Here is a 72,089-nt window from a genome sequence, read left to right as displayed (position 1 = left end):
GATTTCCCCCCCAGAAAAAAAATTTCATGGGATTCCTCCTTTTCTAAAGATTCAAACATAACCTGGAGCATGGCTAAGAAAGTCTGTGAACTCCAAAAGCATGGGTGCTCGACTCGGATCAGGTAATCCACCCATCTGCATGCACATCCAGCAATAAATGTTAGGATAAAGCTTACCCAAATGGGTTCTGGTGGCTTGGGCTCTTGGAGGTCCTTATAGAAAAAGTCACACTGCATGATGGATCCCATAGGGTGATATATTCCGTAGTAGGGTGCCGGGAGACTCCAGTCAGACTTCAGCTGGAAATACGAGGTGAGGGGATGGGACAGGGAAATCCAGAAGTGGCATGGAATCGCGTACTGAAAAGCTTCTGCTACATCCATTGTGTGCGAAGTATTCTGTCAGGTACGCGAAGTTGGCGAACGTAAGTGCAGAAGCAATCAGTTTAATAATAACAATGAATATAGATATACACAAGCATGTAAAACACACACAGGCAAACAGTCCAAATCGGCAGGCAAAATCCAAAAAAGTGAAACAGGCAAAATGGTTGGGCGAGGCGAGAACCAGGAAATCAGACACACAGTTAGAAAGGCTCAGTACTGCGTATTGACTTATGGTGCATCAGCACAGTCCTTAAATACGGTAGGTGCACATAGCTCCTTGATTGAGTTCAGGTGTGCATCGTAAATGGCGCATGTGCCGGAGTCCGCTCAATGCACGCTCAGCCTGGGGCATGCCTTCAGGTACATGCATCACAGCACGCAGGACTGATACTCAAGAACACTTCAGCCATTCCTGATGGTCCAGGGAACCAAACCAGCAACCTTTTGGTCCCAAAGCTGCTTCTCTAACCATTAGGCTATGGATTCCTCATGAAATCACATGTTGGCTTGAAGATATGAAGTTTATCTTTGTGGCAGTGGGGACGTGGGCAAGCGCCGGTCTGTGACAGGAGGGCGGAGTCAGGGAAGGTAAGTGGCAGAATCACTACACCTGAGAGCAATTAACCTGTGTTTGTGTGTCTTCCCAGTGACCGCGCCCTATATCAGGAGGGAGAGCGAGAGTGGAAGGAGCTCAGCCCGGAACAAGACGCCAGTTGTGTGTGTGTCTGTTTGAGTGTGGAACGTTGTTAAGCTGAAAAGTCTAGCAATAAATGCTATTGTGAACCTGATCTCTGTCCTGCCGTCCTCTGTGCTCCACCCACCAATACTGAACCGCTACAGTGGTGCCGAAACCCGGAATCTGGAGCACAGCAGCCTCACAGCCCCATGGAGTCCTCCCCGTTTGCTGAACTGGTCCACGCCCTCGCCACGGCCCAGCAAAGCCAGCACCAGGCGCTACTCACCCTCCAAAAGGAGCAAGAAGAGCGGTTCGAGGCCCTGGTGTTGGCCCAACAAGAAGATCGACAGGCGTTCCGGCACCTCCTTGCGTCGGCGGGGTCCACCAGCGCTCCTACCGCGGGCCCGTCTCCCCTCACTGTCACCAAGATGGGCCCGCAGGACGACCCCGAGGCGTTCCTCACGTTATTTGAACAGGTCGCCGAAGCCTCGGGGTGGCTGATGGAGCAGCGCGCGGCGCGCCTTCTCCCCCTGCTAACGGGAGAGGCACAGCTGGCCGCGCTACAGCTCCCCGCCGACCGCCGGCTGGCCTACGCGGACCTCCGCCGGGCCATCCTCCAGCGCGTGGGGCGCACACCGGAATAACAGCACCAGCGCTTCCGCGCGCTGCGGTTGGAGGAAGTCGGCCGGCCGTTCACGTTCGGCCAGCAGCTCCGGGACGCCTGCTGGCAGTGGTTGAGGGCCAACGATCGCGACGCCGAGGGAATCGTCGACCAAGTGGTACTGGAACAGTTCATCGCCCGCCTACCAGCAGGAACCGCGGAGTGGGTCCAGTGCCACCGCCCGGCGTCGCTGGATCAGGCAGTCGAGCTGGTGGAGGATCATCTGGCGGCTGTCCCGGCGGCAGGACAGCAGATGGCATCATCTCTTCTCTCCTCTTCTCTCTCTCTCTCTCTCCCCCTCCTCCTGTGTCCTGTTCTTGCCCCATTCCCCCACTGCGGAGGCGGGGGTCGGCACCACCCCAGCCAGCCCGCCGCACCCGCGGTGCCCTCCTGTTTTTCCCTTCTGTGTCTGTCTCTCCCCCACCTCAGGTGAGTGAGCCCCAGATCACCGGTGCAGAGGGAAAGCCCAGGCCGGTTTGCTGGCGCTGCGGGGAGCCGGGCCACCTTCAACAGCAGTGCACAGCAATGGAAGTGGGCGCGGTGGTTCGGATCCCCGACGCGCCAGAGGCCGCCCTCAATCGGGCCGGAGCGTATCGCATACTGGTGAGTATCCAAAGGGCTACATATCAGGCGTTGGTGGATTCTGGTTGTAATCAGACCTCAATTCGCCAAAGCCTGGTTCAAAAAGAGGCATTGGGGGGAGCACAAGGGGTGAAGGTGTTGTGTGTGCACGGGGATGTTCACCGCTACCCTTTGGTGTTGGTCCACATTATTTTCAGAGGGGAAAAATTTATAGTGAAGGCGGCGGTTAATCCTCGCCTTACCCACTCTTTAATTTTGGGGACTGATTGGCCGGGATTTCGGGGTTTAATGACGCGCCTAGTAGAGAGTGGGTCCTGCCATTTGACAGGGGGAGGTCCTGGTGTCGCTTTGGCGGGAGCAGCTGTCACAGAGCCGTCTACGTCATCTCCGCGTCAGAGTGAGGAGCCGCCGGCTCCTCCTCTCTCTATTGGGGAATCCCTCGCGGATTTCCCATTAGAGCAGTCGCGAGACGAGACTCTGCGGCATGCGTTTGACCAAGTGAGAGTAATCGATGGTCAAACGCTCCAGCCGAACGCCACCCCGTCCTTCCCCTACTTCGCAATTATGAAGGATAGATTATACCGAGTGACGCAGGACACTCAAACTAAGGAGCAAATCACGCAGCTTTTAATTCCGAAGAGCCGCCGGGAATTGGTATTCCAGGTGGCTCACTTTAATCCCATGGCTGGACACTTAGGGCAGGATAAAACACTAGCCCGAATAATGGCCCAATTCTATTGGCTGGGGATTCGCAGCGATGTCCGTAGGTGGTGTACGGCATGCCGCGAATGCCAGTTAGTAAACCCAGCGGCCATTCCAAAAGCGCCTTTGCGCCCTCTACTGTTAATCGAGACCCCGTTTGAGAGAATTGGGATGGATCTCGTCGGGCCATTAGATCGGTCAGCACGAGGGTACCGCTTTATATTAGTTCTGGTGGACTATGCAACGCGATACCTGGAAGCAGTGCCTCTGCGCAATATCTCAGCACGCAGTATTGCAGAGGCACTCTACCGCGTCATCTCCCGAGTTGGAATCCCAAAAGAGATTCTGACTGATCAAGGCACTACGTTTATGTCACGAACACTGCGCGAACTGTATGGGTTATTGGGGATTAAGCCGATCCGCACCAGCATGTATCACCCACAAACGGACAGTTTAGTGGAACGGTTCAACCGCACCCTCAAAAATATTATTAAGAAATTCGTAAGTGAGGATGCACGTAATTGGGATAAGTGGCTCGAACCCTTGCTGTTCTCAGTGCGAGAGGTCCCCCAAGCCTCCACAGGGTTCTCCCCTTTATGTTGCAGACCGATGCGTCGGACAGAGGGCTGGGGGCGGTTTTGTCCCAGGAGGTGGAGGGGGAGGACTGCCCTGTCCTGTATATCAGCAGGAAGCTGTCGGTGCGTGAGGGGCGCTACAACACCATAGAGAAAGAGTGTTTGGCCATCAAGTGGGTGGTTCTCGCCCTCTGGTACTACCTGCTGGGGCGCCCTTTCACCCTCTGTTTGGACCACGCGCCCCGCCAGTGGCTCCACCGCATGAAAGATGCCAACGCGCGGATCACCCGTTGGTATCTGGCACTCCAACCCTTTAATTTCAAGGTGGTCCACAGGCCGGGGGCGCAGATGGTCGTGGCGGACTTCCTCTCCCATCAAGGGGGGGGAGTCGGCTGCAGGCCGGACGGCCGCCCGGCCTGAGTCGGGCGGTGGGGGTATGTGGCAGTGGGGGCGTGGGCAAGCACCGGTCTGTGACAGGAGGGCGGAGTCAGGGAAGGTAAGTGGCAGAATCACTACACCTGAGAGCAATTAACCTGTGTTTGTGTGTCTTCTCAGTGACCGCGCCCTATATCAGGAGGGAGAGTGAGAGCAGAAGGAGCTCAGCCCGGAACAAGACGCCAGTTGTGTGTGTGTCTGTTTGAGTGTGGAACGTTGTTAAGCTGAAAAGTCTAGCAATAAACACTATTGTGAACCTGATCTCTGTCCTGCCGTCCTCTGTGCTCCACCCACCAATACTGAACCGCTACAATCTTCTTGTGTTGAAATGCTTGCATTTTCCATACAAAATACATCATGGACCTGAGTAACATAATGTAACATCTCATCTCATCTCATCTCATCTCATCTCATCTCATCTCATCTCATCTCATCATCTCTAGCCACTTTATCCTGTTCTACAGGGTTGCAGGCAACCTGGAGCCTATCCCAGCTGACTACGGGCAAAAGGCAGGGTACACCCTGGACAAGTCACCAGGTCATCACAGGGCCTGAGTAACATCTCATTATCTCATTATCTCTAGCCGCTTTATCCTTCTACAGGGTCGCAGGCAAGCTGGAGCCTATCCCAGCTGACTACGGGCAAAAGGCAGGGTACACCCTGGACAAGTCGCCAGGTCATCACAGGGCCTGAGTAACATATTTCAATAATATTGGTTGGCTTTTGCTTTTTCGTGGTCTATCAGATATATTCCATTCAGCTAGCATGATATCGAATGATTCGAAGAATAGTTCAATATCATGCTAGCTGAATGGAATATATCTGATTTACCATGAAAAAAAGCCAGCCAATATTATTATTATTATTATTATTATTATTATTATTATTATTATACATTCTCTTTTCCAGTTTTTCGATGTCCGTTGGTATGTTTTTCTCTTGTAAACAGAGAGGAACCATCAGGGCCTTCTAGGTCTTCAGAGAAGGTCCAAACATATCAGCATTTCAAATGTTATATTTTCTTTCATTCTTTAATTGCTTTCATTCTTTCATAATTTCATAACAATTATCCTCTTCTAATTCTAATCTGGCCTCATTTTCTATGAAATTTGCTTTAGAAATGAAAGGGTTACTGTCCTGGAAACATTAAAATCGAGTTATCCAATGAGATTTTTTTTGTTTGTTGTCTCTAGGCAGAGAAGAGTTTAGAGCTAGCGCACCCATTGGTTAGGACTTCATTGCCGGGACAGAAGGCCATGGCAGTGTATGTTTATGTAGGAAATGACAAATGAATTAACCAATCAGATTTTGATTTATAGTGGGAGGGACCAAAATTTATCACCCTCAGCATTCTCAAAGGCCAACGCTAGCTTAACTGTGAGCCAGTGCCATTAGTGCAGCAGTGAAATCGCCTTCCAGCCAGTGTAGCATTCATCAGTAGTATTAGTGAATGCTAATAAAGCAGTCAAGCCAGTGCTATCAAGAGCAAGTAGTACAGGCTAACGACCGAGAAACTATGATTTCTGTCTCCAGACTCTTCTTCCATGCACACTCGCCATAGTATGTTTCACTCAGACTTAAGTATTCATTTCCCTGTGTAATTTATTTAGTTACTTTTAAAATCAACATTGTCAGCTACACACAACAGAGAGACCTGGCACCCTGCTGCTAATCTCTTGCAAAATCCTTTGCCCTTTTGCTTTTTTGATATGTCTGGCTAAGTTTTGGCTGAACTGAAGTCCCAGCTCTAATAGTAACAGTTCGCCACTGCTTGTAAATATGCATGAAGAATATATAATGGGCGGCATGGTGGTGTAGTGGTTAGCGCTGGCGCCTCACAGCAAGAAGGTCCAGGTTCGAGCCCCGTGGCCAGCAAGGGCCTTTCTGTGCGGAGTTTGCATGTTCTCCCTGTGTCCGCGTGGGTTTCCTCTGGGTGCTCCGGTTTCCCCCACAGTCCAAAGACATGCAGGTTAGGTTAACTGGTGATTCTAAATTGACCGTAGGTGTGAATGGTTGTCTGTGTCTATGTGTCAGCCCTGTGATGACCTGGCGACTTGTCCAGGGTGTATCCCGCCTTTTGCCCGTAGTCAGCTGGGATAGGCTCCAGCTTGCCTGCGACCCTGTAGAACAGGATAAAGCGGCTAAAGATAATGAGATGAGATGAGATTAACTTGCATATTGTTTTGTGTACATGTTCATATAATATAAAGAACGTTACACGGTGGCATGGAGATATGAAGTTTATCTTCGAGTGGTGAACATATTCACAAATGAGCGAAGTGAATGAGTGAAAATATTTTCAACATGAGAAGTGTTGAATGTCCCAGCAGCTACTGTTGCCATCTCACAGCTCCATGGTCCCCAGTTTGATCCTTAGCTCTGGTTGCTGTATGTGTGGCATTTCACAAGTTTTCCCCATGTTTGCAAAGTGTTCCCCCGGTAAGTGTTAGGGCCAGAAACTGAACAGTGGGTGGGCCTGGGTAAAACAGGGTGAGCAAGGGTTTGAAAAGGAAATGGAAATGCCAGGAGTCATTCAAAAGGACTTCAAAGGCTGCAGAAAGTGGCCAAGGAGCTGAAAGACTGTCACTCAAGAGGTTTGCTCTCTCTTTTGCCAGTTTGGAAAGACTACCTTTGGCCTAATTCACTTCAGTTATAACACACACACACACACGTTATGCCATATATTTGTTGGCTTTTAATACAAATACAACTGTGGCAGCGGGGGCGTGGTCAAGCGCCGGTCTGTGACAGGAGGGTGGAGTCAGGGAAGGTAAGTGGCAGAATCACTACACCTGAGAGCAATTAACCTGTGTTTGTGTGTCTTCCCAGTGACCGCGCCCTATATGAGGAGGGAGAGCGAGAGCGGAAGTGGCTCATCCCTGAACCAGACGCCGGTTGTGTGTGTGTCTGTGTTAGAGTGATTATTGTTGTACTGAAAAGTGTGGCAATAAAGCCAAGTGTTAAACCTGATCTCTGTCCTGCCGTCCTCTGTGCTCCACCCACACATAGGGAACTCTACAACAACATAACGGAGTGTCACAGAACTCATCAGTTCAAACGTAATGTTTAAGTCCATATAGGCTTATGAGGGCTTCTCAACCTTTTCTACTTTAAGGCCCACCTATTTGTACTTGTGACGAGTCGGGGCCCATTAAAAAAGATCCCCAATTATTTTGGCTCACTTATTCTATTAGAATCTAATAATCTACTGTACAGTGTATTAATGGGATGCAACATCACTCCCTGTTACAGATGGGAGCCCAGGAATTAAATAAATGCAATAAAAACAAACTGTTTTTAATTGTAGGTATTGTATTTAAAACTGTATGGATGTGCCAGAAGCCAACATAAAACCCTGCATGCAGGGCATTCTCAGTCAAAAGGGATTAATGATCCAAAAGTGGAGTCTGGTCCATTAGCACAAGAACTTATTGCCATGTTTGTGTTCAGCAAACAAGCAAGTTATTAAAACCAAGAAGTACACTCGAAAGAAGTGGATACAGAAACCACTCAATGGGATTAGATCCGTACACAATAACAAAGAAGGATTTTTCCTATGAAAGAAAAATGTACTCGCTAAATTTGCCATTAGTAGAATACATTTTGATCCTATTGTAGCCACAACTAAATACAAAGACAATAGTTATATATACTATTAATTAACTTCATGTGAAGATAATTAACAGATAATCAGCATATTTAAGTTTTTTTTAAGATTGTGTTTATTTTTTGTCTTTTGTATTTGTAATTATTTGTATCGGTACATGCACGATTCCACAAGCTCTGCTGATCAACTTATTGTGTTTAAATAAAGTTATTCATTAATTATGAGTTGGAAAATTATCCATCCGTTGAGTTCCCCGACATCTCAAACTACCTGGTGCTGCAGACATCGTTCTACATGGACACACAGATGAAAACCTGGAAGAGCATGGAGGTGTACAACTTTTTATATGTGGCTGGGTTAAAGATCTGGGGATCAGGACACTACGAGATAAATCCTGTATCGTTTTTGCTAGGGTAAGGAGGAATTTCTGGGTTTTTTGTACACATCTCTGCGATGATCGCTAGGACACTACAAGTTTTAGTATCAGGTGTAAACAAACCACAGCTGTTCGATTCTCAATCCTCAATGCTCTTCTCTTCCAGCAGGCATCATAGATCCATATAATTTACCCACAAATGTATTTCTTTATTCTGCCCACAGCATGCATGCTCTCGCTCTGTGTGTGTGTGTGTGTGTGTGTGTGTGTGTGTGTGTGTGTGCGTGCGTGTGTGCATGTGCATGCACGCGCAGGTTAAATGTGACAAAATAAAGGCTTGTTCTTAATTTCCCCACAAATGTGTTTATTCCATTTGAAAAGTGTACAGCAAACCAGCTACCAGTTTTGGGATACTATGACATCCTGAACTATTTAGTATTTGGCTTCAAACTTGAAAAAATTTCATGGCCCACTAGATGGTGCTTGAGAAACACTGGGCTCATGATGTTAAATTGCAAGAAAAAAACTTAACCAAAGAAATGAGGACAAAATAGTGTTTCAGAAGAAACCGGCAAATCATATCTTTTCACCTTCTATTTATTTTTTGCTGAGATTTCTTTTAAATCTATCTGGAGAATCATTCTGAAAATTAAACCGATTCGGAGAATAAGAGTTTTAATGGTCTGTCAGGTTAATCTTTGCTTGCGGTGACATTTTTTTAAAAAAAGTATTCAAGTGAAGATTTAACATAAGAAATATCTTGAAATTGCTCACTACATCAGATTTTAATCAAATATGATTCCTGATTACTTAGTTAACAGACCAAATGACAGCAAAACTGCAGCACAACTCAGATTTCAACAGATCAAAAGGAAACCACAAATTCATGTGATTAAATACAGCATGTACAGAACATAGCCATAATTTTGCTAAGTGTTTTTGTTACAGTTAAAAACATCTTTGTTTTTGTGTTACATGATACATTCCTCAACAAACTGCAGTTCTGCTCTTCAGCTCTCGAACGAATCTGTGCTCCACTCTCAGAGCATGTTACAGTGTGAACATAAACTGAAACACATTTCATGCAGACCTGGATTATAATATGGGTTAGGTGGCGCTGAAGCCCTAGGGCCTGAGCTGAGGGAACCCCTGGTTGGCTGTCATTTGCATGATTGCTAAATAAGAAGGAACCTAATTATAGCATCAGAAAGCAGGAACACAAAGAAACACATAGTATCTACACTGGTTAGAGATATGGATTATCAAAGATTTTGACTCTTGTAAGGACTGGAAGAAGAGCATCTAATGGCAAGATGCTTTAAATCAGTGTTTCTCAACCACTGGGCTGTGAAGCACCATCTAGTGGGCAATGAATTTTTTTAATTTCATCTCATCTCATTATCTCTAGCCGCTTTATCCTGTTCTACAGGGTCGCAGGCAAGCTGGAGCCTATCCTAGCTGACTATGGACGAAAGGCAGGGTACACCCTGGACAAGTCGCCAGGTTATCACAGGGCATTTTTTAAATTTATTTATGTGGCAGCGGGGGCGTGGTCAAGCGCTGGTCTGTGACAGGAGGGCGGAGCCAGGGAAGGTGAGTGGCAGAATCGCTACACCTGACGGTAGTTAACCTGTGTTTTGTGTGTGTTTTCCCAGTAACCGCTCCCTATTTAAGGAGGCAGAGAGAGAGCAGAGGGAGCGCGACCCGGGACCGGAAGCAGAGTGTGTGTGTGCGCGTGTGTATGTGGGCTTAGGCTGAATCAGACTGAAAAGTTGATTAATAAATAGCCTTCTCTGCATCTAAAACGTTGTCCTGCCATCTTCTGTGCTCCACCCACACTTTATTCATGCTACAGTGGTGCCAAAACCTGGGAAAAGGTGGAGCACCAGCTTTGCAGCCCCATGGAATCCTCCCCGTTCGCGGAATTGGTCCACGCCCTTGTCATGGCCCAGCAGAGCCAGCACCAGGCACTCGTCACGCTCCGAAAGGAGCAGGAGCGGCGCTTTGAAGCCCTGGTGCTGGCCCAGCAAGAAGATCGAGAGGCGTTCCGGCATCTCCTCGCGTCGGCGGGATCCACCAGCGCCCCGGCCGCGGGCCCGTCTCCCCTCACCATGACCAAGATGGGCCCGCAGGACGACCCCGAGGCATTTATCACCTTGTTCGAGCAAGTCGCCGAAGCCTCGGGGTGGCCGATGGAGCAGCGCGCGGCGCGCCTCCTCCCCCTCCTCACGGGAGAGGTGCAGCTGGCCGCACTACAGCTTCCCGCCGACCGCCGGCTGGCCTACGCCAACCTTCGCCGGGCCGTCCTCCGGCGTGTGGGGCGCACGCCCGAACAACAGCGCCAGCGCTTCCGCATGCTGCGGATGGAGGAAGTCGGCCGGCCATTCGCGTTCGGCCAGCAACTCCGGGACGCCTGCTGGCGGTGGCTGAGGGCAGACGATCGCAACGCTGAGGGAATCATCGATCAGGTGGTGCTGGAGCAATTCATCGCCCGCTTACCAGCCGGAACCGCGGAGTGGGTCCAGTGCCACCGCCCGGCGTCGCTGGATCAGGCCGTAGGACTGGTGGAGGATCATTTGGCGGCTGTTCCGGCGGCAGGACGGCCAACGACGCTACCTCTTCTCCCCTCTTCTCTCTCTTTTTCTCTCCTCCCTTCTGTGTCCCGTCCGCGCCCCATTCCCCCACCACGGAGGCGGGGGCCGGCTCCACCCCAGCCGGCCCGCCGCACCCGTGGTGCCCTCCCATTTCTCCCTTCTGTGTCTGTCTCTCCCCCCCTTCAGGTGAGTGAGCCCCAGAACACAGTTGCAGAGGGAAGGCCCGGGCCGGTTTGCTGGCGCTGCGGGGAACCAGGCCACCTGCAGCAACAGTGCGCAGCTATGGAGGTGGGGGCGGTGGTGCGGATCCCCGACGCGCCAGAAGCTGCCCTCGATTGGGCCGGAGCGTATCGCATACCGGTAAGTGTACAAGGGGCTACATATTAGGCGTTGGTGGATTCGGGTTGCAATCAGACCTCGATCCGCCAAAGCCTGGTGCAAGACGAGGCATTGGGGGGAGCACAGGGGGTGAAGGTGTTGTGTGTGCACGGGGATGTTCACAGATACCCGTTGGTGTCGGTCCACATATATTTCAGAGGGGCAAAATCCATAGTGAAGGCGGCGGTTAATCCTCGCCTTACCCACTCTTTAATTTTGGGGACTGATTGGCCGGGATTTCAGGGTTTAATGGCACGCCTAGTAAAGAGTGGGTCCTGCCGGTTGACAGGGGAGGGTCCCGGTGTCGCTTTGGCTGGAGCTGCGGTCGCAGAGCCATCTACGTCATCTCCGTGACAGAGTGAGGAGCTGCCGGCTCCTCCTCTTTCTATTGGGGAATCCCTCGCGGATTTCCCACTGGAACAATCGCAAGACGAGACTCTGCGACACGCGTTTGACCAAGTGAGAGTAATCGATGGTCAAACGCTCCAGCCGAACGCCACCCCGTCCTTCCCCTATTTTTCCATTTTGAAGGATAGATTATACCGAGTGACGCAGGACACTCAGACGAAAGAGCGAGTCACCCAGTTATTAATTCCAAAGAGCCGCCGGGAATTGGTATTCCAGGCGGCTCACTTTAATCCCATGGCTGGACACCTCGGGCAGGATAAGACACTAGCCCGGATAATGGCCCGATTCTATTGGCCGGGGATTCGCGGCGACGTCCATAAGTGGTGTACGGCGTACCGCGAATGCCAGTTAGTAAACCCAGCGGCCATTCCAAAAGCGACCTTGCGCCCCCTATCATTAATTGAGACCCCGTTTGAAAGAATTGGGATGGATCTCGTCGGGCCATTAGATCAGTCAACACGAGGGTACCACTTTATATTGGTTCTGGTGGACTATGCAACGCGATACCCGGAAGCAGTGCCTCTTCGCAATATCTCAGCACGCAGTATTGCAGAGGCCCTCTTCCGCATCATCTCCCGGGTTGGAATCCCAAAAGAGATTCTAACTGACCAAGGCACCTCGTTTATGTCACGAACACTGAGCGAACTGTATGGGCTACTGGGTATTAAGCCGATCCGCACCAGCGTTTATCACCCACAGATGGACGGTTTAGTTGAACGGTTCAATCGCACCCTCAAAAATGTTATCAAAAAATTTGTAAGTGAGGACGCACATAACTGAGATAAGTGGCTCGAACCCTTGTTATTTGCAGTGCGAGAGGTCCCCCAAGCCTCCACGGGGTTCTCCCCATTTGAATTATTATACGGGTGTAAGCCGCGCGGCATCTTAGATGTACTGCGGGAAAATTGGGAGGAGGGACCTTCACAGAGCAAAAATGAAATTCAGTACGTTATGGACCTGCGCGCAAAACTCCACACGCTCACCCACCTAACTCAGGAGAATTTGCGGCAGGCCCAGGAACGGCAGGTCCGCCTGTACAGCAAGGGCACGCGCCTTAGAGAGTTCACTCCGGGAGATAAGGTACTCGTCCTGTTGCCCACGTCGAGCTCCAAATTAATCGCCAAGTGGCAAGGACCCTTTGAGGTCACACGGCGAGTCGGGGACATCGACTATGAGGTGAGGCGAACGGATAGGGAGAGGGCACTACAGATCTACCACCTCAATCTGCTGAAACTCTGGAACGAGGAGGTCCCCGTGGCATTGGTGTCGGTAGTTCCGGAGAAGGCGGAGCTGGGGCTGGAGGTTCAAAAAGGGACATTGGCAGCACGTACCTCTCCGGTCCCCTGTGGAGACCACCTCTCCCCGACCCAACTCACGGAGGTCGCCCAGTTGCAGGCCGAGTTTTCGGATGTGTTCTCGCCCCTGGCCGGTCGCACTAACCTCATAGAACACCACATAGAGACGCCCCCGGGGGTGGTAGTGCATAGCCGCCCTTACAGGCTACCTGAACACAAAAAAAAGGTGGTTCGGGAAGAACTTCAGGCCATGCTCGAAATGGGCATCGTCGAGGAGTCCCACAGTGACTGGAGCAGCCTGGTGGTCTTGGTTCCCAAGGCCGACGGCTCGGTCCGGTTCTGTGTGGACTATAGAAAAGTCAATGCGGTGTCTAAATTCGACGCGTACCCAATGCCTCGTATTGATGAGCTGCTCGATTGACTAGGCACGGCTCGCTTTTACTCGACACTGGATTTGACGAAGGGATATTGGCAGATCCCCTTGACTCCATTATCCCGGGAGAAAACGGCCTTTTCCACACCGTTCGGCTTACACCAGTTCGTCACACTTCCGTTTGGGCTGTTTGGGGTGCCCGCTACGTTTCAGCGGCTGATGGACAGGGTCCTCCGGCCCCACGCCACCTATGCGGCCGCTTATTTAGACGACATTATCATTTATAGTAATGACTGGCAGCGGCACCTGCAACACCTGAGGGCCGTCCTTAGGTCGCTGAGGCGGGCGGGACTCACTGCCAACCCGAAGAAGTGTGCGATTGGGCAGGTGGAAGTACGATATCTGGGCTTCCACTTGGGCAACGGGCAGGTGCGTCCCCAAATTAATAAGACAGCAGCGATTGTGGCCTGCCCGAGGCCCAAGACCAAAAAGGGGGTGAGACAGTTCCTGGGGCTGGCTGGCTACTATCGTAGGTTTATACCTAATTATTCGGACGTCACCAGCCCGCTGACTGACCTCACTAAAAAGGGGGCGCCAGATCCGGTCCAGTGGACGGAGCAGTGCCAGCGGGCTTTCTCTGAGGTAAAGGCTGCACTGTGTGGGGGGCCACTTTTACACTCCCCAGACTTCTCTCTCCCTTTAATGTTACAGACGGATGCGTCGGACAGAGGGCTGGGGCCGTTTTGTCCCAGCAGGTGGAGGGGGAGGATTGCCCGGTCCTATACATCAGCCGCAAGCTGTCAGTGCGTGAGGGGCGCTACAGCACAATTGAGAAGGAGTGCCTGGCGATCAAGTGGGCGGTCCTCGCCCTCCGTTACTACCTGCTGGGACGCCCTTTCACCCTCTGTTCAGACCACGCGCCCCTCCAGTGGCTCCACCGCATGAAGGATGCCAACGCGCGGATCACCCGTTGGTATCTGGCTCTCCAACCCTTCAACTTCAAGGTGGTCCACAGGCCGGGGGCGCAGATGGTCATGGCGGACTTCCTCTCCCGTCGGGGCGGGGGAGTCGGCTGCAGGCCGGACGGGCGCCCGGCCTGAGTCGGGCGGTGGGGGTATGTGGCAGTGGGGGTGTGGTCAAGTGCTGGTCTGTGACAGGAGGGCGGAGCCAGGGAAGGTGAGTGGCAGAATCGCTACACCTGACAGTAGTTAACCTGTGTTTTGTGTGTGTTTTCCCAGTAACCGCTCCCTATTTAAGGAGGCAGAGAGAGAGCAGAGGGAGCGCGACCCGGGACCGGAAGCAGAGTGTGTGTATGCGTGTGTATGTGGGCTTAGGCTGAATCAGACTGAAAAGTTGATTAATAAATAGCCTTCTCTGCATCTAAAACGTTGTCCTGCTGTCCTCTGTGCTCCACCCACACTTTATTCACGCTACAATTTATTTTTATTATTATTACATAAGTTGAAGCTAATTTTTACTCATAGAAGGGTACAATTGCTGGGTTGCATACGACGTCACATCGGTCTCATTAAGCTATAGTCACACTCCAGCTCATGATGCTTTGCAATAGATTATTGATGAAAATGAGCCATTTTGGTGGCAATATACAGGTGAGCTGAAAGTTGTGGTCACACAGCAGGCGAACACTTGACAGTCACACCTTCGGGCACTTGAACCTGGTGTAGCTCGAGCAGCCATGCACGCTCACGGAGCACGTGGTGGCAGTCTTGGGACCCAGTAGTTATGGGAAACACCTGATACTGATTTGAGCACAATCAGCACATGCAGATACAGACACTGTTTTCACAGAGGCTTTGAGAAGTATTATCATTATCACTGTCACGTTTGTTTCTAGCCATGTTGTGGCAGCAGGGGCGTGGCTGAGCGGCGGTTTGAGAATGGAGGGCGGAGTCGAGGAAGGGGAGTGGCCAAATCGCAACACTTGTTTTCAATTAATGTGTGTCTGTGTGTGTCTCTTGTAGTGATGGTGCTGTATAAAAGAAGTAAGAGAGCAGAGGAGTGGTTGTTGGGACCAGAACACGATGATATGTGTCTGTGTATGCGTGTGACTGTCCCAGTTGCTAAAGTGTTGTGCTGAAAAGCCAAAATAAGTGTATATTTAAACATCAACAACCGCCTGCCAAACTTCTGTGCTCCACCCACATCAGGGCAGCTTCCACAGTGGTGCTGAAACCCGGGAGTGCAGAAGGGAGCCCATCCATGGAGTCCTCGCCCATCAAAGACCTCGTTCATGCCCTCGCCACGGCACAGCAGAACCAGCATCAAGCTGAATCTGGAAGAATCTCTGTGCGTAACGGTCAAGGCCAGAAAACCATACTGGGTGCCTGTGATCTTCAGGCCCTTAGACGGCACTGCATCACATACGGGCATTCTTCTGTATTGGAAATCACAAAATGGGCTCAGGAATATTTCCAGAGAACATTATCTGTGAACACAATTCACCGTGCCATCCGCCGTTGCCAGCTAAAGATTCAAGATTCAAGATTTTTATTTGTCATATACACAATAACAGACACAGCGGTTTATTATTGGGTAATGAAATTCTTATTTTGCAACTGCCCGACCAAACTACTCTTACCAATATAAAAAGAAATATATATATAAAATATGAAATATAAAATATAAAGTGCATATGGAATGCAAAATATAAAGGTAGAGTGAAAAATGAAGATAACATTAAAAAAAAGAGAGGCAAACAAACAATGTGCAAACATAGAAGTAGATATACTGTGCAATGTCTTTTAAAAAAAACAAAAAAAAAGGAGAGGCAAACAAACAATGTGCAAACATAGAGGTAGATATACTGTGCAATGTCTTGTGAAAAATTGCTAATATAATCCGTGGTTCAAAGCCTGATGGAAATATAGAGGTAGATGGTGATGATAATCCGTGGTTCAAAAGCCTGATGGCCTGAGGGTAAAAACTGTTTGTCAGTCTAGTAGTCCTTGCTTTCACACTCCTGTAGCGTCTGCCAGATGGTAGGAGCGTGAATAGTCTGTGTTGTGGGTGTGTTTGGTCCCTGATGATGCTCTGTGCCCTTTTTGTGACCCGGGTGTTGTAAATGTCCTGTAGTGGGGGGAGGACAGCTCCACAGATGAACTGTGCCATTTTAATGACACGCTGGAGAGCCTTTCTGTCCTGAGTTGTGCAGTTCCCGTACCACACAGCAATGCCGGGGTGGCCCTATATTTAGCCGGGACCATCCCCGGCCCAAACCATCAATGGTGGCCTGCTTGGAGCATGGGGAAAATAATTTTCACTAATTTTGGTCACTGATCTTATTCTTGCATTAATCATCAATTCAACTGCACTCTGCATTTTCACATGGCAGCCCAGACGCCGACAGCATCGCAGCAGATTAAATAGGCGCTACCAAATAAGGAAATTCTCCCCTCCCCTCTATTGCAGTTGGTTTGGTCCAAGACTCCTCCTCTGTATTGCAGGGAACTTAAACAACATTGGCGCGAAACAGCGCATGTCAGTGATGGAGGGCAGAAAGAGGCCAGGTGGAACCGAAAGGGCGAAGCTTAAAAAAAGGAAGGAGGTGGCAGCAAAATGTGCCAAATTGACAGATATGTTCTCAAGACCAGCTGGTAGGTTACGAAAGATATGGAGTATGATAACCCTGTTTGTCGATTTTATCAGTCTATGCTAGGCCTATAATGTGTCGATAGTTTGCGATGTCAATTCAGCTTTTTGATGTCATGTGAAATCTCGCAATTTACACGGTATAGATGTGGTGTATGTCTTAATTCTAAGAAGAACCGGACATTGCTTTACATCCCAGTTATTAACAATTTTAGATGAACAGGTCCCAAATGTGCTGTTGCGCGTTATTTCCTCATCCAGCCTATTTCATCTCGCTGTCACACCGTGCATTTCCACAGGCGTGCGCACATTGTGGTTATGAACACATAGGCCTAGAAGTCATATTTGATGTTAAATAATTGTTGTTAAATATATAACTTAGAAGAGGTGTATGTGTATGCCAATATTCTAAGCAGAATCGAACACTTGCTTTAGCCTACATTTCATATAACCATTTTTGAGTTGCCTAATGCGCCCTCACGCTTTATCTGACGGTTGCTGAGTACCCAGCATTGTTGATTTGCCATTATTTTCGAGGCGTATGCGGCATGTAATGCACAAGCATTGGTTCAAATGCACGCGAGAACCTATATTGTTAAAGTGAAGTGAAGTTTACCTGAATTTAGACCAAATAAAAAGCATTGTGAAAGAACAGTTATTTGTTTTATCTTTTTTAATGTACTCAAATTCCTCCTCCATTTCAAAGTGGCCTGAATGTGAATTAAACTCCCGGACTGAAAACAGGGCCCACTCCGGCCCTGCCACACAGTGATGGAATTTGTCAGGACGCTCTCCACTGTGCACCTGTAGAAGTTGCTGAGGAGTTTGGTGGACAGTCCAAATTTCCTCAGCTTCCTCAGGAAGAAGAGTCTCTGCTGAGCCTTCTTGATGGTCTGCTGTGTGTTGTGTGTCCAGGTGAGATCCTCACTGATGTGAGTTCCGAGGAATTTAAATGTTTTCACCCTCTCCACCTGTGTCCCATTGATGTGCAGCGAGGCATGCTGGTCTCTCCTCCTCTTCCTCGGGTCAATAATCATCTCCTTGGTCTTCTCAGCATTCAAGGAGAGGTTATTTTCCTGGCACCAGGAGACCAGCTGAGCCACCTCCTCCCTGTAGGCGCTCTCATCTCCGCCGGTGATCAGCCCAATGACAGTGGTGTCGTCAGCAAACTTGATGATGGAAGTGTTGCTCTGGGTGGGGGTGCAGTCGTAGGTGAAGAGGGTGTACAGGAGTGGACTGAGCACACAGCCTTGGGGAGTCTCTGTGCTCACTGTCTTTGTGCTGGATGTTCTGGTACCGACTCTGACAGCCTGGGGTCTGTTTGTGAGAAAGTCCAGGACCCAGCAGCAGAGGGAGGATGTCAGTCCAAGGGTGGAGAGCTTCTCTGTCAGTCTGCTGGGGATGACGGTGTTGAAGGCTGAACTGTAGTCCACAAACAGCATTCGAACATAGGTGTCCCTGTTTTCCAGGTGTGACAAGGCTGTGTGGATGGCTGCATTGACGGCATCATCAGTTGAACGGTTCTGACAATATGCAAATTGAAGGGGGTCTATTGTGTCTGGTATGCCCTTTTTGATGTATGACATGACTATCCTCTCAAAACACTTCATTACAACTGAAGTGAGTGCAATTGGGCAAGAGTCATTCAGGCATGTTATATTGTTTTTCTTTGGGAGGGGCACTATGGTGGTGGTCTTGAAGCATGTGGGCACAGAAGACATGGAGAGGGACAGGTTGAAAATGTCTGTGAAGACCTCTGCTAACTGTGTGGAGCAGGCCCTCAAAGCACGGCAGGGATGTTGTCAGGGCCAGCTGCCTTTAGGGGGTTAGTCCTCCCGAAGACCTTGCTCACCTCGGTTATGGTCACAATAGGTGAAGAGCTCTGTGCTGCCTCTGTTGGTAGAATCCCTCTGTGTTGGTTGGTGTTGAGGGTGTCGAAGCGAGCAAAGAACTCGTTCAGCTCATCTGGTGATGTGTTGTGGTTGGCTGTGACCCTGCTGTTCTTCTGCTGGAAATTGGTGATGTGTTGCAGGCCCTGCCACATGCATCTGGAGTCTGAGGTGTTGTAATAACCTTCCAGCTTCAGTCTGTACTGCCTCTTGGCTTCCCTGATGGATCTGCGTAGGTCATATCTGGCCTTTTTATATCCATCTGCGTCGCCAGAGGCAAAAGCGGTGGAGCGTGCATGTAGCATGGAGCGTACTTCACTGTTAATCCAAGGTTTTTGGTGAGGATATATTTTGCAGCGCTTGGTGGGGACAATGTCATTAATACACGTACTGATGTAGCTGGTGACCACAGATGCATATTCCTCTAAATCCACAGAACAGTCTTCTCTCAAAGCAGCAGTCTTAAACACATCCCAGTTTGTAGAACTGAAGCAGTCCTAGAGCACTAGATCAGTCTCTTCATTCCAAACTTTAACAGTTTTACTCACTGGGGGGGCTTGTTTGAGAAGGGCCTTGTAAGCTGGGTAGGGGAACACAGAGATGTGGTCAGACTGTCCAAAGTGGGACAGTCTGACACAAACTGACACAAAACTCTATAGTTCAAAGAAGAAGCTGTATCTAAACATGATCCAGAAGTGCAGACGTCTTCTCTGGGCCAAGGCTCATTTAAAATGGACTGTGGCAAAATGGAAAACTGTTCTGTGGTCAGACGAATCAAAATTTGAAGTTCTTTATGGAAATCAGGGACGCCGTGTCATTCGGACTAAAGAGGAGAAGGACGACCCAAGATGTTATCAGCGCTCAGTTCAGAAGCCTGCATCTCTGATGGTATGGGGTTGCATTAGTGCATGTGGCGTGGGCAGCTTACACATCTGCAAAGACACCATCGATGCTGAAAGGTATATCCAGGTTCTAGAGCAACATATGCTCCCATCCAGACGACGTCTCTTTCAGGGAAGACCTTGCATTTTCCAACATGACAATGCCAAACCACATACTGCATCAATTACAGCATCATGGCTGCATAGAAGAAGGGTCCGGGTACTGAACTGGCCAGCCTGCAGTCCAGATCTTTCACCCATAGAAAACATTTGGCACATCATAAAATGGAAGATACGACAAAAAAGACCTAAGACAGTTGAGCAACTAGAATCCTACATTAGACAAGAATGGGTTAACATTCCTATCCCTAAACTTGAGCAACTTGTCTCCTCAGTCCCCAGACGTTTACAGACTGTTGTAAAGAGAAAAGGGGATGTCTCACAGTGGTAAACATGGCCTTGTCCCAATTTTTTTGAGATGTGTTGTTGTCATGAAATTTAAAATCACCTAATTTTTCTCTTTAAAATATACATTTTCTCAGTTTAAACATTTGATATGTCATCTATGTTCTATTCTGAATAAAATATGGAATTTTGAAACTTCCACATCATTGCATTCCATTTTTATTTACAATTTGTACTTTGTCCCAACTTTTTTGGAATTGGGGTTGTATATGGGCATAAGCCGTGTGGCATTTTGGACGTGCTACATGAAAATTGGGAGGAGGGACCTTCGCCTCATAAGAAAAAAATTCAATATGTTCTTGACCTGCACCCAGAACTCCACACACTCACTCACTTAACCCAGGAGAATTTGTGGCAGGCACAAGAACGTGAAGTCCGACTGTATGACAGGGGCATGCGCCTTAGAGAGTTCACACCAGGAGACAAAGTGCTTGTATTATTGCTTATGTCGAGCTCCAAATTAATCGCCAAGTGGCAAGGGCCCTTCAAGGTCACACGGTGAGTCAGGGACGTCGACTATGAGGGGAGGCAAATGGACAGGGGTGGGGCATTGCAAATTTACCACTTCAATCTGTTAAAATGCTGGAATGAGGAGGTCCCCGTGGCGTTGGTGTCGGTAGTCCCAGAGAAGGCAGAGCTGGAGCCGGAGGCACAAAAAAAAAAAAATTGACATATCCAGCCATTCTGGTCCCTTGTGGAGACCACCTCTCACCGGCCCAACTCATGGAGGTGGCCCAGTTGCAGAGGGAATTTTCCGACTTGTTCTTGCCCCTGCCCGGCCACACCCACCTCATGGAACACCACATTGAGATGCCCTCAGAGGTGGTGGTGTGCAACCGCCCTTACCGCCTGCCTGAACACAAATAAAGGTGGTCCTGGATAAACTCAAGGCCATGCTCGAAATGGGCATAATCGAGGAGTCCCACAATGACTGGAGCAGCCCGGTGGTCCTGGTTCCCAAGACCGATGGGTCAGTCCGGTTCTGTGTGGACTATAGAAAGGATAGCTTGATGGACGAAGTGAGGCAAGAGTCACCATGGAACATGATGCTTGCGGATGATCTTGTGATACGTGGTGAAAGTAGAAAGGAGGTTGAGCTGGGTTTGGAGAGATGGAGGTATGCATTGGAATGAAGAGGAATGAAGGTGAGCAGTAGCAAAACAGAATACATGTGCATCAATGAGAATGGGGATGAGAGTGTAGTGAAGATGCAAGGACTAGACGTAAAGAAAGTTGGTGAATTCAAGTACCTGGGGTCAACTGTGCAGAAAAATGGGGGCTGCGATAGTGAGGTGAGAAAGAGAGTGCAAGCAGGGTGGAGCAGCTGGAGAAGGATTTCGGGAGTCATTTGTGATAGGACAGTCCCAGCAAAAGTGAAAGGTAAGATGTATAAGACAGTAGTGAGATCAGCTGTGATGTATGGATTGGAGACCATACCCTTAACTAAGAGACAGGAGGCAAAGTTGGAGGTGGCGGAGTTGAGGATGTTAAGGTTTGCGATGGGAGTGACAAGGTTGGATAGGATAAGGAATGAGCACATCAGAGGGACAGCACATGTGGAGAGCTTGGGAATTAAGCTAAGAGAGATGAGACTGAGATGGTATGGGCACATCCTGAGAAGAGATGCAGAGCATGTTGGAAGGAGAATGTTGAGGATGGAGCTGCCAGGCACACAAAAACGAGGAAGGCCAAAGAGGAGATACATGGATGTGGTGAGAGAGGACATGAAAGTGGCAGGTGTGGTAGAGAAGGATGCGGAAGACAGGGAGCAATGGAGATGAAAGATCCGCTGTGGCGACCCATAATCGGGAGCAGCCAAAAGAAGAAGAAGAAGAAGAAACTGTCAGGTGTTGGCAGTGACCTGAAATTTGTTTCAAGACGATGGCATGAATTTGTTGCTTTAATCATTTAGTTCACAAGCTATTGTCAAAACAGTGTTATACAGTGGTGCTTGAAAGTTTGTGAACCCTTTAGAATTTTCTATATTTCTGCATAAATATGATGTAAAACATCATCAGATTTTCACACGAGTCCTAAAAGTAGAAAAAGAGAACCCAGTTAAACAAATGAGACAAAAAATATTGTACTTGGTCATTTATTTATTGAAGAAAATGATCCAATATTGCATATCTGTGAGTGGCAAAAGTATGTGAACCTTTGCTTTCAGTATCTGGTGTGAGCCCCTTGTGCAGCAATAACTGCAACTAAACGTTTGCGGTAACTGTTGATCAGTCCTGCACACCAGCTTGGAGGAATTTTAGCCCAATCCTCTGTACAGAACAGCTTCAACTCTGGGATCTTGGTGGGTTTCCTCACATGAACTGCTTGCTTCAGGTCCTTCCACAACATTTCGAATGGATTAAGATCAGGGCTTTGACTTGGCCATTCCAAAATATTAACTTTATTCTTCTTTAACCATTCTTTGGTAGAACGACTTGTGTGCTTAGGGTTGTTGTCTTGCTGCATGAACCATCTTTTTTTGAGATTCAGTTCATGGACAGATGTCCTGACATTTTCCTTGAGAATTCGCTGGTATAATTCAGAATTCATTGTTCCATCAACGATGGCAAGTCATCCTAGACCAGATGCAGCAAAACAAGTCTAAACCGTGATACTACCACCACCATGTTTCACAGATGGGATAAGGTTCTTATGCTGGAATGCAGTGTTATCCTTTCTCCAAACATAACACTTCTCATTTAAACCAAATATTTTATTTTCGTCTCATCCATCCACAAAACATTTTTCCAATAGCCTTCTGGATTGTCCACGTGATCTTTAGCAAACTGCAGACGAGCAGTAATATTCTTTTTGGAGAGCAGTGGCTTTCTCCTTGCAACCCTGCCATGCACACCATTGTTGTTCAGTGTTCTCCTGATGGTGGACTCATGAACATTAACATTAGCCAATGTGAGAGGGGCCTTCAGTTGCTTAGAAGTTACCCTGGGGTCCTTTATGAACTCGGCGACTATTAGATGCCTTGCTCTTGGAGTGATCTTTGTTGGTCGACCACTCCTGGGGAGGGTAACAATGGTCTTGAATTTCCTCCATTTGTACACAATCTGTCTGACTGTGGATTGGTGGAGTCCAAACTCTTTAGAGATGGTTTTGTAACCTTTTCCAGCCTGATGAGCATCAACAATGCTTTTTCTGAGGTCCTCAGAAATCTCCTTTGTTCGTGCCATGATACACTTCCACAACCATGTGTTGTGAAGATCAGACTTTGATAGATCCCTGTTCTTTAAATAAAACAGGGTGCCCACTCACACCTGATTGTCATCCCGTTGATTGAAAACACCTGACTCTAATTTCACCTTCAAATTAACTGCTAATATTAGAGGTTCACATACTTTTGCCAGGTGGTGTAGTGGTTAGCGCTGTCGCCTCACAGCAAGAAGGTCCTGGGTTCGAGCCCCGGGGCCGGCGAGGGCCTTTCTGTGTGGAGTTTGCATGTTCTCCCCGTGTCCGCGTGGGTTTCCTCCGGGTGCTCCGGTTTTCCCCACAGTCCAAAGACATGCAGGTTAGGTTAACTGGTGACTCTAAATTGACCGTAGGTGTGAATGTGAGTGTGAATGGTTGTCTGTGTCTATGTGCCAGCCCTGTGATGACCTGGCGACTTGTCCAGGGTGTACCCCGCCTTTCGCCCGTAGTCAGCTGGGAGAGGCTCCAGCTTGCCTGTGACCCTGTGGAAGGATGAAGCGGCTAGAGATAATGAGATGAGATGAGATACTTTTGCCACTCACAGATATGTAATATTGGATCATTTTCCTCAATAAATAAGTGGCCAAGTATAATATTTTTGTCTCATTTGTTTAACTGGGTTCTCTTTATCTACTTTTAGGACTTGTGTGAAAATCTGTTGATGTTTTAGGTCATATTTATGCAGAAATATAGAAAATTCTAAAGGGTTCACAAACTTTCAAGCACCACTGTACATACAGCTGAATAGCTTACAAAAATGCTGATGTGGCCCTGCTTTACATGTACTTTTATAATCAATGTCTTTGATGCTGCAAATGTCAACATTGTAGACAGTGTTGTTGTGAATTCATATTTGTGTGTAATAGATGCTGAGCAAGGGGCCGCACGGTGGTGTAGTGGTTAGCGCTGTCGCCTCACAGCAAGAAGGTCCGGGTTCGAGTCCCGTGGCCGATGAGGGCCTTTCTGTGCGGAGTTTGCATGTTCTCCCCGTGTCCGCGTGGGTTTCCTCCGGGTGCTCCGGTTTCCCCCACAGTCCAAAGACATGCAGGTTAGGTTAACTGGTGACTCTAAATTGACTGTGAGTGTGAATGGTTGTCTGTGTCTATGTGTCAGCCCTGTGATGACCTGGTGACTTGTCCAGGGTGTACCCTGCCTTTCGCCCGTAGTCAGCTGGGATAGGCTCCAGCTTGCCTGCGACCCGGTAGAACAGGATAAAGCGGCTAGAGATAATGAATGAGATGAGATGCTGAGCAATGCTTCTGAAAGTGGCAGCTCTTAGCAAGCAAGAACTGTGTTTTTTTTAATAATGTAAAAAAAGACAGTGGTGTAACCAATTACTGTATACTGTATGTCGGAGGATGTCATAGGAGCAATTCCAAAGTGAAGCCAAAATGTTTCTGACGCCCTCTAGTGGCTGGCTGCAGTACAATTTTTTTCCACACAACTCATTCTCATTCCCATGTTGGTAAATGGAACAGATAAAAAGCTTCCATTTCACAGCTCATGTTTCAACTTACACCTCCACAAATTATTTTGAGGAAAATGTTTTGTTAGTTTTACAAGCTCAACTTACCTTGATATATCTCCCAGTATGTTTTAAAGGAGTTATCTGATGATTGAACAAGTGCTGGGTCCGCTGCCTGTCCAACTATTTGTATCTATAGCCCTTTCACATATGAAATCCATTACTGTATGAGGTAAAAACAATACATGGATAACAATAACAACTAGCGCAATGGCTACAATTATAGACAGTCCATAATTATCGAACCTTTTCAGATTCACCAATAAAAAACAATTTTACAAAGGTGAGTTTCAGTTACAACAGTTATTATTGGTTAATTAATCAACCGGAAGACCCCCCTCACCCTTTGATCTTGTCGTCTGATGACACACCTTGTTACCAGAGATGGAATTTTTTTCACATGATCAGCAATTTGAGGAAAACCTGGATGTTATCATCGCAGGTAAACATGGTGGAAAGATCACTGACGTTTTTATTGATCAAATTCACTGATATTTCATGATCTCCTTGTCGAAACCTACTTTGTTTCTTACTCTTTAATTTGACAGTTGCCATTTTGTATCTAAACATGCGTTTGAGAAGTCACGTGAGGTGTCGATAATAGTGATCACTTTCATCGGTGTCCACCATTATCGACACCCTGTGGAATTAAGTGACATTTACAGCTGTTATGGATCGATCTTTGTGTAACATTGATGAAGTACAGTGGTGCTTGAAAGTTTGTGAACCCTTTAGAATTTTCTATATTTCTGCATAAATATGACCTAAAACATCAACAGATTTTCACACAAGTCCTAAAAGTAGATAAAGAGAACCCAGTTAAACAAATGAGACAAAAATATTATACTTGGCCACTTATTTATTGAGGAAAATGATCCAATATTACATATCTGTGAGTGGCAAAAGTATGTGAACCTCTAATATTAACAGTTAATTTGAAGGTGAAATTAGAGTCAGGTGTTTTCAATCAACGGGATGACAATCAGGTGTGAGTGGGCACCCTGTTTTATTTAAAGAACAGGGATCTATCAAAGTCTGATCTTCACAACACATGGTTGTGGAAGTGTATCATGGCACGAACAAAGGAGATTTCTGAGGACCTCAGAAAAAGCATTGTTGATGCTCATCAGGCTGGAAAAGGTGAAAAAAACTATCTCTAAAGAGTTTGGACTCCACCAATCCACAGTCAGACAGATTGTGTACAAATGGAGGAAATTCAGGACCATTTTTACCCTCCTCAGGAGTGGTCGACCAACAAAGATCACTCCAAGAGCAAGGCATCTAATAGTCGCCGAGTTCATAAAGGACCCCAGGGTAACTTCTAAGCAACTGAAGGCCCCTCTCACATTGGCTAATGTTAATGTTCATGAGTCCACCATCAGGAGAACACTGAACAACAATGGTGTGCATGGCAGGGTTGCAAGGAGAAAGCCACTGCTCTCCAAAAAGAATATTGCTGCTCGTCTGCAGTTTGCTAAAGATCACGTGGACAATCCAGAAGGCTATTGGAAAAATGTTTTGTGGATGGATGAGACGAAAATAAAATATTTGGTTTAAATGAGAAGTGTTATGTTTGGAGAAAGGAAAACACTGCATTCCAGCATAAGAACCTTATCCCATCTGTGAAACATGGTGGTGGTAGTATCACGGTTTGGACTTGTTTTGCTGCATCTGGTCCAGGACGACTTGCCATCGTTTATGGAACAATGAATTCTGAATTATACCAGCGAATTCTCAAGGAAAATGTCAGGACATCTGTCCATGAACTGAATCTCAAAAAAAGATGGTTCATGCAGCAAGACAACAACCCTAAGCACACAAGTCGTTCTACCAAAGAATGGTTAAAGAAGAATAAAGTTAATGTTTTGGAATGGCCAAGTCAAAGCCCTGATCTTAATCCATTCGAAATGTTGTGGAAGGACCTGAAGCAAGCAGTTCATGTGAGGAAACCCACCAAGATCCCAGAGTTGAAGCTGTTCTGTATGGAGAAACGGGCTAAAATTCCTCCAAGCTGGTGTGCAGGACTGATCAACAGTTACTGCAAACGTTTAGTTGCAGTTATTGCTGCACAAGGGGCTCACACCAGATACTGAAAGCAAAGGTTCACATACTTTTGCCACTCACAGATATGCAATATTGGATCATTTTCTTCAATAAATAAATGACCAAGTACAATATTTTTTGTCTCATTTGTTTAACTGGGTTCTCTTTATCTACTTTTAGGACTTGTGTGAAAATCTGATGATGTTTTACATCATATTTATGCAGAAATATAGAAAATTCTAAAGGGTTCACAAACTTTCAAGCACCACTGTAGATGAAGTACTTTAAAAAAAATAAAAGTGCTGTGATTTATATATTTTTTTCTGATTCATAACAGAATGGAATGTTTATAGAGTATTTGGAATCCTATTGCAATAAATAGAATTAGAGCAGAATTAAATTCCTAGCATATAAAAAAATGACTGCTTGAAATATTCAAATTTTTCTATTCCATTCAGATTTTTTTTTTCAGTTTGTTGTAAATATCTACCACATATTACAATATCAGTTGACATTTTATATTGTGGTTCAAGGAATGACATGCGACCTTTGACCTGGATTTTCATGTGGTTCCAATGTCAATTGCCCGTTGACATTTATTGGTAAACTACAAAACTAGAAATTAACACAAACAACAACGAATGATTAACAAATTGTGACCTACAAAAATACTTCGAAAGTGGGTAGAAAGTGGAACAAAAAGATTTTCTGACACAGGTTCAACATTATCAGTTCATTTGTGTACAAACATTAGAATTACTTCCTCATTTACATAAGCACTGACATTGATATATTTATATAAAATATATTTTGTACTGGCGGCACGGTGGTGTAGTGGTTAGCGCTGTCGCCTCACAGCAAGAAGGTCCGGGTTCGAGCCCCGTGGCCAGCGAGGGCCTTTCTGTGCGGAGTTTGCATGTTCTCCCCGTGTCCGCGTGGGTTTCCTCCGGGTGCTCCGGTTTCCCCCACAGTCCAAAGACATGCAGGTTAGGTTAACTGGTCACTCTAAATTGACTGTAGGTGTGAATGTGAGTGTGAATGGTTGTTTGTGTCTATGTGTCAGCCCTATGATGACCTGGCGACTTGTCCAGGGTGTACCCCTCCTTTCGCCCGTAGTCAGCTGGGATAGGCTCCAGCTTGCCTGCGACCCTGTAGAAGGATAAAGCGGCTAGAGATAATGAGAATGAGATATTTTGTACTGGCAGCACGGTGGTGTAGTGGTTAGCGCTGTCGCCTCACAGCAAGAAGGTCCGGGTTCGAGCCCCGTGGCTGACGAGGGCCTTTCTGTGCGGAGTTTGCATGTTCTCCCCATGTCCGCGTGGGTTTCCCCCACAGTCCAAAGACATGCAGGTTAGGTTAACTGGCGACTCTAAATTGACCATAGGTGTGAGTGTGAATGGTTGTCTGTGTCAGCCCTGTGATGACCTGGCGACTTGTCCAGGGTGTACCCCGCCCTTCTCCCATAGTCAGCTGGGATAGGCTCCAGCTTGCCTGCGACCCTGTAGAACAGGATAAAGTGGCTAGAGATAATGAGATAAGATATTTTGTACTCAATATAAGTCTATGTAAAACACATTTTAAATAAAAACTATGTTTTGTTAACTTAATACCACATACCGATTATTTTTTACGAATAACCATTTGGATGTCGATAATTGTGGAACGGTGTCGATAACTGTGGACAAAGGTGTCGATAATTGTGGAACGGTGTCACGTAATCTGATATGCTAAGTAATTGGGAATCAACTCATTTTTCCCGGTGGAAGTTTGAGTAAATATTCATGCACAATTCACCTATTGAAAGTCTTATCTACTTTTGCAACGGCCAAAAGATTATTAAGGTGTCGATAATTGTAGCCGCTGCTGTCTTCATTCATACAGAAAAGTAACAGATTGTGTATTCCCACCTGACTATATTTAACGGAATACTATGGAGCGCGAATCTCTGCAAGACATGTAAACCATGCGAGACTGGACATACTAGAACCCATGTTTCAGTTTTCTGAAAGGAATAAAGATTCGTTTTGTTTTAAATGTTTGCTTTGTTTGCTGAAAACAAACCACATCACGGCCTACAAAAACTCGCCGTCCAACCTGCTGAAGCATATTGAGGTATATAAACATTTTATTCCAAGAGAAAGCTTGCAACAAAGTTGTCTGTGCTTTTAGAGCTAGTGAAAATGTTGCAATAGCTATGCAGTCTGGTTAGTCAAATGACTTTCTCTGGATTTGCCTGGCAAGCTGCTGTAGCCTTGTCCATGGCTAACGTTGACACATAGCTAGTTAACTTGGACACAACTAGTTAGCATGTAAAAAATGAGTTACGCTAACATCAATAACATTACCTTATCTGAAGTCCTTTCAGAAATATGTTTTAGCATAATCTTGCCAAATAAACAATGTAGAAATCTTTCTTTTCTCGTCACGTTAGCTACCCAACATGATTTGGAGTTTGAAAAGAGTTTGCTAGCATGTCAGGTGGAGCTAGCTAGCTTAACGTTAAACCACCATGATGACACAGCATGTGTTCATTTTGTGAATTCACATTTCTGTCTTTGGTAACAGTATTAGGTTTTGTCAGCGTTGTGGCAATAATACAACAATGTGTTGACAGAAAATGTACTTTTAATACTTAAGTATTTTTAAAAGCAAGTACTTTAACTTAAGTAAAAATTTGACTGGACAACTTTCATTTGTATCGGAGTAACATTTGACCAGTGGGATCTGGACTTTGATTTAAGTAATGAAGTTGGGGACTTTGACTGCATCTAAAATCATTGGTACCCCTCTCCAATACCTGGAACAGATTTACTCTGCCAGGCTGAGAAACAGAGCCACAAAGATTAGGTCTGACTGCACTCACCCCAGACGGTGGTGTAGTGGTTAGCACGGTTGCCTCACAGCAAGAAGGTTCTGGGTTCGAACCCAGCCTTTCTGTGTGGAGTTTGCATGTTCTCCCTGTGTCTGCGTGGGTTTCCTCCGGGTGCTCTGGTTTCCCCCACAATCCAAAGACATGCAGTTAGGTTGATGTGGGGCAGCCTTGGGCTGAGGTGCCCTTGAGCAAGGTACCGAACCCCTGACTGCTCCCTGGGTGCTCTGGTGTGGCTGCCCACTGCTGTGTGTGTATGTGTTCACTGTTTCAGATGGGTTAAATGCAGAGGATGAATTTCACTGTGCTTGAAGACAAATAAAGGTTTCTTCTTCTTCTTTTTGACACCTTTCCCTCTGGCAGGCTAAGGGTCATAAAGTCACAAACAGCACGACACCAAAATAGCTTCTTCCAGGGCTGTAAAAGCTCTGCTGGAGGCCTGATCCGGACTTGGACTCACACTCTGCACCTTACTGTGTTTGGTTACATTGTATTAGAACACATAGGGCCAAATTACTCAATTCTGATTGGTCAATCAAGGAGGGCTTTTTTCCCTAACACGGGGCCATATTTCTGAAATGCTATTGGCTAGTTCGTTGCTTGGTTACGGTTACAAAAATTAGCAAATTGTGTCAACAAAATGGCTGACTCCGCTGACTCAGCAATGCCGTGTTTCGCTATATTTGACGAAGAAATGATAAGCCAGTTGAATGCTAAAAGCGAAAATGAAAATACCCAAAAAAAGTACGAATTTTTGGCTTTCTGTATTTAAGAAATGGGCCGCAGAAAGACAAATAAATGACTCTCTAGTGGCATATGAATGCTGTGAGTTAGACAAGGTGCTATCACAGTTTTTTTTTTGTCATGATGAAAGACGCTTTAGAAACTGATTCAAACGTGCGAGATAGTCTCGCGCCCTGATTGGTTCAGAAAACGTGAATGACAAATGTTGTGAACTTGAATGGCTTCTGAAGTATGAATTTGGCCCTGTATATTATAAACACCTCATCGCATGGTTCCTCGTAAAATTACGATTTACGATTACCTATACTAATTACGATTACCTATACTAATTACGATCCCATACGATTACCTATACTAATTACGTACTGCTGATTATATGCCAATATACTGCTTTTTAAAAGGTTATTTATTTTATTGATATGCTGCTGGGGCGGCACAGTGGTGTAGTGGTTAGCGCTGTCGCCTCACAGCAAGAAGGTCCGGGTTCGAGCCCCGTGGCCAGCGAGAGCCTTTCTGTGCGGAGTTTGCATGTTCTTCCCGTGTCCGCGTGGGTTTCCTCCGGGTGCTCCGGTTTCCCCCACAGTCCAAAGACATGCAGGTTAGGTTAACTGGTGACTCTAAATTGACCGTAGGTGTGAATGTGAGTGTGAATGGTTGTCTGTGTCTATGTGTCAGCCCTGTGATGACCTGGCGACTTGTCCAGGGTGTACCCCGCCTTTCGCCCGTAGTCAGCTGGGATAGGCTCCAGCTTGCCTGCGACCCTGTAGGACAGGATAAAGCGGCTAGAGATAATGAGATGAGATGAGATGAGATGAGATATGCTGCTGTGATCTGAGCCCTCAAACAGTGTTTTATTGTTTAGTAATGTGCAGTGACAATAAAGAATCTATCTCTCGAAACGTTCTGGTTCACACTCCAATCCAGAAGGTGGCGATAATGCACCTAAAAGCTGTTTGCCAACCGCCATAAAACAATATAAAAGAAGACGAAGTGGTGAGTATCCCGAGCGATACTCCACACCAGGTGGTGGCGGTAATGCGCCATAGCGCTGTTTGCCAGCCGCCCTAAAACGCCAAGAAGAGGAAGAAGGCGACGAAGAAGAGTAGCTCTACACTGCGTGGAATGTGTTTTGGTACGTATTGGTTTCTATTTAAACATTTTAAAAAATATATATATAAAATATATATCTAACTAACCATCATTAAGGCATTTAGTTGCGAGATGTCTAACAATAAGGGAAATGTGCTGGGGTAATGTTAGCTACTTTATCCTTTTAGTACCGTTTAACTTTACAAGTGTCATTACAAAAGCACCACACGGTGTTATTTTATGACTAAGTGACTATTTATGTAAAAAAAAAAAAGGTATGATTTTTTTTTTAAATATATATTTGGGTTGGTATATTAGTCGTTATGTCCCGAGCCAGCTAGGAAGTTAGGTTTCATATGAGCTTGTCAGTGTTGGTGTTATTAGTCTAATACAGGGCTGCTTCTAAACCAGCTTTAATTGTCATGACGTTGTTTTTGTGTAATGTATCCAAATATTGTATTATACACTACCGTTCAAAAGTTTGGGGTCACTTTGAAATGTCCTTATTTTTGAAAGAAAAGCACTGTTCTTTTCAATGAAGATCACTTTAAACTAATCAGAAATCTACTCTATACATTGCTAATGTGGTAAATGACTATTCTAGCTGCAAATGTCTGGTTTTTGGTGCAATATCTCCATAGGTGTATAGAGGCCCATTTCCAGCAACTATCACTCCAGTGTTCTAATGGTACAATGTGTTGCTCATTGCCTCAGAAGGCTAATGGATGATTAGAAAACCCTTGTACAATCATGTTAGCACAGCTGAAAACAGTTGAGCTCTTTAGAGAAGCTATAAAACTGACCTTCCTTTGAGCAGATTGAGTTTCTGGAGCATCACATTTGTGGGGTCGATTAAATGCTCAAAATGGCCAGAAAAATGTCTCGACTATATTTTCTATTCATTTTACAACTTATGGTGGTAAATAAAAGTGTGACTTTTCATGGAAAACACAAAATTGTCTGGGTGACCCCAAACTTTTGAACGGTAGTGTAAATCAGGTTACAAATCTCTAAAACATCTCTTCTATGAAAGTAGGGGGTTAGTTAAATGAAATAATACCTATGAAATAATAAATCTCCCGCTTTTGTCCAAAACCCTGAACCGTAACTTAGCGGACATGTTTTTATACTTTTTTTTTTTTTTTTTAAATAATAGTATTTCAGTTCCATGTAATATAGGTGTTGAAATCGCTTCTAGAGCTGCTGTCGTAGTATATACGAGTGCATCTCAAAAAATTAGAATACCATGAAAAAGTTCCTTTTTTTTCATAATTTTAATTCAAAAAGGTAAGCTTTCATATATTCTATATTAATTACATGTAATGTGAGCTATTTAAAGCCTTTTTTGTTTTAATTTTGATGATTATGGCTTATAGCTCATGAAAATCAGAAATCCAGTATCTCAAATTATTAGAATATTCCTTAAGATCAATCAAAAAAAGGATTTACAATACAGAAATGTCCAACTTCTGAAAAGTATATTCATTTATACACTCAATACTTGGTTGGGGCTCCTTTACCATGAATTACTGTATCAGTGTGGTGTGGCATGGAGGTGATCAGTCTGTGGCACTGCTGAGGTGTTATTGAAGCCCAGGTTGCTTTGATAGTGGCCTTCAGCGTATCTGTATTTTTGGGTCGGGTGTTTCTCATCTTCCTCTTGACAATACCCCATAGATTCTCTATGGGGTTCAGGTCAGGCAAGTTGGCTGGCCAATCAAACAATAATATCATGGTCAGCAAACCATTTGGTAGTAGTTTTGGCACTGTGGGTAGGTGCCAAGTCCTGCTGGAAAAGGAAATCAGCATATCCAAAAAGCTTGTCAGCAGATGGAAGCATGAAGTGCTCTAAAATCTCCTGGTAGATGGCTGTGTTGACTTTGGACTTGATAAAATACAGTGGACCAACACCAGCAGATGACATGGCACCCCAAATCATCAGACTGTGGAAACTTCACACTGGGCTTCAAACACCTTGGATTCTGTGCCTCTCCACTCTTCCTCCAGACTCTAGGACCGTGATTTCCAAATTAAATGCAAAATGTACTTTCATCTGAAAAGAGGACTTTGGACCACTGAGCAACAGTCCATTTCTTTCTCTCCTTAGCCCAGATAAGACACTTCTGACATTGTCTCTGTCTCAGGAGTAGCTTGATACGAATACGAAAGTTGTATCCCCTTTCTTGAAGATGTCTGTTTGTGATGGGTCTTGATACACTGACACCAGCCTCAGTCCACTCCTTGTGAAGCTCTCCCAAGTTCTTGAATCAACTTTTGGCAATCCTCTCAAGACTGTGGCCATCCCTGTTGCTTGTGCACCTTTTCCAGCCACCCTTTTCAGCAATGACCTTTTGTGGCTTACCCTCCTTGTGGCGGGCATCAGTGACCATCTTCTGGACAACAGTCAAGTCAGCAGTCTTCCCCATGATTGTGGTTATGTGTACTGAACTAGACCAAGAGATGCACTGTGTTCATACTGTTTTACTCAAACTCGAAATGAAATATTCTAATATTTTGAGATGGTTTTTTTTGTTTTTGTACTGTATGCCATACTGATTAAAATAGAAAAATGCTTGAGACATTTTAGTTTGTGTAATGAGTTTATAATATAACATTTTCACTTTCTTAAATAACTGATGGAAAATACTGAACTTTTTCACAATGTTCTATTTTTTTGAGATGCACTAGTAGACAAACCATGCCATGCTAATACTGTATTAGAGCGGCAGCCACAATTATCGACACCTGAACGATCTTTTGGCCATTGCAAAAGTAGAAGGCTCCCCCCCCCCCCCCCCCCCCCAATATGTCGATAATGCATGAATAATTACTCAAACTTCCACTGGGGAAAAAAAAAAGTTGATTCCTGATTACTTTGTGTATCAGATCACGTGACACCTTTGTCCACAGTTATCGACGCCTTTGTCTGCAGTTATCGACATCCAGATTTATTTATATTTAAAAAAAAATCAGTATGTGGTATTAACAATTTTTTTTTTTTTTTTTTTTTAATTTTTTACATAGACTAATGTTTAGTACAAAATCTCAAATATATCTGCTTACATAATATTGTTTGACGATATTGTGATATGTGGTGAAAGTAGAAAGGAGGTTGAGTTGGGTTTGGAGAGATGGAGGTATGCATTGGAACGAAGATGAATGAAGGTGAGCAGTAGCAAAACAGAATACATGTGCATCAATGAGAATGGGGGTGAGAGTGGAGTGAAGATGCAAGGAGTAGACGTAAAGAAAGTTGGTGAATTCAAGTACCTGGGGTCAACTGTGCAGGAAAATGGGGGCTGTGATAGTGAGGTGAGAAAGAGAGTGCAGGCAGGGTGGAGCAGTTGGAGAAGGATTTCGGGAGTCATTTGTGAGAGGAAAGTCCCAGCAAAAGTGAAAGGTAAGATGTATAAGACAGTAGTGAGACCAGCTGTGATGTATGGATTGGAGACCGTACCCTTAACGAAGAGACAGGAGGCAAAGTTGGAGGTGGCCGAGTTGAGGATGTTAAGGTTTGCGATGGGAGTGACAAGGTTGGACAGGATAAGGAACGAGCACATCAGAGGGACAGCACATGTGGAGAGCTTGAGAATTAAGCTAAGAGAGATGAGACTGACTGTGCTCACTGTAGGACCCAAATTGTTTTAGCGAAAAGTGCTAAAGACTCAAATTTTTCGCAATTTCGCTTAGCAAGAAATGCTAAAAGAACAATTTTCTTTTTAGCAAAGTAATTTTTTTAGCAAGATATGTTATACTTCTAAATATTTCTTGCACTGACATAATACTAAAAAATGAATTATTGTAGTTTGTTTCAATAGTGTTTGCAAGCTTGTTTCCTGCCTTTGTTTTTCCATGTTCTTGATTTATGTTCATAGCATGCTTGCTTATTCTTGAATCCTCTTATTTTGATCATTTCATCAACTGTATATATGTAATGAAATTGTGTGTTTTAATTTAACCCGCTTAATCTGGCTTACGGAGTCCATATTTTTCATTATAATTATATCTAACATCTGGTGTGATGTGCCTCGCATTGTTTGCTATCTATGCACCTTTTAGCCCTTAGTCACCCTCTGTAGTATGCTGACTGGCTGTGTAACGTAACTGCATGGTGAGTGGCTTCCAACTCTATCAGGGATTTATCACACCTATGGGTCATGTTTAAATTTGAACTGGTCAAGTTGGCCTGGCCAACATCAGTGTCTGACTTGACCAATATCAGTGGCTGTCCTTGCTAAATTTTATTTATTTTATTTTTTTCAAAATTCTATTTTAACATCTCAACCACTGGTATTGCCTCGCGCGTGTGTGTTTTCATTATTGAGGTGTGTGTGTGTGTGTGTGTGTGTCTGTGTGTATAATTGGGATCTGTGTGTGTGTTTAGGGGGAGGGGGCGTCTTTATGGGTAGGATGAAGGGAGCTCGGAGTTCAAATCAATGGTTGTTTCTTATAAATTAATCTCATAACCCAAATATAATGATATTCACCATTAATTTCTCAAATGAAACGCTTGCAGTCAAAACTTTGAACTATGTGCGTCAAAACGCTCTGAAAACAAGGTGCACTTGGTCGATATATCCTGGTTCATCTGCAAGTTCTTCCAAAGTTCTGTCAGGGTTGATATTATGTAGAAAATACGTCTTTAGAATGGTTATATCGTGTTTTTATCCCTAACTGAGAAAGCTAACAGAACATTCTAAAGTTCTCACTTTTTAGATAAGTTTTTTTTTTTTTTTTTTTTTTTTTTTTTTTTTTGTCATACGTAAAGTCAGATAATTTATTTTAAACAAACCTCGCTATAATCTTGTTCACTAATGAGCGAGAATTGCCGACATTACCAGCGCAACTCGGAAATTGATGATTTTATATGTAAGGTCCGATGCTACATAGACATATAAACATAGACGCCGCATTGAGCTGGTGGCCCGTTGCTGGGATACGTCAGAGTGTCCACCATATTGGATGTGGCAAATCTTCCCCATAAACCAATGCAAGTAAATGGCCTGAACTTCATAAAGCCCCTTTCTACAATAATATTTAACTCGATGCCTTTTATTCACCCATTAAGACACACACGTATATATTTGGGAAACAAACAGGCATCAAAACATGTATAACTTTTAATGTGATGGTTATAAAGTGTGCGAAATATCCGTCAATATTCTGAATGACCACCAAACTGAGTTCGGCCAGGTTCTAACATCATACCAAAACAAAATGCATCACTGATTCCTTCACGTTCAGAAAGGTTAAAAACATTCATCATACGTTCAAAAACGTTCATCATAGTGTGGCAGTGTATTATCTAATTCTCACTGCTTATAACTCTACACCTACCTGGTGGAGATGAGCTGGGAAACTGAAGACTGAAGGAACAGTATTGAAAAGTATTTTTCCAGTCTCACCTGTGAAAGGTAATCCCATGTGATCTCGTTTGGATGGTAAACCTGTTGGTACAGTTAAACGCAGCACATGAATGAGGCATCTTTATTCTCGGCTACTGTCTAGACGCTATACCAGAGACGGCTGAAGAATCTCCACTTTGCCACATCCAATATGGCGGCAAGGATGACGTATGATTCTACGCAGAAGGCGGCGTCTGTTTGTCTATGCGCTGCTATTGGAAGACGTAATTTGCGATCAACCAGTAAGAAGCTTCGAAACTCGGGGGCGTTGGTTATAAATCAAAACCTCGAAGATGGACATGAAAGGTACTGTTCATCTTGAGAAATCGCAATTGTTTGATGGATTTTGCTTAAACTTTAAATGATTTTCGCATAAAATGCGAATACAGATTTTCTTTTCGCAAATTGGAATAAAACTTCGCAATTTGCGGACGTGCGAGCGGCTAGCGTGAGCCCAGACTGAGATGGTACGGGCACATCCTGAGAAGAGATGCAGAGCATGTTGGAAGGAGAATGTTGAGGATGGAGCTGCCAGGCACACGAAAACGAGGAAGGCCAAAGAGGAGATGCATGGATGTGGTGAGAGAGGACATGAAAGTGGCAGGTGTGGTAGAGAAGGATGCGGAAGACAGGGCCATCCTTAAAAAAAATCCGTTTCCTGTCCACCGGGTGAGCAAAAAAATTTTCGGGAGGGATTTTATTTATTTATTTATTTATTTATTGGATGGATAAGAAATCGCAATGCTGTTTGCTTTTTCTTTCAGTACTTTATTACAAAAGCAGACACATTTAATAAAATGATGGTTTAATCAACTGAAACTTGTACAAAAACTTTAAGTTAGCATTTTAAATGCTGACTGCAACATTTGCAAGACTTTTACAAAGGTACTTAAAATGTCCGACACACGGACTTTTTGTAGTTCTAAATCGAGCGTTAGGCCTAGTTCGGATTAAATTACACTATTAAAATGATCACTGAATGATTTGTTTTTCTGAATCTTTACTATTTTGTTGTTCGCTAGAATACCATTTTGCGATTTCACACTTAAGCAAATGGTTGAAAACTCCGGATCTCCTTCCTTCATTGTGGCTGCCATTTTTTTGTGCCACACGGCGCATGCGCAGAGCTGATTCGACAGGGCTTTCCACAAGCACCGGCTGCGGCCACACAGCCGACTACACAAGTCCAGCCGGCTACTTTAATGACTATTTTTGTAGCCCACAGGCTCTAAGTATTAATTTTCGATTTTAATAAAATGTTTATCTAACGGACTGACAATGTCAAACTGAACCGCACTCATTCAAGTTGTGATTCGTGCTGTTTGTACTGATAACCACAAATTCCCTGCCGACTTCGTTGATCAAGGGAGAGTAACTCATCCGTGGCCCCGACATGCGGTGTGTGCGTGCACTCGGCGGAGGCAGTAGTGTGTCGGGGCCGTCGGAGGCGACAACGGAGGGAACAGAAGCAGAGATGACGCTTATTTTGTCTCTGGTAAACCAGTCTTCTCTCGTTCAATTACGTGCTGGCATCAAAAGACACCGTTGGTTGTATATGAAACCAAACTGAGTCGCTGGAGTGTATTTTCATCCACAAATGGAGAAATGTTCACCGAGTGTTTGATTGTGTAGCCCCACTGCAGACCGTTGTCGTTGTTAATTCATAGCATGCTCAGCTGCGTGAATGTATCATGCACCGAAAATAAGAGATTTACAAGCCAGGAACGCCTCATGATGCAATACGCAAGAAAAGAAAGATGGTTTACTGCCATTTTACTTTGTATTTGAGTAAAGTGAATAAATAAATGGTCTGTGGAAAATACATTTAATCCTGGGAACTGCGTGCACAGGAGTTTATTATTAGTGATGCAGTGCTATGCATTGCAAACTATTGACTCCCATATAGGGAGCAAAGCACAGCAAACTCTTGTTCTTCCGTTTTTCATCTTCTGTACAAATTTCGATTTCGAATAACCCAATAACCGTACATCGCACATAAACAATACATCAAAACGTGCGGTTCGATCAGACTCTCTATGCTATTACTTTGTTCAGCATTCTACGATTTTTTTCGCGACATGGTCGTGAAAAAAATCACACAATTTCCCATTCATTTTCTATGGAATTAATTGAAAAAATCGCACATTTTCAATGTTTTTCAAACATCTGCTGCTTTGGCATGCTTTCACCTAGAGACATGATTCAAACTTTAAAACTTAGAAAAACTTCTCCTGTGTGGATCTGGCATTCAACTTTTTTGCTAGGTTCTATACTTTTTGATCAGTCACAGATCAAACACCATGATCAATTCTGGAGAAATTCAGACTTTATAATGGGTGTCTATTGCGTTACACACCAGTGGAGCTCGTTAAGTTAGAGTGTAGAGATCTTCAAAAAGTAGCTCAAACTTTCTCATTTAAACTGTGTTTTCAGCCACAAATTTTACTCTACAGACATAATTTTCTCAAAAGTAGTAGTCACACTTGTCCTGATTCACACAATGTGTCTACCTGAACGATAGGATTTACAGTTTTTGAATGAGAAGCCTGAAAGTAAGGAGAGGACAGCTGCGCTGCCCCATTCACTCCCATTATAAACCTGGCTGCGCTCTGACTGCAAAATCAGGAAAGTCACTTGTTTTTAACTCGCTCTAGTGGCCATATTTTTTACACTAGGGACAAAAAAATTACATCAATGTGTTCATGAGAGCCTTGTAGCGCTCAGTGTGAAAGAATTTTGTGAATAGCTCCTTTTGTTTCTGTGTAAATCAGCGTTGTTCGAGGAGAGGGAACTCTGAGAAAAAGCGCTCTTTGCTTGTCATATTGTGTCTCTTCCCTGCACCTGAGCACCGTTACCAAGGCGACGAGCTCCACTCAGGGAGCAGAGAGGGGAGGGGCTGCTCTCTCTCAAACACACACAGGCTCAGAGCATCGGAGCCTCATAGCCTGCGATGCGCGCCCTGCAGCACTCTCACCATTTCACACGGGAATTGTCGGCTCCTTATTTGTCATGGCTGGCTAGTATGAGCCTTAGTGGAAAGCCCTGGGAATGCGTAAATGTCTAATTCGATTTTAGATTTATGAACCCGAAAAAAATGTCGAAAAAACGGCGTTAAAAAAAAAAATTCACCCGCACAAACGGCACTCACCCGGCTGGTGGACCGGAAATGGAACATTTTTTAATAATGGCCCAGGGAGCAATAGAAAGATCCGCTGTGGCGACCCCTAATCGGGAGCAGCCAAAAGAAGATATCTGCTTACATAAATGAAGTACGGTGGATATAAAACGTGTACACGTCCTGTTAAAATGATATAGGTTTTTCTGATGTAAAAAAACACCACGCATCTCCCATAACCTGGGACGGAACGGTATTGTCACGTATTTTCTTATATTTGCTCTGGATTTTTATATGCTGTTCTGTCCCATGTATAACAAGTGTTGTCCCGCAATACCATTTTTGTGACATTTACAACCCCGATTCCAAAAAAGTTGGGACAAAGTACAAATTGTAAATAAAAACGGAATGCAATGATGTGGAAGTTTCAAAATTCCATATTTTATTCAGAATAGAACATAGATGACATATCAAATGTTTAAACTGAGAAAATGTATCATTTAAAGAGAAAAATTAGGTGATTTTAAATTTCATGACAACACATCTCAAAAAAGTTGGGACAAGGCCATGTTTACCACTGTGAGACATCCCCTTTTCTCTTTACAACAGTCTGTAAACGTCTGGGGACTGAGGAGACAAGTTGCTCAAGTTTAGGGATAGGAATGTTAACCCATTCTTGTCTAATGTAGGATTCTAGTTGCTCAACTGTCTTAGGTCTTTTTTGTCGTATCTTCCGTTTTATGATGCGCCAAATGTTTTCTATGGGTGAAAGATCTGGACTGCAGGCTGGCTAGTTCAGTACCCGGGCCCTTCTTCTACGCAGCCATGATGCTGTAATTGATGCAGTATGTGGTTTGGCATTGTCATGTTGGAAAATGCAACGTCTTCCCTGAAAGAGACGTCGTCTGGATGGGAGCATATGTTGCTGTAGAACCTGGATATACCTTTCAGCATTGATGGTGTCTTTCCAGATGTGTAAGCTGCCCATGCCACACGCACTAATACAACCCCATACCATCAGAGATGCAGGCTTCTGAACTGAGCGCTGATGACAACTTGGGTCGTCCTTCTCCTCTTTAGTCCGAATGACACGGCGTCCCTGATTTCCATAAAGAACTTCAAATTTTGATTCGTCTGACCACAGAACAGTTTTCCACTTTGCCACAGTCCATTTTGAAATGAGCCTTGGCCCAGAGAAGACGTCTGCGCTTCTGGATCATGTTTAGATACGGCTTCTTCTTTGAACTATAGAGTTTTAGCTGGCAACGGCGGATGGCACGGTGAATTGTGTTCACAGATAATGTTCTCTGGAAATATTCCTGAGCCCATTTTGTGATTTCCAATACAGAAGCATGCCTGTATGTGATGCAGTGCCGTCTAAGGGCCCGAAGATCACGGGCACCCAGTCTGGTTTTCCGGCCTTGACCCTTACGCACAGAGATTCTTCCAGATTCTCTGAATCTTTTGATGATATTATGCACTGTAGATGATGATATGTTCAAACTCTTTGCAATTTTACACTGTCGAACTCCTTTCTGATATTGCTCCACTATTTGTCGGTGCAGAATTAGGGGGATTGGTGATCCTCTTCCCATCTTTACTTCTGAGAGCCGCTGCCACTCCAAGATGCTCTTTTTATACCCAGTCATGTTAATGACCTATTGCCAATTGACCTAATGAGTTGCAATTTGGTCCTCCAGCTGTTCCTTTTTTGTATCTTTAACTTTTCCAGCCTCTTATTGCCCCCGTCCCAACTTTTTTGAGATGTGTTGCCGTCATGAAATTTCAAATGAGCCAATATTTGGCATGAAATTTCAAAATGTCTCACTTTCGACATTTGATATGTTGTCTATGTTCTATTGTGAATACAATATCAGTTTTTGAGATTTGTAAATTATTGCATTCCATTTTTATTTACAATTTGTACTTTGTCCCAACTTTTTTGGAATCGGGGTTGTATTTACATAATGTTTATTATTAATTTATTTTTTTGCGGTGCAGTTTTCATCAAATCCTGCGCTCTGATTGGCTGGCGAACGGGTCCGTATCCTACGGTACGGACCCCGGTTACAGACCTTTTGGCGACTCACTCATTCACAACAACAAACCTAGTAGAAATTGTCAACTTTTTTTTTTAAAATAAGATTTATAAGATTTTTATCAAAAATCTTACATTTGTGAGCATTTCTTAGGAGAATAGCATTAATTTTACAGCATGGATAGCGATAACGGTCTTCACAGTGAAAACGACTTTTACTACCCTGAGGAAGAAGAAATAAAATTTCAGGAGAAAGCTAAAAACATGTAACTTGCTAACGCTGAGCAAAAACATGGCTGAATCCTGAATGACTCAATTTTGTATAAATAGGGGACTACATAGGCGGCAAAATGTTTGTTTTTTTTTTTCCCCTGCCATGGAAGTGCACCTGTATACCGAGGAGGAAGCAATTTGCATTTCAGCCTCATACCTCATTCAGCCATGAATGAGGATTCAAAATGGCGGCTCGGCTCGGGTTTCCTTTTTGGGCGCCCTCATTTTCTGTTAGAATTTGGTAAAGAAATAAATATTATTTACCAGCTTAAGGTCGGTCCGTATGGTGAAATACCGTGACCTCGGCCTTGAATACTGACCTCGGCCTAGAGGGTATAACTGACTTTTTTTTTTTTTTTTTTAGTTCCAGTTTCACAAAGACATCAATCACGTCCACTATTTTATGAATCGGTATTTACATTAGTCATCCCGCCTTTATAGATGAACCAGTCACGTTTGATAAAGTTAGAAGAAAAACAAAATATACTGTTTAGTTTTGTCAAATCCTATAACTTGCCTACTATTTATTCATCCATTTTACAATTTCTTGCCTCTTCCCCTACCGCTACCTTTTTGTTTCTTCAGGTGACATTGCATACATTTCAAGTTCTTCTGTTTTATGACCCATGTTTTCACGATCAGTGTGAAACCACATTTTACGTTCATTGCACATTAAAATACAAATCTGAATCTTCTGGTAACTTGCAACTACAGTAAAGCCTTTCTACATGAGTAGTTCTATATCAGTTTTCTCAACAATTTTATGTGGGAACACCACACAATGGATTCCTATCGCCACACAATCAGACTCGCGATTTAAAAAAAAAAAAAAAATTCTGTTGCGTATCGTTCCGTTCATTCATAGTGCTCTTTCTTCTCGTTCACACGCGTGCGCACACACCCACACACAGAGAGAGAGAGACGGAGAGGCGTGTACACAGGCCTGCCGTTGCGCATATACCCGGACTGCAAGTAGGCCTGTTAGGCTAATTAAAAATAATGCAGCCTTCCCGATTCGCCTTCCGACCCCTTATTTTAAAAGGTAGCCTATGTCGTGCTCGTGATGAGCTTTATCATAGCCTTCTTGGCTTACATGAAACGGACATCCCTGAGTCAGGCTATAAACCAATTTTGATGCATACAGTAGCAGCTTGACGCGAGGAACCGGCCTTATTGCATTCTCCCGTTTATCCCGCTTCAGCATTCATGCAAGTTATTAATAATGGCTTGACATTCACAATAAATAAGGATTTCCCATTAGCCTAAATAAAATGTTATACTCGCGGGGATGCCTAGTTGATGCTACCTGAAGCATAAATTAAAATCTGAATATTTTAAGAAACATCTTTATTAGCTTTATTGGCGAAGTAGATAAACCATCACTGCATCACTGATGCGCACACACACTGGCAGCTGATTCGCCCACTCCTCCTCTCCACGCATACTGCTTGCATAGGGCACTTGAGGTTCCCCCCCCAGGAAGCCACGCAGAATTAAATGTTCTGATAGGGCATGCAGGCTTTGCACCAATTAGGGTAATGCTTTTTCATTATTGTTAGTTGCCTTGGTGTTACCTTAAGTGGTTTCTTGCATCTAATTATGATATTTTGTTACATTATACTATTTATTTCATTTTAATGTTGGTTGAGGTAAGTGTTGAGTTCAATATTTAAAATAAAAACCTCCAGCTTGTTTTTTGCAATTTATTCCTTGAATGTCAACTAAAGAATGATTGGAAGATTGCCACCAAAAAGGCAAAAAACTAAACTTGAACTTCAATTTTGGTGAGTAATTTTCATAAATTTAAAAGACAGGTTTTCCACTAACATCAAGCCCAGCAAACTAATGGCCTGCCCTGTAATGTAAAGTTGGGTCGAGGAATGAAACCAGGCAGGGTTCTGGGAAAAATTGTTTTAGCTGTCTTCTCTTAAAGAACTTGAGAGAATTTAGATTGAACTGAATAATCTCAAATGCTTCTTGTAGCTTTAAAATAGTCCCAGCAGGTGACTTTGAAGAAAAATACTGTGTGTTTGAACACCGCCTGCTGTAAACACTTTGCATACACCCCAATGACCGACTCCACCGACCGCCACGACACCACCACGCATGATTCCCTCATTGGCACAGTGGAGCACCACAAATTGCTACCTGGTCTGTGGGAAACACTGCATGGTAAAGAGTTTGTTTTGCATACAAGCATGCAAGTGCTCTCTCATAACCCTAACATCATGCTCGACAGTACATGGATCAATGCCATGTAAAATACTGAGACAGTTTGCTATGGCAAATACACCACAGGAATTAGTATCAGGTTGGGATTGAACAATTTCAAAACTAGTGACATTGATGGTGGTCTTGCAAACTGAGCCACATTTCTTAAGCATGTTAACCTGAGATAGTTGCCTCCTCCACTGTCTAACACATCAACATCTCTGTGATGGTTAAAAGTGGAGACAACTATCCAGTGAGAACCCATCCCAACAGGATAGCGCTCGTTCCGCCACGCGGGATTTCTTTGTGACGTCACGCCGAAGTATATTCTGTAATTGGAGTTCCGGGCTTTTAGATCAATTTCAATTGAAAGTATCGTGAATATAATGTTAATACAATGTGACGGGATATAATAATACTGGATAGTCAAAGAATACTTGACAGTGATGCGTGTGAGTACAAGATGTTAAGTATGAAACCCCTGAATACTTAGAAAACGCAACGTTAGTGTAATATGCCATCCCGTTCCGGTTCATACTTTCTGTACCGGGTTATGAGAGACACCAAAAAAAAAAAGACACCACGATAAATAACCTCACAACTTTTCCCACCTTTAATGTGACCTATAACCTGTACAATGCAATTGAAAAACAAATCTGTTGGGGGGAGAACATAAAAAAAAAAAGTACAATAAGCTGGTTGTAAAAAGTGTGCACACCCTTAAACTAATACTTTGTTGAAGCACCTTTTGATTTAATTACAGCATTCAGTCTTTTTGGGTCGGAGTCTATCAGCCTGCCGCATCTAGACTTGGCAATATTTGCCCACTCTTCCTTGCAAAAGCGCGCCAAATCTGTCAGATTGCGAGGGCATCTCTTGTGCGCGGCCCTCTTCAGGTCACCCCACAGATTTTCAATTGGATTTAGGTCTCTGCTCTGGCTGGGCCATTCCAAAACTTTAATTTTCTTCTGGTGAAGCCATTCTTTTGTTGATCTTGATGTATGCTTGGGGTCACTGTCGTGCTGAAATTCCTCTTCAGCTTTCTAGCAGACACCTGAAGGTTTTGGGCCAAAATTGACTGGTATTTAGAACTGTTCATAATTCCGTCCACCTTGACTAAAGCCCCTGGTCCAGCTGAAGAAAAACAACCCCAAAACATGATGCTGCCACCACCATGCTTCACCGTGGGTATGGTGTTCTTTTGGTGATGCGCTGCGTTTTTGCACCAAACATACCTTTTGGAATTGTTGCCAAAAAGTTCAACCTTGGTTTCATCAGGCCATAACACATTTTCCCACATGCTTTTGGGAGAGTTGGTGTGGGTGTGGGGGCTTTTTTTTTTAAACAAAATTTAGCTGACCCTGGATGTTTTTCTTTAAGAAAAGGCTTCTGTCTTGCGACCCTACCCCATAGTCCAGACACATGGAGAACATGGGAGATTCACATGTAGTACACAACCAGTACTTGCCAGAAATTCCTGCAGCTCCTTCAGTGTTGCTGTGGGCCTCTCGGCAGCCTCCCTGACCGGTTTTCGTCTTGTCTTTTCATCAATTTTGGAGGGACGTCCAGTTCTCGGTAATGTCACTGTTGTCCCATATTTTCTCCACTTCTTGATGACTGTCTTCACTGTGCTCCATGGTATATGGAATGCCGTGGAAATGTTTTTGTACCCTTCTCCTGACTGATACCTTTCAACAATGAGATCCCTCTGATGCTTTGTAAGCTCTCTGTGAACCCTGGCTTTTGCTGGAGGATGCAACTGAGTAAATGTCGTCTGAACTTTATTTGGGGTTAATCAGAGTCATTTCAATTGATGGCAGGTGTGAACCCAAAAAGCCTGAATGCTGTAATTAAATCAAAAGGTGCTTCAACGAAGTATTAGTTTAAGGGTGTAAACACTTATACAACCAGTTTATTGTATGTTTTTATGTTTTCCCCCCAAACAGATTTGTTTCAATTGAATTGTACAGGTTATAGCTCAGGTGGGAAAAGTTTTGAAATTATTTATCGTTTTTTTTTTTTTTTTTTCTAACATCAGAAAAACCTGTCATTTTCACAGGGCGTATATACTTTTTATATCCACTGGAATTCTAATGTTTGTAAACAAATGACCTCAATGACAAATGACCTGTCAGAAAATCTTTATTCCACTTTTGAAGTATTTTCATAGATGACATTTTATTGTTTGTATTAATTTCTAGTTTTGTAGTTTACCAATAAATGTCAACAGGCAATTGACATTGTAACCACATGAAAATCCAGGTCAAAGGTCGCATGTCATTCCTCAAACCAAAATATAAAACGTCTACTGATATTGTAATGTGCTAGATATTTACAGCAAACTGCAAAAATCATATATTTTCTGAATGGAATATAAAAATGTGAATATTTCAAGCATATAACCAATTTGTATACTAGGAATTTAATTCTATTTATTGCAATCGGATTCCAAATACTCTAAGGATTCCATTCTGTTATGAATCAGAAAAAAAATTATAAATCCCAACAGGGTGTGGGTGTTTGGGTTTTTTTTTTTTAAAGTACTTCATCTACTTCAATGTTGCACAAAGATCGATCCATAACAGTTGTAAATGTCACTTAATTCCACAGGGTGTCGATAATGGTGGACACTGGTGAAGGTGATCACTATTATTGGCACCTCATATGACCTCTCAAATGCACATTTAGATACAAAATGGCGACTGTCAAATGAAAGAGTAAGAAACAAAATAGGTTTCGACAAGATCATGAAATATCGGTGAATTTGATGAGTAAAAACATGTCCATTATCTTTCCACCATGCTTGCATCTCGGGTAATGAGCTGTGTCATCAGACGACAAGATCGGGCGGGGGGGGGGGTCTTCCGGTCGATTTAATTAACCAATAATAACTGTTGTAACTGAGACTCACCTTTTTGTAAAATTTTTATTGGTAAATCTGAAAAGGTGTCGATAATTGCTCTATAAAATGTATCCTTTTACCAGAACACTTACTGTCATAAGATTTTTACAATAGTGTTTCTTTATTTAAATATGCATGAAGTTTAATTTTAAGGGTTTAACTTTTAGAGAATCCTCCTAACAGTGATAACATACAGTTAGGTGCATATATATATATATATATATATATATATATATATATATATATATATATATATATATATATATATATATATTTATTTATTTTTATTTGGACACTGACACAAATTTTTTTTTTACCTGTTTACTGAAACATTCAAGTTATAGTTATATAATGGACAAAGTCCAGACTTTCAGCTTTCATTTGAGGGTATCCACATTAAAATTGGATGAAGGGTTTAGGAGTTTCAGCTCCTTAACATGTGCCACCCTGTTTTTAAAGGGACCAAAAGTAATTGGACAATTGACTCAAAGGCTATTTCATGGGCAGGTGTGGGCAATTCCTTCGTTATGTCATTCTCAATTAAGCAGATAAAAGGCCTGGAGTTGATTTGAGGTGTGGTGCTTGCATTTGGAAGATTTTGCTGTGAAGAAAACATGCGGTCAAAGGAGCTCTCCATGCAGGTGAAACAAGCCATCCTTAAGCTGCGAAAACAGAAAAAACCCATCTGAGAAATTGCTACAATATTAGGGGTGGCAAAATCTACAGTTTTGTACATCCTGAGAAAGAAAAAGCACTGGTGAACTCATCAATGCAAAAAGACCTGGACACTCACAGAAGACAACGGTGGTGGATGATCGCAGAATAATTTCCATGGTGAAGAGAAACCCCTTCACAACAGCCAACCAAGTGAACACCACTCTCCAGGAGGTAGGCGTATCAATATCCAAATCTACCATAAAGAGAAGACTGCATGAAAATAAATACAGAGGATTCACTGCACGGTGCAAGCCACTCATAAGCCTCAAGAATAAAAAGGCTAGATTGGACTTTGTTAAACATCTAAAAAAGCCAGCACAGTTCTGGAAGAACATTCTTTGGACAGATGAAACCAAGATCAACCTCTACCAGAATGATGGAAAGAAAAAAGTATGGTGAAGGCATGGTACAGCTCATGATCCAAAGCATACCACATAATCTGTAAAACACGGTGCAGGCAGTGTGATGGCTTGGGCATGCATGGCTGCCAGTGGCACTGGGTCACTAGTGTTTATTGATGATGTGACACAGGACAGAAGCAGCCGGATGAATTCTGAGGTATTCAGAGATGCACTGTGTGCTCAAAAACAGCCAAATAATAATCGGCGTTTCATAATACAGATGGACAATGACCCAAAACATAAAGCCAAAGCAACCCAGGAGTTTATTAAAGCAAAGAAGTGGAATATTCTTGAATGGCCAAGTCAGTCACCTGATCTCAACCCAATTGAGCATGCATTTCACTTGTTAAAGACTAAACAACAGAAAGGCCCACAAACAAACAGCAACTGAAAACCGCTGCAGGGCAATTCCATGTAAATGTCAACCTCACCATGCAAAAATAAAGCAACATGTAATACATCAAAACCACTCCCAGAGATATCACCTAGGCCTGTATTTTACAGATGTGAATAAGTTGAACCAATTTGTAACCAACCTAATATGTCACTGTCAGTCTTTCTTATAATGTAAAACCCAAGCTAAAATCAACTTTGATCATGTACAATTCTATATTATTGCCACAAGCCACAGAAATGTATGCTAAAATCCGCAAAACAATAGCCATCCTAAATATTATTTAAGAACTTTGATAGTTTTAGCTGCTATTTAGAGAGTTTTTCAAAGGGTTATGGTGGTTAAATTGCTGATTTTCTAAACATATGCCATGTCTATTTCAGACGCGTCACATCCATAACGGAATTTCGTCACATCCATAACGCTGACTTTTCCTTCCGAAACTCTGCATGAAATACAAAATATTTTAAACAAAGATTTTTTAATATTCACCTTGGACCCCTCTATCAAATGGATATCTCCATTTCGACATTAGGTTTACAATTTCACAGAGTTTGATAAAAATGTACAGTCACCCAAGAAAAGTGATACTTTTTCTGTCACATCCATAACGCATCTTTTATTGGCATTTTCTGGCATGCCCTAGATGTACTATGGGAATTGTTCTTGTTCTATCACTTCTCCAGTATGGTACAGCCTTAAAATATGCAACACCTGTTTAAATACTGGGAGACAATAAAACATGCACTGGGTCATTTGTTGCCATTTTGAGTTCAAGTGTCACATCCATAACGCTGGAATTGCTCTGCAGTAAAGGCCTGGCAGAGCATTAAAAAGGAGGAAATGCAGCGTGTTGTGATGTCCATAAGTTCAAGACTTCAGGCAGTCATTGCCAACAAAGGGTTTTCAACCAAGTATTAGAAATGAACATTTTATTTACAATTATTTAATTTGTCCAATTACTTTTGAGCCCCTGAAATGAAGGGATTGTGTTTAAAAAAACGCTTTAGTTCATCACATTTTTATGCAATCATTTTGTTCAACCCACTGAATTAAAGCTGAAAGTCTGAACTTCAACTGCATCTGAATTTTGTTCACAATTCATTGTGGTAATGTACAGAACCAAAATTAGAAAAATGTTGTCTCTGTCCAAATATTTACGAACCTAACTGTATGTTGCCTAACCTTACCAGAAAAAAGGCTATTTGTAAACCCTCTAGTTACTACACGTGTATGCATGTATATGGTGAAACACTCACTTTAGCTAACAGGCCACACTGCACATGGTGCAAGATCCAGTAGGCTGAACCAAAAAAAATCTCCCCCAACGTTTACACGTAGTGAAATGAACTTAAAGGAGAACTGAAGTTAATTTTAAACTTGCTTTACTTCTTAATTAACCTGTTATTCAATTACGTTTTCGGTTTTAGTAACCTTGTATCGTGACTCGTATTGGCAACTGATTGCAATTAAATATTATACTTATCGGCCTATTTGTTTTTTAGCCATGTTGAATTCAGTTCGTTTGGTCCACGGCACGCGTCACTTATCTGTGTTATCTTCGCGAGACTTCGAAACGCGAAGTGTCAGAGCTGCCATTTTGAAAACTGTTTTCCAAATGAAATATTGCACAAAAACGAGTTTAAATGACGATTACTGCCCTTTTTTTTTTTTTTTTTTTAAACTTTCCTGATTGCTATCAAAACAAACAAAACTTCCAGCTTGATTACATCAGCAGTCAAAAGAGGGCGCTTCCCCCCCCAGCCCCCTGAAGGAAGTCAAATTAAAAATCTCAAATTTTGATTTAATAAAAGACAGCGGAAAAGAATAGTATTTAGACTTTGATTTAAAAAAAAAAAACTGAAAGATGCAGGTACTTTTTATATTTATTGATGCAGGAAATGCGCTCAGTATAATATGGATTTATCACAAAAACACATGCATGTATTTATTTTGAAAACCCACCAGCTGACTGGTTTTAAGTGTGCAACAGTAATGACGTAAATACCAGTGTGATGGACTTAGGGCTGTGCGATATGGGAAAAAATGAATATCCCGATATATTTTCTCCATTTCACGATATACGATATATATCTCGATTATATTAAAATCTCCTCTAAAGGACCCCATGAAATCTAACTTTTACTCTTTACTGTTTTCACTACAATCCCTGCAGATTAAATAACATTCTTGGTTAACTTTACAGGTGGTTTTCAACAACACATTTTAAATTTTCATGTTCGTGATTAATCACAATTGAGTTGAAATAAGACTATTTTTATTCAACAAAGATGTGGCACAAACTGCAAAAACAATCTTGAAAATTGCAACAAAGGGGCAATACAATACAGAGCTGCTCAGAGCTCAAATCAATAAAGTGCAAGCTCAACACTGAGAGACATTTAGCCTAAATAAGAAAAGTGCTCATTCATTAAATTATTTTAAAAAATAGATCTCCAAGCTATTAACCTGACTACTGAGAACCACTGGAACATTTACAATAGAGATTGAGGGAGGGAAGAGAGAGATCTGCAAAACATAATTTTTCTCTTTGCACACTTTTGAACTGAATGTTTTCTGGCTCTGCCTCTCAGATGTGTATAACTCCGGTATTGCCTTCTCTGTAAAATGTCTGTGACCAGGCAACTCATGTTTGGGATCGAGTGTGTTTAGTAATTTTTGGAAGCCTGGTTTTTCCACTATACTAACTGGGATCATGTCTTTGGCAATGAAGTTAGTGATTGCATCCGTTATAGCTCTCCATCTCTGACTCGTTTTCTCATATGGGGTGGCTTTGGAGACCGAGGCCGCTATGGTCATTTGTTTAGCTCGTGGAGGGTTTTAGCTCGTGGGCAAGTAGTTCGGAGTTTAAGAGACTCTTCATACTGTACCGGGTGAGTTTCAGGTGATGGAACATATTTGTAGTGCTGCTGCCTTTCGTGATGACTTTTTTTTTTTTTTTTGCACACTTTACAAACTGGCATTTGCTGTTCCACGTCCTCCTCGTGATATCCAAAAAATGCCAGTTGACTGACCCCTTACTCGTTCTTTTAGGAAGTAATTTGTCGCTGAAATTGCCAGAGCTTACACAGTAGCCTATGCAACACCAGCGATTGCACGAACTGAGTCAGTGCTGTAAACCAGAACCAGGAAATCTTCCCGCCGGCAGTGTTGCCAGATACTGCTAACGTTTTCCAGTTCAAAATATGTTCAAAACCTGCCAAAATGCACTTAAAACCACCCAATCTGGCAACACAACCGAAACTAGAAAATCTTCCCGGAAGTTCCTTTCAGCACAGAGATGTCGCCCGGGATTGGTTGGCGAGTGTGTGACGTTATTGTTTTCTTTACCCTTAGGCAGCCTCTCACGTTACTGCCTGAGGGACAGGGAGAAAAACATAACGTCTTTTTCTTCTCGCTTTCCGTTATTGTCGTCGGTCTTTCATGTTTCATTCGCACACTCACGGCCTCCATTTCCCTCTCCTCTTCCCTTTCAAATTTGTATCCCACGATGTCTTGCGCAAACGGGGAAAGCCCACCACATCATGCATGATGTAGTATCTTGTATTGCATCATGGTGAAGCAGGAAAAAATACCGGAGAATTTACAGCCGCATGGCCCTAAATTCATTAATTGCTCTTTTAAAAATAAAATCAAGTCTGTGATTTGAATTCAGTAGCTTTTGGTCCACTAAACAAAAATAACCTGGATGTCAGGGAAAAATTATTTTTATGACCTAAACTTGAAAAATCTGAAAGGCAGTCCAGCTTTAAGCAGAGAGTAGAAGATAAATCTCAAGGATTTAACCAACCAAAACAAGTAGCAGTCAGAACAGCCTGTATCAGTTTCAAGGATGCCAAGCACATGCATCTATCAGTGTATATACATATGATGGAAAATATACATCAGTAGACTTTGGTGATATCAGAAAAATGTCGCAAAACCCGTTTTTCCACATCTGATTTATGGGTTGATCCATGTGAAATCACCAGAGGCCTCGCCACTGACCATCTCAGATTTGCTTCATACTTTCTGGAAATATTGTCAGTGTGCCCAATAAATAGTGTACAAAAATTTAGGCTTGTACCTTCATTAGTTTCTGTGAGAGAGGGGCTTTAAAAAAGGGGCGTGGCCCCAATTTGACTGTTAAAACGCGTGCTACAGAAAACGGATCTAACTTCCATAAGTCATTACTTTTTAAACTATTCATGCAAGATACATGAAATTTAAGGATTGTTCTTCAATGCCAGGCGCCTTTTAAATACTAAAATAGAAAGTTCACAGTTCAATATTTTGCCAAGTTATGGCTTGCTGAAAGTCATAAAATGTGCTTTGGAGCAACTTTGACACCCCCATATCTCAACATTAAAGCACACCAGATCTTTCAAATTTTATTTATTACTCATAGCCACTGGGGGTGCATAAGCGTACTCTTGGTGCCGGTCCCAAGCCCAGATAAATTGGAGAGGGTTGCGTCAGGAAGGGCATCCGGCGTAAAACTGTGCCAAATCTAACATGCGGAATGAAAAGAGAAATATCATACTGGATCGGTCGGGGCCCGGGTTAACAACTACCGCCTCTGGTACTGTTGGTCAACAAGGTACCGGTGGAAAGTGTGCTACTGTTGTGCCGAGAAGGAGAAAGGGAGGGGGGAGGCATGTTAGGAGAGCGCGTGAAAGATGGAAGGGAAGGAGCTTAAATTGAGGGTAGGAACACTGAATGTGGGAACATTGACTGGCAGAGCGAGAGAGTTAGCAGGTATGATGAAAAGAAGGAAGTTGGCCATTTTGTGTGTGCAGGAGACGAGGTGGAAAGGAAGCAAGGCCAAGAACATTGGAGATGGATGCAAGTTGTTTTATGGAGTCGATGGAAAGAGAAATGGTGTTTAGTATTGTTTTGAGGGGAGAGTTGGTCAGCAGTGTGATTGATGTGAAGAGGGTGTCAGTGATAGGCATGAAGTTGGAGATTCAAGGTAGAGCCCTGCACTCCCGCGGGACCCGACGCAAAGCAGTGCGGCGCGGGACAAATTTTGAAAGCTGATTGCTGGAGGGGGAGTTCACAATGCAGGCGGGAGAGGTGATGAGCTGCAGTCCCGCTAGCTAAAAATGTTTAAAATAAAATTTATAAATTATTAATTTATGTCTATCGTATATAATTTGTGCTGGGTATTTTATTTGGCATTAATAACATTTTAAGATGCCTAAATTTGCAGATGTGGTCTAATCTCGCGTACGTTTCCGATTCCTTTCTGCTCTTCCGTGTTTGAGGTCTCCAATCATGGCAGAAGAGTAGAGCTCCTCTAGTGAAGCTCACAGTGCTTCAGAAGTAAGTGCTGCTTTAAAAAGAGGTACATTTACCGTTAAGTCGAGTATTAGTCCTAAGTATTAAAAAGTATTAACTAGTATTAAAAAGGACTGTGTATCGCACAGATTGTTCAATTTAAAGCTAGAAATAGACAGTGTATAATCTGAGGAGCTGGTTGTGGTTGCGCAGCACTTCATATGAGAGGAGAATGAAATCATGGTTGGAATCATAATGCCACAGACTCGGAAGTGGGAGTACGAGTGCACAAAGCGAGAGCTGTCAATCAAAGCAAGAGCTGTCAATCATGAGCGCATGCAGCGCTCAACTTGGAATGTGTCAGCAGAATGTCAGAGTCTAAACAATAAACTTGCAATAAATGAAGGATCGGTCAGTGGAGAGCTCAGCTAAGCTCAGCATGTTTAATTCCCCAAGCCAATGACAAGAACTTTCGTGAGAAATAACGCGAACGTGTGCATCATGTGGGATTTGCGGGCGGGAGCGGGACAAAATATGGCAGGTGCGGGCGGGAGCGGGACTGAAAATCATAATTCTTTGCGGGAGCGGGACTGAAAATTCTGTCCCGCGCAGACCTCTAATTCAAGGAGTGGTAATCAATGTGTGCGCGTATGCCCCACAGGCTGGATGTGAGAATGAAGAGAGTCTTTCTGGGAAAAGATGGATGAAGTGATAGAAAGTATACCGAGGGAGGAGCGTGCGGTGATAGGAGCAGATTTCAATGGACGTGTTGGCGAGGGAAACCGAGGCGATGAGGCAGATATGGTGTAAGAGAGAAATCTGGAAGGGCAAATGGTGGTTGATTTTTCCAAGAGGGTGAATTTGGCAATAGTCAATACATACTTCGAGAAGAAAGAGCAGCACAGGGTGATGTTTAAGAGTGGAGGAAGATCTACACAGGTGGACTACATACTCTGCAGAAGGGGTAACCTGAAGGAGATTGGAGACTGTAAAGTGATGGCAGGGGAGAGTGTAGCTAGATAACATCAAGTGGTCGTGTGCAGGATGAGCTTGAAAGTGAAAGAGGAAGCGTGATGTAGTGGAGCTCAAGATTAAGTTATGGAGAGTGGAAAAGCATTGGAGACAAGATTTTCAAGGTCCGCTACTATTCCTGGAACAGAAGACAACCACTCATTCGTTCCAGTCGTGTCAACCAGCTGCAGGGTGTCAGGTGGGCCTAGCGTCATTGTGGATATGAGTGGGAATCGGCCCCAAGTAATGCATAAAACCTAGGGCTGTGCTCGTTTGCCATCAGTTGCTCATGATATCGTACCATATATATCGAGTTAAACAATGTCTTCAATATATTGTAAGCAGAGGGCGCAAACACGTTTGGCACCAAAATTATTCAATCATTGAGTCTCGAGATGAGGCCGTGGAGACATGGGGGACGTAATTAGCGGCTTGCAGCGTCTGTAGCAGAGCGCATTGAAACTTAATCTACTGATAACATACCGATTGAGCCACTTCCAGTTGATATTATCCAAGCAAACTTCAGATTTGGGTCACCAAATGTCTAAAGATGTTATCTACGTCGTCATTTGTTGTGTTTCAATAACAAAAGTCGGACAATAAAGGCACAAATGACTGAGATATTGGATACTAATTATAGGGTGTTCACACGGCACATATTTGCATCGATGCTGCACCGATGTATTTTGTTGCGATATATCTTACACCGGTGTAAATTTTGCGCAGCGTTCACACGTCACAACCCTGCTTACTAGAGAGAAGCGTGTTAGCACCGGTGCAGCCCCACTTGCGGTCACACGGCAGTTTCTGCGACCGTGCAATAGTAGTAAAAACTTTATTACTATCATTTCCTTTTATTACTATCATTTCCTATCATTATTACTATCATTTGCGATAGTAATAATGCGGAAATTAAATATGCGCATGCGTGAAAACGTACTTCCTTTTCCCGGTTGTCATGGCATCACCAAGCGCCGGGAAAACAACGTGGATGAAGACACCAGTGTTGCCAGATATTGCTGATGTTTTTCATCCCAAAATGTGTTCAAATCCACCAAAATGCACTTAAAACTGCCCAATCTGGCAACACTGGAAGACACGCGGTTCTGTTGTTGATATTCGCCATTTTGGAAGCGCAAAATACCAGGATGCAAATTATGCAATGCTCGTATGTAATCAGCTCTCCTCACGTGTAGCGAGTCTACCCCTGTAGCGTTCAGACGGCCCATTTTATATCGGTGCTGCCCCGCAAACTAGCATTTACTCCGGAGTAAATTTCTTAAACCACCTCCCGAGCAGGGTTAGATTTGCACCGGTTTAAGCAGCTTTCAGGGGCTACACCGGTATAACTTTGTACCGTGTGAACGCTCTACCGGGGCAGCCCCGGTGCTACACCGCAGTAAAAGTTGCCGTGTGAACACCCCTTTAGACAACAAACCGCTATTATGGCATGCTGCTGCCTTAAGACACTGATTCTGATTGGCTGGCTTATAATACACCAGCCAATCAGAATGAGGGTTTCAGAAAGTAGTTTGGATGGAAAAAAAGGCTCATTTTTAGTGCGCATGCCCTGAGTAACTGGAAGCGCCATTTGTAAATAATGTTTTTGGTTGGAACAGATTGCAAGCATGAATTTCCGTCGATTTCCGGCATGAAACATGCTTTAAATCAAGTGAAAATTGATGATAACCTGCTACAGAACCGGGAGATATGCATGAAATGTCATGTATGGGATTTTCGATTTTCAAGTGAGTAAACGATATCGTATCGTACCCCCGAAAATCGTGCATGATCGAGTATCGTGAGCTGTGAGCACAACCCTAATAAAACCCCTGTTAAATCAGCAGTCTCTCTGGCAGATACAATTCCTAGTAAATATGTTGCATGTTTGTATGACAGACAGTGGTGGATAGGCACATGGATTAAAGTTTTCCATCGCTGCGACGGATTTCCGTCAACTGGGAGCGCTAAAGGTCAATAATGAGAGTGATGCAGATCCGAGGGAAAAAAAAAGGGGGGTAGTCCCAAAGGTCTGACACCGATATGATTTAGAACTTCACCAAGCTGCTGTGATTGCCTGTTGTTGAACCCTTTCTTGTGCTATGTTTGAGTATATGTAAAGGAATAAGTTGTTGCGCTAGATAGGCATAAATAAAATAAATAAATAAATACAGCCTCCGCTGCTGTCTAGTCCTGGGGAGGCTCGGTGTAGGCCACTGATGAAACTATTTGGCTGTCCTACTACTAGGCAACTAGGTTACTTGTCTACTACTAATACTAGGCCTTTTGTAGTAGTAGTAATAATGATATTTGCCTATTGAAAGGTGATCAGGTGAAAATGTTGAAGCCGCAGCAAGACCTTTGCTATTAAGCCTTTTGTAGGTTAAACAGGCTTCAGCAGACAACGTTCTGGAAAGGCTGTTTTTTTCTTTGGTTTGATTAGCCTACGATTTAATCTTTTAAACATTATGGTTTCAGCAGTTCGCTTAAACATTGGAGGCTGTAGAGTCGGGCTGCAAGATTTCCCGACACTTGTTTAAGATGACAAACTTCATAGTAAGGAGAAAATAATTCCACAGTATTTAGTGCCTCGTCAGTCTCAAAAATTAATAGTGAAGGACCAACGCGAATTAAGTCCCAAAAAAACATCTCGTAGGCCTATATTTTACATTTTCAAAAAAGTCCAGAATTGGAAGTCGGTCAGTGGAGTGTAATGAAGTGTCTCATTCACTAAGCACAAAAGGTCGGAAAACAGTGGAGAAAACAGCGATTGCTTAAATAGGCTACTAATGGTTTACATTAGTAATTTAATGTATGTGACAAATTCATTGATTAAATAGATAAAGAAGCGAATACTCCGAAGCTCAAAATTCAGGAAAGTGGCTCCGGTGTCACAAGTGCACAAGAACAGTTATTTGAAAGTTAACCTGATGAATTTGTGCGTGCGGCTGCGATTTCATGAAGAACCGGGACAATTGGCATTCGGTGAAAGATTCACACCTCTGACTCATTATATTCGCGCGCGCCCTCTCGCCCACTGCTGCTTCGTCTTCCCGATTTACACGCGTGTCTGAAGATGGAGTTTTCAGAAATCTCCACTCTGCCCAGAGTTTGTGAAAGTAGCTGTTTTCAGTGACTGAAACCTCCGTATAGGTGTGAATGAGTGGTGCAACCGAATAAATAAATTTGCGTCTTTTTTATCCGGCTGCATGTAGGCTATCACTGCGCAAAGCCTCTAATGTTGAAATAATAGTAGGCTAATTTCCACATTTAATCGGTAAAATGGCACAAGGGATGTGATGGGGGGATGGCCGTTTTATAAGGGGGATGATTTGAGATTTTTATTTCAGAAGGGGGATGCCTCCCCCCACATCTCTTCCCCCCCCCCCCAACTCGAGTACTGCGTATAAGGCCATATTTCACCGGACATAGGCCCTTCGATTTCCATCACTAGAGTGCGTCAAATTACTTTCGGTTTTGCCAGCATGGACGCGCTTCTTTTAAATGAAGGCACAGATGTGTCAGACATCGACAAAACGGTAAAGAATAAGTGGAGATGGGCTTGGCGAAATGAAATGGGAGATAATGGCAAGCCATTTAGTTCATGGTGCAAAAAGATGAAAATGGCAGGTGTGTGCTTTTGTGTAGTTTGTCATAAGTCTATGGAAGCAATGGCAAGAAACTAGATGCCTTTGGCTTCACTGCGAAGAAGCAGAAAAGGTGAATTTTCACTTTACTTTTCTTGCAAGTTCCTTCTGTTCCACTCTTTTGAAAGCATGGTTCAAGTTTGACTGCACTTGCACTTTTCTCTGAACCACTTTTGTGCATTACTAAAGTATTGTTGAAATAAATTTGCACTTTGCTCTGAAAACTTGATGTTTCATCATTTATAGCCAGTAATGACAATGGTAAAGTCTTGCCTTAGCTTTAATCATTGTTAAAATTATGTAAATGCACTATAAGTAGGGGCCGAGGGGATAATGGACAACACGGCGTTTAAAATTTGACACATCGCTGACGTGGTAGGGGCCAACGACATGGAGCTTTTTTTTTTTTTTTGCTTTAATCCATGTAGGCAACATTTGTTCATTATCAGAGGAAGAACAAGATGTACAAGTAACATTTATGCATCCTCATGGTCCCTCTCAGACTTACAGCTGGCCCAGGAGAGAGGATAACTGTTGGGTCCCTCTGGTGCAGGTCATGAAAATCATTAGGGGTGTTCACACGGCAACTTTTACTGCGGTGTAGCACCGGGGCTGCCCCAGTAGAGCATTCACACAGTACAAAGTTATGCCGGTGTAGCCCCTGAAAGCTGCTTAAACCGGTGCAAATCTAATCCTGCTCGGGAGGTGGTTTAAGAAATTTACTCCGGAGTAAATGCTAGTTTGCGGGGCAGCACCGATTTATAAAATGGGACGTCTGAACGCTACAGGGGTAGACTCGCTACGCGTGAGGAGAGTTGATTACATACGGGCATTGCATAATTTGCATCCTGGTATTTTGCGCTTCCAAAATGGCGAATATCAACAACAGAACTGCGTGTCTTCCAGTGTTGCCAGGTTGGGTGGTTTTAAGTGCATTTTGGCGGATTTGAACATATTTTGGGCTGGAAAACGTCATCAGTATCTGGCAACACTGGTGTCTTCATCCACGTTGTTTTCCCGGCGCTTGGTGATGCCATGGCAACCGGGAAAAGGAAGTACATTTTCACGCATGCGCATATTTCATTTCCGCATTATTACTATCGTATAGCATGGTCGCAAAAACTGCCGTGTGAGCGCAAGTGGGGCTGCACCGGTGCTAACACGCTTCTCTCTAGTAAGCAGGTTTGTGACATGTGAACGCTCCACAAAATTTACACCGGTGTAAGATACATCGCAACAAAATACATCGGTGCAGCATCGATGCAAATATGTGCCGCGTGAACACCCCTATTGATGCCCCACTTACATCAACTGGCAGGCAGTATAAACTTCCATGTGATGTGGAAAAGCAAATCAATACACTGTTTAAGCTCTTCAAATAGTGTTTTTAAGGTTATTTTTCCTACGCTCTAGGTTTGTAATTATATTGTAATATGCCTTAAAACAGCATTTCCGTCTATTGTAAAACATGCCGTACTTGATACCTTAATATTTATAGTTTGGTTTAGGGTACCAACTTCATATTTTGTGCATTTGCTAATCAAAACAAGCTCTTTCCAGTGGTATAATTGTTTATGGTAGACCTTGTCATACATTTGAATTATAGGCACAATTTTTTATTTATTTTTTTATTTTTAAAGCCTAATAAATCAAAGTTTGATTTCTTTTGAACATGTACCTAGTTGCCTAAAGAGTACTATAATATGAGTAATTAAATAAGAAAATTTTAAAGATCTGGTGTGCTTTAATGTGGAGATATGGGGTGTCAAAGTTGCTTCAAAGTGCTTGGCAAATATTGAACTGTGAACTTTCTATTTTAGTGTTTAAAGGCGTCTGGCATTGAAGAACAATCCTTGAAAATTTCATGTATCTTGCATGAATGGTTTTAAAAGTAATGACTTGTGGAAGTTGGGTCCGTTTTCTGTAGCACGCGTTTCAACAGTGAAATTGGGGCAACGGCCCTTTTTTTAAGCCCCTATATCTCAAACTAATGACGGTACAAGCCTAAAATTTTCTACACTATTTATTGGGCACACTGACAGTATTTCCAGAAAGTATGAAGCAAATCTGAGATGGTCAGTGGCGAACATTTTTCTAAATCTGGTGATTTGGGGCAGAATTACCCTCGTGTCATTTAAGGTCCGAGCTAGGAGCTGCATTTCTTTGTTCTCATTTATGACCGTTCTGTTCAATGTCACTTCCACATAAAAGGGGAAAAAGTACCTTTCACTGGTGTTTAGGTGTTTTTGAATGATCAAAAAGCAGTCCTGAATGCATGCAGTTTTGTATAGATTTTTTTTTTTTTATCAGAATTGGAGAAAACGTAATATATCGTGATGCATATTGTTTCAAGATATGAAATTATCCACAGCGTGATAAGATTTTGTCCACATTGCCCAGCCCTGTCCTGCTCAATATTTGCCCATGATGTAATAACTGTCTACTTCTCTCCAGTTCTTTTAAAGTAATGCTTTAAAGGTCATAGGCAACGGTCGGAGGTGAAACGGAGAATATCAACTTTGTCTAGAAGAATGACCCAAAAAGAGAATTCAATCTTCCTAGTGTCTAATTTGCACCCTAAAATTGAATAAAATGGTTAAAATGTACTGTTTTGCCCAATTTCCGAAGGTTTGTTTACATCTCACTTATGCGCACTTTCACCGCCAGGGGACCGTCGTCGTGACATCATTCAAGCCAAACAGACTGGGAGCAGCTCTGTGTTTACTTGCGAACCGAGCACAAGTGTACGTACTTTGGTTGTGAGAGTTTGTGTAAAATGTCTGATAGCGATTTTGAAGTAGGAACTCTCCAAATTGAATATCGAGAGGTGAAACCATTTATATGTATGAGCCTATGGCCGTTGCAAAGCAATCAGTGAAAGTGGCTCACTGGTTTGACCGTGCAGCCTTGGAATCGGACAGCGACTCGGCCGACTCTGATCGCGGTGACCCCGGACCTCAACAAGACTCGCACCCAAACGATTTATCCTAGTAATTATGATAAATTCCTACTTTCGTTGTAATACTAAATACGAACCCTTTTGAAGAATAATTAAACCGCCCTCCCTAGTGAATATAGGTAATGATTACTCGACAGTATGCCGATAGGCCACATTAGCCTGCCATCCGCGGCATTATACTATTTATAGCCGACTCTAAGTGAGGAAATATCCCTTTGTCTCATTTCCACAATGATTGTACAGGATCCCTCGGGATTCTTGACTTGTCAATTGCAAGCGAAAGTAAAAATGTTTACCTCCAATCTTCTCCTTTTTGCTTGAGTGTTGCTGCTCCATTTCTTCTTTGACTGCTTGATTTTGTTTCACGCGCACAATCCACTTTCTCTGCCTCGTCTCCTTTTCCGGGAAAAAAAAAAAAACTCTCTGGCTTCATGCACACAATCCACACACACTCTGCCTCATCTCCTCTTTCAGAAAAAGCCAACCCTCTCGCTCTGCCTCTTTTCTTCCGGAAAAAGCCAATCCACTCTCTCTGCCTCTCCTCTCTCGGGGAAAAAGGTAAAAACTTCTTCCTGAACCGGTCCTGTTACAGTTCACTGCACAACAATAAGGCCTGGGGTTTTTCTTTGGAAATTCCTGAACGCACGTCTGCACTCAAGCTGAACGGCAATGTAAGTAAACGGAAGTGGACTCAACTCAAGCTGTTTGGCTTAAATGATATCACGCGCTGAGTGGTCACGAAAATTGCCGAACAGAAATTCACCACGAGCCACGCTAACTTATTTTAATTATTACTTATTAACAATACTTTTTGGGACCAGAAGAAAATTATAGAGGGTTTTTTAACATAAAGTTTCAAAGGTGCATAAAATTAAAACCGTTGCCTATGAGTTTTAAAATGACTATCATTAGTAACGACCAAAATCAATTAATAAAGCAGGGGGAAAAATATTTATTTTATCATCAAACACAAAACTATTGATAAATCGCGGCTTCCGGATCCTGGAAAAAGGTAGCCTTGCCTCAGGGTGAATCTCGCATGACGGCACGCGTGGAACCTCAGTTATCTGGGTCATTTTGGTTCATCTGACTCGCTGAGATTGGATATTGGCAAGGCAAGTTTATTTATATAGCGCATTTCATACACCGTGGCAGTTCAATGTGCTTTACAGAGGTAAAAGCAAAACAGTAAACAATAGAAAATAAAATTACATAAAATAAAGGGGGAAGAAGAGAGAAAAATAAAAATATAAGAATTAAACAATAGTAGAAATAAAGTAATAAAATGAAGTAAAAGTTCAGTAAACAGCAGAATAAAATAGAATAAAAGTTAAGTAAAGTTTAAAACATGTAAAGATGGTATTTATCAGTTAGCAGAAAGCATCTGAGAACAGCTTGGTCTTTAGTCTAGGTTTGAAGCTGCCAACAGCAGGAGCATTTTTAATGTCCTCTGGGAGTTGGTTCCATAGCTGTACTGCATAGTAGCTAAAAGCTGCTTCACCACACTGTTTTAACAACAGGTTTTACCAGTAAATTTTGCTGCTGCGATCTGGTAGATCTGATTGGGTTAGGCCGCTGCAACATATCAGAGGTAATTGGGCCCTGTACCATTTAGAGATTTGTACACCAGCAGCAATGCTTTAAAGTCAATTCTGTAGCTTACTGGAAACCAGTGAAGGGACCTTAGAATTGGAGTAATGTGCTCTGTTCTTTTTGTTCGTGTGAGAACCCTAGCAGCTGCATTTTGAACAAGCTGAAGTCGTTTGATGGTCTTTTTTGGGAGGCCTGTGAAAAGGCCATTGCAGTAATCAACCCTACTAGAGATGAAGGCATGTATAAGTTTTTCCAGATCATTTTTTGACATAAGTCCTCTTAGTTTGGAAATGTTTTTTAGGTGATAAAATGCCGATTTAGTGACTGCTTTCATGTGACTGTCAAAGTTTAGCTCGCTGTCAATGAAAACACCAAGATTTTTAACCATATCTTTTGTTTTGATCCCCTTTGTGTCAAGAATAGTGGTAATCCTGAGTCTTTCATCTTTTTTCCCCAAATAGAATTACTTCTGTTTTATCTGTGTTCAGCTGAAGAAAATTTTGTGACATCCAGTTGTTGATTTGGTCGATACACTGGTAGACATTCAAGGGGGGGGCATAATCATTAGGTGATGGAGCAAAATAAATTTGGGTGTCATCTGCATAGCAGTGATACAAAATTGAGTTGTTCTTGATAATTTGTCCAAGTGGGAGCATATAAAGGTTGAATAGTAATGGTCCAAGGATCGACCCCTGGGGGACACCACAGGTCAAGGACATTGATGTTGAGGTACAATTTCCCATGGTAACAAAGAAGCTTCTATCTTTTAAGTATGATTTTAACCAATCGATAACTTTACCAGTCAACCCAACCCAGTGTTCAAGTCGATATAGCAGTATGTTGTGATCAACAGTATCAAAAGCTGCGCTGAGGTCCAGTAACACCAGGACCGATGTTTTGCCTGCATCAGTATTAAGACGTATGTCATTTATATCTTTAATCAGCGCTGTTTCAGTGCTATGATTGGCATGAAATCCTGACTGAAAGTTATCAAAACAGCTGTTTGATATCAAGAAGGCAGTTAATTGATTGAAGACAATTTTTTTCAAGGATTTTCCCGATGAATGGTAGATTTGATATTGGCCTGTAGTTGTTCAATAATGAAGCATCCAGATTATTCTTTTTAAGTAGGGGCTTTACAGTGGCTTTTTTCAGGGACACAGGAAAAATGCCAGTCTCTAGGGATGTATTTATGATCTGAAGCACATCTGTAATTATAAGGTGAAGAACAGACTTAAAGTTGGTGGGCAGAATGTCCAATTCAGATGTTGAGGAACTGAGATTTTGTACAGTCCCCCCCCCCCCCCCCCCAAGAGTCTCGTAATCAAACAAAATTCTGACATTGTGTTGAAATTGTCTCTGTGTCACTGGTGATTGCAGCTTTTCAGTTATTTGCAACTGAGAGATATTATGAGCAATATTCTGCCGTATTTTATCAATTTTATCTTTGAAGAAGGATGCAAACTCATTGCATTTATTAACTGAGAGTTGTTCAGGTGCTAATTGTGGTGGGGGATTAGTTAGCTTCTCTACTGTTGAAAATAGCACATGGGCATTGTTCATATTCCTGTTGATGATGTTGGAGAAGAAAGACGGTCTTGCTTTACCAATTTCATAATTATATTTACAAAGCATCTCTTTATGGATTTGATAATGGATGTGAAGTTTAGATTTGCGCCATTTTCTTTCAGTCTTCCTACATTCTCTCTTTAGCAATTTAACAGCTGGGTATTGCTTCCATGGTGCTTTCTGTTTGTCATTGACTCTTTGATTTTGAATGGAGCAATGTCATCCATAATTTGGGTCATATTTTTAAATTAAAAATTTCCAGTAAGTCGTCGACAGAGTCTGACATTTTGGTTGAGATCCGAGAGAGAGCTTGCTCAAAGAGAACACGTGTTGTTGTTTATGACTCTCCTACCCATAGTCGTTGAGCTGTTCTGAATGTGAGGAGACATAGAAACATCAGAGAAAACACAGAAATGATCAGATAAGGCCAGGTCAACAACAGTAGTAGAAACAGTGAGACCCTTTGCGATGACTAGGTCAAGGTTATGACCACGAGAGTGGGTCGGCCCCTGTACATGTTGTACTAGGTTGAAGTTGTCAATAAGTGCAAGTAGTTCTCTGGCATAAGTGTTTTCAGGATTATCTACCGTACATGCAAGTTAAAATCCCCAGATATAATAAGATAGTCAAACTCTAAGCAAATGACTGACAACAGTTCACCAAACTCTTCCAGAAAAACTTTGGCTGAATGTTAGGGATGTCCCGATCCGATCACGTGATCGGAAATCGGGCCCGATCACATGGTTTCGGACTCGATCGGAATCGGGCATTGCCTCCCGATCAGGGATCGGATATATATCTATATAATATATTCTCATTTTTAACACATCAATAGCTATGCGTTGGCACAGAGCGAGACCAGACCTCTTGTCTCAACACAGCAACATCAACGCGTGCAGCATGACATCACTTTGTAGCGGAGACGCTATTGGTTATTGGCTGCCTGTTGCCGGCAAAGTTGAACACGGAAGCAGTTCGAAGCGGAAAGCAAAGCATGAGATCATTTTTTTTTCGTTGGATGACAAAAGAAACGGGCTCAAACCTGAAAGGGTAGAAATGCTTGTTTTCATCAAGAAAAACGTTCATTTCCTTAATTGAAATTACTGTACACCACTGTGAGATGCGTTCTTAAAAGCAAATTACTGGCACTGTGGCACTTTATTTTTTTTATTTGTTTACATTCCTGCCAGGTATTTTAAGGTTATTTTTTTTAATTTGTTATTTATTGTTCAAACTGCCTCACGTAAGTGCTCTGTTTGCTAACGGAGTTGTTGGATGTTAAAATAAGGTGTTAAATAAAAAATGAGGAACATCCTGGATCCGTTTCTTTCCTCGTCTTTATTTTTTATGGATTATAAGAAGTATCGGATCGGGACTCGGTATCGGCAGATACTCAAAATCAAATGATCGGTATCGGATCGGAGGGCAAAAAAACCTGATCGGGACATCCCTACTGAATGTCTCGGAGGCCTGTAAATAATTAATAACAATATGTTAGGAGAGCATGTAACAAGTGCACATAAGTGTTCAAAGGATGTAAAATCACCAAGTGAGGATTGTTTACTTTGAAAAGAGGCTTTGAATATATTTGCAATCCCTCCACCTTTCCCCTGCCGGGTAGCATTCATAAAATTAAAATTTGGGGGAGCTGCTTCAATAAGGGTGGTAGCACTATTTGCTTGATCCAGCCAAGTTTCAGTTAGAAGCAAAAAAAAAATCAAGATTGTGTTTGCAGATCATTAATTAAAAATGACTTGTTTGAAAGTGATCTAACGTTCAGAAGAGCTAGCTTTACAGAAAATCTAGAAGTAATATCCACTTGGGCACTCTGTTTTGAAACAGGAAGGAGACTAGACTGGTTTACCACCTGGGTTAAATATGCTCTGTTTTCTATTTCTTATCAACACAGGAATAGAGAATGGCATAGGCATACTGGGTCCCAGCTTGTTTTTAAAACTACACCCAATGCAGGGACCCACAGCACATCATACAAGACTCTCTGTATGTTCCATGAGGTTGGGAGGGGGAAGGATTGGAGATGTCATGTATTTTTTTAGATGGTGAAAAAGACTGGTAGCCAGCTGAAAGTCCTGGGCGAACACAATTCAGTCTGTTGGTTGATTTTCGATGAACTGGGTACACTGCTTGTCGTGAATGATTTGGGCTGGAAAAAGAGAGTGCAGCCATTAGCAGCAGTCTCTGCATACTTTTAGGGAAATCCATGCAGGGGGGAGCGGAGATGGTACAACAAAGTCAGAAGAGCGAAACTGATATTCTGTTGGAATATTTTATAAAAACCATGTGAAACCGCTGCATTGTTTGGATGTTCAAATCCATATGCAACAGGACATTCAGTTCACAAATTTCCGAGAAATGACACTAATCTAAAGCAACACTGGGTGAGGTTTGCGCAAATGAAGCGGGCAGATTTCATGTCCCCTACTACTAATAAATCTGATTCATCAAGTGTTCATCACCACCAGAACGACCACATGGGAATTATTGGAGCAAAAAAGAAACCCATTGACTTAATAAATGACACATACAGTACCAGTCAAAAGTTTGGAAACGCCTCTAATTCAGTGGTTTTTCATTATTTTTAAATTTTCTGAATTGTAGATTAATACTAAAGTCATTGATATTTTGAAGAAATATATATGGAATTATTTGCTAAAGTGTTAATCAAACCAGAATGTTTTTTTACATTTTAGATTCTTCAAAGTAGGCACCTTTTGCTTAGATGACAGCTTTGCACATCTTGGCATTTTCTCAGTCAGCTTTACGAGGTAGTCACCTGGAATGGCTTTCAGTTTACAGCTGTGCCTTGTCAAGAGTGAATTTCTTGAATTTTTTGACCTCTTAATGTGTTTGAGACCATCAGTTGTGTTGTGAAGAGGTAGAGTTGGTATACAGTGACTGGCCCTATTTGAGTACTGTTCTAATCCATATTATGCCAAGAACTACTCAACTAAGTAAAGAAAAACGACAGTCCATCATTACTTTAAGAAATGAAGGTCATTCAGTCCGAAAAAGTTGGGAATGGGTTGGACCGCAGAGTGAAGGCAAAGCAGCCAACAAGTGCTCAGCACTTCTGGGAACTCCTTCAAGACTGTTGGAAAACCATTTTGAGTGATTACCTCATGAAGCTGATTGAGAGAATGTCAAGAATGTGCAAAGCTGTAATCAAAGCAAAAGGTGCCTACTTTGAAGAATCTAAAATCTAAAACATATATTTTGGTTTGATTAACATTTTAAAGTTTACTGAATGATTCCTTACATGTTGCTACATAGTCTGGATGACTTCAGTATTAATTTACTATGTAGGAAAAAAAAAATTGAATTTGAAGGTGTTTCCAAACTTTTGACTGGTGCTGTATTTGATCTGGCAGTTGGACAGTTTGTCGATTCCCCTGTTATGTCCCTCTCACACAGTGCACCAGATGCAGGATTATGAGCAACATTTACACGCTCGCAACACCTGATCACATCTGATGCACTTTAACAGGAAGAAAAATGCACACATGCGGTCATTAATTATGAACTGATGTGTTAAATGCTCTCAGGTTGCAATATTGCAAGACTTGATTTGTTTTTAGCTTTGTTCAGGAAAACATGAAAGGCAATCACCATGTTCTGCACATCTCTATTGATCTCTCCATCTTGCATGCTACAGAGGAAGACTGTCGTGAACTGGTAGTTTCTTGTCTTGGGAGCTTGAAAAGAGAACCATTTACTCCGGAATGCTCTTGATTTAATCATTTGCTCCTTCATCCGATAGATAGATATCTCCATCCATCCAAAATGTGATTCCATATCTAAACAGACCAGTCGTTAGACCAAACGACTGGTCTAACAGCTGCGCACAGGAACAAAATCGATATCTTGATTGTTACACGTGTGGCGTCACGCACCCCTTCAGGATCTTCCAGTTCAGTCTCAGCATATTCTGCAAAATTCTGCTCTTATTAATTTTCAATTTATTTATGGCCTTTTGGATCAGCTATGGTTTTGAAAACGCATGGTCAATCAACATAATGATTGCTTTGTACAAGGAAAAAAGTGGGGCTTAGGGACTTTCACTTTAAATTCAGTCAGTCTACAAGTAGCTTGTAATTTAGAACATATGTCTGACCTCCGTGATACAAGTCATTAAAGCAATGTTTATTTTCTCTTGTGCATTTGTCAGACCTTCAGAATGGGTGAGCCACAGCAGGTCAGCGCCCTCCCGCTGCCGCCGATGCAGTACATCAAAGAATACACAGATGACAACGTAAGGAAAGGACTGGCCCCGAAACCACCACCTCCTATTCGGGATAACTACATGATGTTTGGCAACCCATTCCAGTGTGATGACCTCATCATCCGGCCACTGGAGAGCCAGGGGATTGAGAGGCTGCACCCAATGCAGTTTGACCACAAACGAGAGTTGAAGAAGCTCAATATGTCCATCCTGGTTAACTTCCTGGACCTGCTGGACATCTTGATCAAAAGCCCGGGTAGCATTAAACGTGAAGAAAAATTGGAGGACCTGAAACTTCTGTTTGTCCACATGCACCACCTGATTAACGAGTATCGGCCTCATCAAGCCCGTGAGACGCTGCGGGTGATGATGGAAGTACAGAAGAGGCAGAGGTTGGAGACAGCCGAGCGCTTCCAGAAACACCTGGAACGCGTTGTCGAGATGATCCACGGCTGCCTCGCCTCACTGCCTGACGATTTGCCCCAGTCTGACTCCTCTGGCATGGCTGGAGCGGTGGTTTCAGGTTCAGCAGGGGATGTCAGACTGAAAACTGAGCCCGTGGATGTGGAGGATGCTGGGGTTAGCTGCATGGCAGGACAAACGGACAAAAATGTACCTGGTACTACAAAGGAAAAAGTATGGGATAAAGATGCTACAATGTGCAGTATCATTGATGAAATGACGTAAAATTTAATTTTTTTTTTTTTCTTTTTGATTTTGTTCTGGGGTAAATGAGCCAAAAAAAAAACGAATTGCAGCATGGATCGTAGCAAAGCCATTCAAGCTTTGTTGGGGAACTGCTTTTCTTATTTAATGTCCTTCCAAATTGTATACAAAGCTTAAAAAAAAAAAAAAAAACTTTAATTATTTTCCCCGTTTTGTTTACATCTGTACCTCCCTTGTTTGCAGAAATTGTTTCTAATAAAACCATTTCTTGTTTCACTAATAACGGTCATGATATTTTCAGAATGCCTCCAGGTTTTGTAATCTGCTTGGATCTGCACCACTTATTCAACTGAAATCACATTATAGAGGTTCACTAACTAATGAGGAGCATGCAGATATTTCTGTGCTATCTAGATAATGTTAATATCAAAGCCTGTAGGATAATGATTATCTTACTGTTGGTAAGCACCACAGTTTGCAAAACAAAAGAAGGAAGTGAAAACAAGACTGGCTGCCTTTTAAAATCCCCCTTCGGCATGTGTCTTGCTTCTGTCTGTCTGTTTGTCCGTCCATCCCGGGAAGGGTACTCACCTTCTGAAATCAACTCCTCTCAATTTTTGAAGGAATTTTCCAAAACTTTGCTGTATGTTGGTAATGCGCATATTACAATTTTGTTCAATTCGGTCATATTTCACCCGAGTTATGGCCCTTGATTACCAAACTTCTACTTTAGGGGTGTTCACACGGCAACTTTTACTCCGGTGTAGCACTGGGACTGCCCCGGTAGAGCGTTCACATGGTACAAAGTTTATACCGGTGAAGCCCCTGAAAGCTGCTTAAACCGGTGCAAATCTAACCCTGCTCGGGAGGTGGTTTAAGAAATTTACTCCGGAGTAAATGCTAGTTTGCGGGGCAGCACCGATTTATAAAATGGGACGTCTGAACGCTACAGGGGTAGACTCGCTACGCGTGAGGAGAGTTGATTACATACGGGCATTGCATAATTTGCATCCTGGTATTTTGCGCTTCCAAAATGGCGAATATCAACAACAGAACTGCGTGTCTTCCAGTGTTGCCAGATTGGTTTTAAGTGCATTTTGGCGGATTTGAACATATTTTGGGCTGGAAACCGTCAGCAATATCTGGCAACACTGGTGTCTTCATCCACGTTGTTTTCCCGGCGCTTGGTGATGCCATGACAACCGGGAAAAGGAAGTACATTTTCACGCATGCGCATATTTCATTTCCGCATTATTACTATCGTATAGCATGGTCGCTAAAACTGCCGTGTGAACGCAAGTGGGGCTGCACCGGTGCTAACACGCTTCTCTCTAGTAAGCAGGTTTGTGACGTGTGAACGCTCCACAAAATTTACACCGGTGTAAGATATATTGCAACAAAATATCAGTGCAGCATCGATGCAAATATGTGCCGTGTGAACACCCCTTTTGACAATTTCAGGAGGGTGTATTAAGCACTTGTAGCATAGACATAGTTGCAAGTAGGGGATATTTGTGCTCTCGGAGCACTCTTGTTTAATTATTGATTTGAACTTTGAACTACAAACCCATTATATGAAGTGTTCATTCTTGTTTTAATGACTGATTACATAAATGATGCAGTTTGTCAAGCTCAACATGGTTAACCTCCTGGACATCCTGATCAAAAGTCCATGCAGCATTATCCACAAGGGAAAATGGGAAGACCTGAAGTTTTTGTAAGTAAAATGTGATATATGCAAGAATCCCAATATAACATGCACTCATTGTGGACATGAACATCATTTAATTTTCTTTCAACTGTTCTTTTTTCTATGGCAGAATGACTTGCACAACATAAATCTTTAATAGAGCAATAAAAGAATTTGGTGCACAAGTTTTAAATTATTTTGGGTTTTCTGAAACTGATGTCCATGGTGAGTGTATGTAGATTTCTGCATGCAATCTCCAATCAGCCATAAGGTTAACCTTGGTGCCCAAGGTTCACTTGTGGGGTGTGCTGGACAAACAACTCCAATCCATGCATGCAGGGAGTGAAGGTTTGCCCATCTGGTCCGATTCTGCAGAAGACCTACTGGAGCGCAAATTGCTGAAAAAGTTCATGCTGGCTATGACAGAAAGCAATCTGAACACACCGTGCATTGCAGCTTGCTGTGTATGGAGCTGCTTGGCTGGAGACCAGTTTTTAAATGCCTGGAGATGCATTTTGAGCTGTCGGACACATCATGTAAATGAAATCTCTGCAGAAGGGGGTCATACCAGATACTGAAAGCAAATGTGCGGTACAGTGGTGTAGTGGTTCGCA

At 43.1% G+C, this 72,089-nt stretch overlaps 1 protein-coding gene across 1 annotated transcript; it reads left to right on the top strand.

Annotated features, from left to right (window-relative positions):
- Positions 1-31,311: 31,311 nt before the first annotated feature.
- On the top strand, positions 31,312-70,047 carry med7 (mediator complex subunit 7). The gene is made up of 2 exons (XM_060926911.1): positions 31,312-31,407; positions 69,066-70,047. The coding sequence occupies exon 2, from the start codon at positions 69,075-69,077 to the stop codon at positions 69,804-69,806; it is 732 nt and encodes a 243-aa protein (XP_060782894.1). The 5' UTR covers positions 31,312-31,407; positions 69,066-69,074; the 3' UTR covers positions 69,807-70,047.
- The last annotated feature ends 2,042 nt before the right edge of the window (positions 70,048-72,089 follow it).

The sequence above is a fragment of the Neoarius graeffei genome, chromosome 8, assembly GCF_027579695.1.
Source record: "Neoarius graeffei isolate fNeoGra1 chromosome 8, fNeoGra1.pri, whole genome shotgun sequence".
NCBI lineage: Eukaryota > Metazoa > Chordata > Actinopteri > Siluriformes > Ariidae > Neoarius > Neoarius graeffei.
The sequence above is the reverse complement of the archived record's forward strand: the minus strand, read 5'-3'. Positions and strand labels throughout refer to the sequence as shown.

Bases quoted from the DNA above. Each gene is read 5' to 3' on its own strand.
- med7 (XM_060926911.1), top strand. From the start codon at position 69,075: ATGGGTGAGCCACAGCAGGTCAGCGCCCTCCCGCTGCCGCCGATGCAG.